The sequence below is a fragment of the Anomaloglossus baeobatrachus genome, chromosome 8, assembly GCF_048569485.1.
Source record: "Anomaloglossus baeobatrachus isolate aAnoBae1 chromosome 8, aAnoBae1.hap1, whole genome shotgun sequence".
Lineage (NCBI taxonomy): Eukaryota > Metazoa > Chordata > Amphibia > Anura > Aromobatidae > Anomaloglossus > Anomaloglossus baeobatrachus.
The window spans coordinates 224,103,599-224,175,687 of record NC_134360.1 but is presented as its reverse complement, the minus strand read 5'-3'; the positions used below and the strand labels follow the sequence as shown (position 1 = coordinate 224,175,687).

At 45.2% G+C, this 72,089-nt stretch overlaps 1 protein-coding gene across 1 annotated transcript; it reads left to right on the top strand.

Moving 5' to 3' along the window:
- The first annotated feature begins 12,493 nt into the window (after positions 1-12,493).
- Positions 12,494-70,607, top strand: GIPC2 (GIPC PDZ domain containing family member 2). The gene is made up of 6 exons (XM_075321115.1): positions 12,494-12,943; positions 38,549-38,734; positions 42,869-43,049; positions 52,248-52,354; positions 58,930-59,011; positions 69,430-70,607. Exons 1-6 carry the CDS (start codon positions 12,659-12,661, stop codon positions 69,579-69,581), a joined length of 993 nt encoding a protein of 330 aa, XP_075177230.1. The 5' UTR covers positions 12,494-12,658; the 3' UTR covers positions 69,582-70,607.
- The last annotated feature ends 1,482 nt before the right edge of the window (positions 70,608-72,089 follow it).

Genomic DNA, 72,089 nt, shown 5'->3' with positions numbered 1-72,089 from the left:
GCACAACGCGGCACTAATTAAAGTCTATGCAGAAAAAACGCAACCGGCAGCAAAAAAAAACGGTTGCGATTTTCCTGCAAAGTGCCGGATTGTGCCGCATTGCAGAAACCGGAGGTGTGAAAGCAGCCTTATACTGAGTCTGATGAAGAGACCTGCGTAGTCTGGAAAGCTGCTATTATTACCATCTTTTCAGTTAGCCATAGACTCTCAGTTTTTTTTATACATTTTTTTTAATCTCTACTGGCTAACACGGTACAAGGATATATTTTACCTGTCTCCAAATCCACTACACCAACTCTGTGGTCCAGCTCTGCTACATCAGTTTGCTGTTACTATGTCACCATATCATCCATTTCGCTGCACCGGTGCCACCACACTGATTATGATCTGCTGCCCTGGACAGCTCACATCACCAGATGAGACATAGTGTGGTTTGGGTTGCAGCAGTTGCGGGTTGTGTCTAATCGGAACACATATGTCCGTGAAAAGGTTCGGTGGCAGAAAGCCTCCTGCGTGACAAACGTGGCTTCTTAAGGCTGCTTTCACACATCAGATTTTTGGCATCAGGCACGATCCGGCGAAAAACGGATCAGTTGCATCAGTTTTTTCCATCAGTTCCTTCAGTTTTTTGACAGATCCGGTGTTATTCTGAGCATGCTAAGTTCAAAAAAACGGATCCTGCGACAACAGACGCTGGATCCCTTTTTTTTAGTTTTTGACGGATTGTGCCTGATGGCAAAAAACTGATGTGTGAAAGCAGCCTAAGGCTAGGTTCACACTTCCGTTGTTTTAAATCCGTCAGGTCCGTCAGCAACGGATCAGTCGTTTTTTAGTTGTCAACTGATGCAACGGATGTGTTTTTCACAGGATTCCTTTCACAGGAATCCTGTGAAAAAACTGATCCGTTGCGTCCGTTGCATCTGCTATGCGTCTGTTTTTTGACGGATAAGTCATGATCCGTTTGTGTTTGGGACAACCCAGTGGGTGTGCCAAACATGCTGGGCAAGCTCAGTAGAGCATGACGGAATCCAGCACCATAGACATACATTACAAGCGTGACGGACAGCGGCGGATTCCTGCGCGGTGCGTCAATTTTGACGGCCAGAAAAATGTTACATTCTGCGTTGCTCCCGCCCGGCGGTCAGTCAAAAAACGACTGACCGCGACGCAGCGGATGCAACGCAAGGTCATCAGTCGCAATCCGCCACTAATACAAGTCTATGGGACACAACGGAATCCGCTAAACGGATAGCGTTGTTTACCATAGCCGCGGATTGTGACTGATACATTTTAACGGAAGTGTGAACCTAGCCTTAGGCGGGCTTTGCACGTTGCGACATCGCAAGCCGATGCTGCGATGTCGCACGCGATAGTCCCCGCCCCCGTCGCAGGTACGATATCGTGTGATAGCTGGTGTAGCGAAAATTATCGCTACGCCAGCTTCACATGCACTCACCTGCCCTGCGACCGTCGCTCTGGATGGCGACCCGCCTCCTTCCTAAGGGGGCGGGTCGTGCGGCGTCATAGCGACGTCACACGGCAGGCGGCTAATAGCGGCGGAGGGGCGGAGATGAGCAGGATGTAAACATCCCGCCCACCTCCTTCCTTCCGTAGAGCCGCCGGCGGCAGGTAAGGGGATGTTCCTCGCTCCTGCGGCGTAACACACAGCGATATGTGCTGCCGCAGGAACGAGGAACAGCATCGTACCATCGCTGCAGAAAAATTATGGAAAAGTCGGAGCTTGCAACGATGATACGATAACGACGCTTTTGCGCTCGTTTATCGTATCATCTAGGATTTACACACTACGACATCGCAAGTGACGCCGGATGTGCGTCACTTTCGATTTGACCCCACCGACATCGCACCTGCGATGTCGTAGTGTGCAAAGCCGCCCTTAGTGTGGAACAAAGTCCTTGAAGTGTAGTCTACAAAAGAATGGGGCCCGGCAGATGGAGGCTGAACCGGTCAGGGCTCGGTTGAAGTCACCGGGCTCCGCAGAGTTTAAGTCTGGTTGTAGAGGCACAATGCAGTGGGAAAGGGATTGTTTGATGAGCCCTATGTGAAGTTACTCAGTCCGTGGGGCTCCTGTGAAGAGAACAGGGACCTGAGATCACACACGTGTCCCACATTAAGAACCTGCGCCTCCTCGTGTGCGGTGAGACCTTCAGGATTTGTGCCAACATTCAGACCTTTAACCAAAATGAGTTACCTTTAGCCTATGTGCTGCTCGTTGGAAAGAAAAGAGGAAAAAAAATAATCACTCATAGAAGTTTTTCACAAGAATCCACAGATTTTTGTGCATGGTGTTCCTCTATAATGGGTGAGGGGGTTACAGTTGCGCTGGGGTTTTTGGAGTATTGATGTTCCCAAAATGTCACTTTGACCCATGTAAGGCTACTTTCACACATCCGGTTTTGCAGTGCGGCACAATCCGGCTCAAAAACCTATGCAACGGATGCGGCGAAAAAAACGGATCCGTTGCATAAGTTTTTTCATGCGGCCCGTCCATTTTTTGACAGATGCTGACTGATACTGAGCATGCGCAGTGCAAAAAAATGCATCCGGCGTTCATAGGCTTGCATTGTAAATCGCGCCGCATTGCGCCGGATCCGGCGCAATGCAGTTTTTTCGCCGCACGGAAAAACGTGGCATGCAACGTTCCATCCGGCCACCGCATGGGCTAAATATGCGGCATCCGGCAAAAACGGACGCAACGCAAGGCCATGCGGCACAATACGGCGCTAATGCAAGTCTATGCAGAAAAAACGCAATCGGCGGCAAAAAACAAAAACGGTTGCGTTTTTTCTGCAACGCGCCGTATTGTGCCACTCAGCAAAAAACGGATGTGTGAAAGCAAGAAGACAATTACTATTACAGACTCCTGACAGTCGGGGCTCCTGATGGGCGATGGTGCTCTCCAGTGCTCGATTTGTTACTCAATTGAGAATCTGGGTTCTCGGGCACAAAAAAAGTGCTGAGTATAATGAATGTCAATGGGAAACTCGAGCATTTATAAACTCCGATGCCCGATTGAGTAATGAACAGTGGGGAGCACACACGCTCATCACTATTGGGGGCCCTGTGGGAGATATTGAAATGGGCCCATGAGCCTCGAGTAACCCCACTGCCCACCTAGCCCGCAGTATTATCACTTTATGCAAACTCCAATACAGCGGCCAAGGTGGTTCTGCCCCGTGCTCGGACTGTCTGCAACTTGAACTTTTGGGCATTGTTCTTTTAGGGGCCCATTTTTGTTCCATAGCATGGACCCAGCTGAGGATTCTCTGGTAAGGCTCTTCGACCCTAGAAAACTATACTTAAAGATGAAATGTCTCAGCAAAGCGGGACACGGGTCATTGTAGGGAGCGGGAAAATGTCTGGTTTTGGATCAGATCACCAAGCATCTATTTGGGCCAAAAGGTCTGGGTTGTGCCCCACAATAGGGTCAAGAGTTGCAGTGGGAGCAAGTAACAGCTAATTATATGGGGCTCCAAGTACAGCACTTTCATTGGGGGCCAGCCACTGCAGCTTTGGGATCCTTGTGCCTGACTGTCCCTTTGTGAGGGTGTTGGGTGCCATTGGAAGAGCCAATGATCCCTCTGGCCCTCCCTCGATGCCCCGGTGTCACTTCCACGTCTTGACTCACATTCCCGTGATCTCATGCTGACATTTATAATTCATGCTTTATAATATGGGGGCATTGTCCTGCATCAATAACGTATTGATCCCCGGTAAGGCCAGGTCTTCATAGTGAGTAACAATGAACTATTGAGCGTTGGTCGGAGGACGGCGCACATGGCAGATGCTGGCTGCTTCCCTGGAGGATGGGGTTGCTGGAGAATCTAAAGGACTCATGTTACTGAGAGATACTTATCGGCTTCTTCATGTTTTATGAGACGCTGGTTGCCTGCAGTCGTCTTCCGTCACATACTGCATCTTGGCGTACAATCTGGTGCCAGGCTGAGAGCATTGGACCACGGACAATTATTCTTTTCTATAGATATTAATGACATGGTTATTTGATTTTATATGTAAGCCCCTGGATGTTGTAGAATTAGATTGCCCCCTGAGTGGCGCTCTCGGCCTCTGTACCAACTCTTTATGCTGTAATTATGCAGTTCAGGGAGACAGTTTCTCAAACACTCAAGAACAATCTATTAAACTAATGCAGCGTCACACAAAAAAAGTGGACAAGCATGTCACCGATTGTAAGTCCTCTCCAAATGGAGAAAGACCCCTGTAACCTATCGCCAAACCTCTAAACTTAAAGGCCGAATAATGACCAGGGATCAATAACTCTCACAAGTCAGACCTTAAAGAGGGTCTGACAGCTCAAAATCACTGTTCAAACGAAGTACAAGTGTTTGGTGCACCCTTCTTGGTGCACCCTTCTCGGTGCACCCTTCTCGATGCACCCTTCTCGATGCATCCTTCTCGATGCATCCTTCTCGATGCACCCTCCACGGTGCACCCTTCTCGATGCACCCTCCTCAGTGCACCCTTCTCGATGCACCCTCCTCGGTGCACCCTCCACGGTGCACCCTTCTTGGTGCACCCTCCATGGTGCACCCTTCTCAATGCACCCTTCTCGATACACAATTCTTGGTGCACCCTTCTTAGTGCAGCCTTCTCAGTGCACCCTTCTCGGTGCACCCTTCTCGGTGCACCCTCCTTGATGCACCCTCCTTGATGCACCCTTAGCCATCTGAGCAGTTCAGTGCACCGTCCCACCTACTTGTTTTCCATATATTTTCTTCTGATCTTCCTTGATTGACAGCGCTGGCTTTATAGAAACTAAAGGAGGATGAAGACAGATGGAAAACAAGCAGGAGGGAAGGTTTGCTGATTGGCTCAGCATCTCCAAGGGTGCACTGAGTATCTGTGCTTGGTTTGAACAGTCATTTTCTGCTGCCAGAGTCCTTTTAAGCTCTGGCTTGTGAGAAGTATTGATCTGTTGATCCCTGATCATTGTAGGGCCTTTTAGTTTAGAGGGTTGGAGATAAGTTACAGAGGTCTTTCTCCTTTTGGATAGAGGATGTGGCACCCTGGACAAGCCAGGGGCCACAGAGAACAACACCCACACACCCCACACTCCCGGTCAGGCACAAAACCCTTGTTGCCTTCCTCCAGGGGCTGATGTTCACACCAGGGGGGTGGGCCAGGCAGTTGTCCCCGCCCACCGAGGAGTTCACAGTCCTGGAGGCGGGAAAAGTAGACAGATCAGTTTGAGAGTGGAAAGTGAGAGGAGGTGAAGTGGCAGTAGAGCAGACTGAAGTTGGTCCGGGTGTGCGGCCCGGACGGAACAGCAAGGTTGTCAGACGGTGGTGACCGTCTGCAGGAGTGACCGATCGGAGTTTACCGTAAGGACCGTTGTCGGGTGGTGGCCCGGCGGTACCGGACCGGTACACAAGGTGAAGTCAGCACCATCTGGCAGGGGTTTACGGACCCTGACAAGCTTGGAGTCGCCATGAATTTGTCGAATCCGTCAGCGAAGGGAACCTCCTGGGTTCCCCAGCAGCCAAGTCCCGACAAAAGGCAACAGCCCAACCGTGAGAGGGAGACACCGTCACCGCCAAGGCAACCATTTTCCAGGGCCAGAGCCTGCGGGCAAAAAGGGGCTCCTCCAGCCCATATCCAAGCTGGGGAGCGGGTTACCGGTGGGAACCCATCGTAACCATCTACCGTACATAGGTGCAGGGAAAGGCAGTCACCATCAACCTGCCGGGAGCAGAAACCACCGCAGCCGTCTGTGGGACCCGTCCATCCAGCCGTGTGTTTTACCGAGAACTGTGTCCTCATCATTGGCTGAGTGAGTACCACCTTGCCGTGCGGCACAGCGCTGCCCCTGCGACCCTGCACCTCACCAGGCCCCGTAACCCGCCTGCCATCCATCCCTACCCCCATCACCGGGCCCCGGGACAACCAACCCCCTACCCACGGAGGGGAGAACTAACAACAAAGCTGCTCCCTGTCACCGCTCCAGGGATCCCCGTCTAGAGCAACGGTGGTGTCACCAATATCACCACAACCGTGGGTGGCGTCACGGACAATAATCAAATCCCCACAATCCAATCCCCACCCTTTTCACTCACGGGCGAGGAACGCCGCTCGAGTCCCCGGGATCCGGCCCACCGCTCGAGCCACCGCCGAGCAGCAGCAGCAGCAGCCGGACCCGAGCAGTGGGAGAGCGCAGCGTCCCCTCCTCCGCCCGCGACAAGGACCTGCCACAGACAGCATCCTTGTGCACTTTTTTGTGGACGCCGATACTTTTTCTCATAGGTTGTTCTTGAGTTTTTTGATAAATTGACTCCCATTAAGGAAATCCCATCTTGCTCAGCTCTCAGAAAATGGAGAATCATACTTGGAGAGGTTTGAAGAACATGTTGGCCATGAACACTCACTCTAGACCTCCGAAAATGACGCCCTAAAGGCCTTGTCACACGCTACGATATATCTAACAATATGTTGGCGGGGTCACGGAGTTTGTGACGCACATCCGGCATCGTTAGAGATGTCGTAGCGTGTGATACCTCCGAACAACTATAAACGAGCAAAAATACTCACCTTACCGTTGCTCGTTGACACGTCGTTCATTTTCATAATGTCGTTCCTCCTTCTGTACGCCGGTTGTTCCTCGTTCCTGAGGCAGCACACATCGCTACGTGTGACACCCCGGGAACGACGAACATCTCCTTACCTGCGTCCCGCCGGCAATGAGGAAGGAAGGAGGTGGGCGGGATGTTTACGTCCCGCTCATCTCCGCCCCTCCGCTTCTATTGGGCGGCCGCTGTGTGACGTCGCTGTAACGTCGAATGTCCCTCCCCCTTCAGGAAGTGGATGTTCGCCGCCCACAGTGACATCGTTAGGGAGGTAAGTACGTGTGACAGGGAGTTAACGACTTTGTGCGCCACGGGCAACAAATTGCCTGTGACGCACAAACGAGGGGGGTGGGTGCGATCGCTCATGCGATCGCACGATATATCGTACCGTGTGACGCCGCCTTTAAAGGCAGCGCACCCTGAAAAATTCACAAAAATATGCCAAATGCACATAAAAATTAGATAAAAGTGTCGTGCCCTGAGCCTAATGGAGGTGGGAATTAATATTCCTAAATCGGCCAATATAGAAGTGCAATGGAGTCCAACTGCACCTGCCAGTCACCATGCACTTGCACGTTCAGGTGCCCATCCGGTCACTACTTTGGGGTCTGGTGTCTGGGAAATGCTGCTGGTTTTATCACTTAGTGTGGATTATAGTTCAGCGATCTAAGCTGAGGATAAAGTGATATGATAATACCTAGTCAGCGGCCATTGTGACCACGTAACATCACCTGGGTGGTGGCCACATAGCCCTGACTTATAAAGTATGGGAGGTACGAGGATTGTCAGTCAGTGGGCAACATTGCAAAAGAAAAAAAAATAAGAAAGTACAAAAAAAAGGGAAAAGCCACTTTAGTTTTTTTTCCTTTTACATGTTGAGCCGCTAAGAAGAGGTGACAGTAAATCTGAAGACCCGCGGCATAGCCCAAGCTATGGACTGGTAGTTGGAAGCTCCAGATCTACAGGCAAGTGCCATATGGAGATGTACTGGCGTCTGTGATGCAGCTGGATTTGGTGGAAGAGCAGGAAGCCATCGGCTCCAACATTCACTGTCCGAGAGCAGGCAGCCTGCGGTGTGCAGAGGGAAGGGGTCTTGCTTGGATTATGTGATAGTTTTTGATGGCGCTGGGGAAGGAGGGGGGGGGGGGTGCACTTAAAGGGAATCTGTCTCCAGGTTTTTGCTCCCCCATCTAAGAGCAGCACAATGTAGCAACAGAGACCCTGATTCCAGTGATGTGTCACTTACTGAGCTGTCTGCTGTCTCCTCTGCTGCAGATCTAGCAGTTATACAGAGCTGAGGAATATGTTGGACTACCTGCAGCACGCCAAGTAGTCGTGTAATCATAATCTCCTGCTGAGTAAACAGGGATTTTAGCAAAACTACATTAAGCAGCCCAATAAGGGACACATTGCTGGAATCAGGATCTCTGCCCCTATGTTATGCTGCTCTTAAATTAGGAGAAAAAACCTGGTGACAGATTCATTTAAACCAATTTACAACCTAGGACGTAATGGTACGTCCTTGGTCGCCTCCCTTCGGTTACCGTGCATTTGTGGTAATCCCTGCACATGTCTGCTGCTCTGACAAGCAGACATGTGTGGCTAGCAGCGAAGGTGGCTCAGAGATCAGCGATCCACCCATGCCTGTTGTTCACCCCTTAGATCGCACTGTCAAATACTGACAGTGTGATTAAATGGCCGCGGCAGGGATTGCACCATTTCCCGCTAACATCGGTGGCCCCGTGACACGATCATGGGGCGCATTGGTGCTGCCATGGTAGTGCAGGGTAGCTGATGACCCCTGTCACTGTCGTGACTCACTTCCTGTAAGAGCCGACAGAGCTGCGGTACTCACAGGAGATGAGCGTTTCTGCTGATCAGAGCAATGCTGCTCTGATCAGGAGAAATGCACAAGCGATCAGACTGTGCAGTAATAAAGTCTCCTAGGGGTACTAGTAAAATAAATAAAAAATGTAAAAAAAAAAAGATTTTAAAAATATGAAAAAAAATAAAAACCAAAAATTAAAAAATTCAAATCACCCCTCATTCGCCCCATTCAAAATTAAACAGTTTTAAAAATTTTAAAATATACACATATTTGGTATCGCCGCAATCAGAAATGCCCGATCTATGAAAATATAAAATCAATAAATCTGTGCGGTACACGGTTTGGCGAGAAAAAAGTTCCAAACGCCAAAATTACATTTTTTGGTTGCCACAAAATTTTTTAAAATGCAAGAACAGGCGATCAAAACGTAGCATCCGCACAAAAATGGTATCATTAAAAATGCCAGCTCGAGACACAAGGTATAAGCCGTCACAGAGCACCAGATCCCAAAAAATGACAACGCTACGGGGAAAATGGTGACAAAAGTGCAATTCTGTTTTTGGACAAACTTGTGATTGTTTTTTTACCCCTTAGATAAATGTAAACCTAGACATGTTTGGTATCTACGAACTCGTACCAACCTGGGGAATCACACCGACACATCAGTTTTACCATACAGTGAGCACGGTGATTAAACGACCCCAAAAACAATCGTGCAATTGCACCTTTTTTTGCAATTTCACCGCACTTGGAATTTTTTCCCCTTTTTCCAGTACACTATGTGGTAAAACTAATGGTTTCATTTAAAAGTACAACTCGTCCCACAAAAAATAAGCTCTTATATGGTAATATTGAGGAAAAAATAAAAAAGTTACAGCTCTTTGAAGAAAGTGAGAAAAAAGCAAAAATGAAAAACGGAAAATCGCCCGGGGGTGAAGGGGTTAAATATCCACATTGCTTTTGAGGGCGCAGTAAGGAGACATTATTACTTTCTAAAGCAGGAACTCAGAGGACGATATTTCTTTAAATGAGGCACTAATGGACTCTGGGGAGTCATGTTGGACTTGTCCCGGCAGCTGCACCCACAGTAGACTGAAAATAGTGAAAAGTCAATGCTTTGAAAGGCAAATGTTTGTGCATTAAATCACACGATCAGCGGTGGGATGGATTTGCATGAGTCTCTAACCGTTGTATGCTTACTAGAGGCTAAAATCACTGAGATCAGCCAGTCTGACATGATTTTATTCTGGTCCACAAAATAGTGCCCCCTATTTAAAATAGGTGATGTCACAGCTCACCTTCTCCCCTGCCTGTACAATGTCTGATAACACCTCAAAATATATAGTAGATTACACAGGATCCACCAATCACAATAGGTGATGTTACAGCTCACCTTCTCACCCTCTTGTACAATCACTGATAATGTTACAGCTCACTTTCTCCCCTGCCTGTAGAATGACTGATAACACCTCTATATACAGTAGATAATACATGATTCACCATTCACAATAGGTGATGTCACAGCTCACCTCCTCCTCCTCCTCCTCTACAGTGACTGATAATACTTCTACTCACAGCAAAAAAGGGCAACCAGTCCAGTTAGCCCAGGCCAACATATCTAATGCACAAACAGGATGCAGACAAGCCTCTCAACATGATGGACACTTCACAGGTGCAAAGTAAATTGCACACCAGTGGCGCGCATAGGGCACTGTTCACACTTGTATGCGCATGGTGTCCAGCCAGCAACCTATTACCACGCCCTTACTATTAGATTAGGCGGGTTACTCGGACACTACTCACTGCAGCACACAAGGGACAGAAATTCCACTATGCACGGCCGTATTAAGAGGCCCGGCTGCACCCCGCATAGTCAAAGTGCAAAAAATACATATAAAATATATGTGAGGTATTAGTTTGTAAATTGGCCAATGTACGTAAGCCCACAATCCTCATCACGGATCCTCACGCTTGCGGGTCCCTACGCTGATAAATATCAAAAATAGCAACAAAAAGAGGAGATAAAAACTCCCCCAAAAAAGTATTATTAAATGTACTCACAGCAAAAAAGGGCAACCAGTCCAGTTAGCCCAGGCCAACACATCTAATGCACAAACAGGATGCAGACAAGCCTCTCAACATGATGGACACTTCACAGGTGCAAGGAAAATTGCACACTAGTGGCGCGCATAGGGCACTGTTCATCATGTTGAGAGGCTTGTCTGCATCCTGTTTGTGCATTAGATGTGTTGGCCTGGGCTAACTGGACTGGTTGCCCTTTTTTGCTGTGAGTACATTTAATAATACTTTTTTGGGGGAGTTTTTATCTCCTCTTTTTGTTGCTATTTTTGATAATACTTCTACATACAGTAGATAACACAGGATCCACCATTCACAATAGGTGATGTCACAGCTCACCTACTCCTCCTCCTGTAGGATGATTAATAACACCTCTATATACAGTAGATAACACAGAACCCACCAGTCAGAATAGGTGATGTCACAGCTCACCTCCTCCTCCTCTTGTGCAGTGACTGATAACACTTCTACATACAGTAGATAACATAGGATCCACCATTCACAATAGGTGATGTCACAGCTCACCTCCTCCTCCTGTAGAATGACTAATAACACCTCTTTATACAGTAGATAACACAGAATCCAGTCAGAATAGGTGATGTCACAGCTCCCCTCCTCCTCCTCTTGTACAGTGACATATAACACCTCTATATGCAGTAGATAACACAGGATCCACCATTCACAATAGATGATGTCACAGCTCACCTCCTCCTCCTGTAGCATGACTGATAACACCTATATATACAGTAGATAACACAGGACCCACCAGTCACAATAGGTGATGTCACAGCTCACCTCCTCCTCCTCTTGTACAGTGACTGATAACACCTCTAAATACAGTAGATAACACAGGATTCACCATTCACAATAGGTGATGTCACAGCTCACCTCCGCTACTGTATAATGACTGATAACACCTCTATATAGAGAATATAACACAGAATCCACCATTCACAATAGGTGATGTCACAGCTCACCTCCTCCCCCTCCATTACAATGACTATTAATACCTCTATATACAGTAGATAACAAAGGATCCACCATTCATTACAGGTTATATCACAGCTCACCACTTCCCCCTCCTGTACAAGGACTGATAACATCTCTTTTCTACTGTTGAAAACACAGGATCCACTCTATTATCTATCTATTATCTATATATCTATCTATTATCTATCTATTATCTATCTATCTATTATCTATATATTATCTATCTATTATCTATCTATTATCTATCTATCTATTATCTATCTATTATCTATCTATTATCTATCTATCTATTATCTATCTATTATCTATCTATTATCTATCTATCTATTATCTATATATTATCTATCTGTTATCTATCTATTATCTATCTATTATCTATCTATCTATTATCTATCTATTATCTATCTATTATCTATCTATCTATTATCTATATATTATCTATCTGTTATCTATCTATTATCTATCTATCTATTATCTATCTATTATCCATCTATTATCTATCTATCTATTATCTATGTATTATCTATCTATTATCTATCTATTATCTATCTATTATCTATTATCTATCTTTCTATTATCTATCTATTATCTATCTATTATCTATTATCTATCTTTCTATTATCTATCTATTATCTATCTATTATCTATCTATTATCTATCTTTCTATTATCTATTATCTATTATCTATCTATCTATCTATCTATTATCTATCTATCTATTATCTATCTATTATCTATCTATCTATTATCTATCTATCTATTATCTATCCTTCTATTTATCTCTCTATATTTGTATCTACAGGTGTGTCTGAGTTTTCCTCTGTTATCTGGGGTGATAGGTTTCGGGCTTGCAGTGAAGATGAAGATGATGAGGAGGAGGTGACAGAAGCGGCAGCTGGGAGGGAGCGGGTACAGAGCGAGCGCTGTAGGATGAGGAGGGGGACGCTGGGTGCAGATGGGGAGGGCAGGTGATGGAGGAGGAGAGTTCTCAGCCTCTTCTTCCAGTGAAGCAGGAAGTGTCTCACCTGTGAACATGCTCCGAGCCTGAGTCAGCGCCCAGGTGGACAGAGGACAGCGAGGAGGCGGCTGTGGGGGAGACAGGACCTAGAGTCGGGGGCTTCAGTTCATCCAGCACATCTCTCCATCCCTGCGCTGCCAGCATGCCTCTGGGACTGAGAGGGAGGAAGAAAAACAAGACCAAGGAGGTCTCCTCCAAGTTAGTGGAAAGTGAAGAAGTGGCAAACCGGACAGCGGGGAGCAGCGCAGCGAAAGCCAATGACACCGGTGTGGCCGGTCTGCCACCGCCCCCGGTGAGCCTGCGCCCAAAACTCGTGTTCCATACTCAACTGGCACATGGCAGCCCCACCGGCAGGATCGAGGGCTTCACCAATGTCAAGGAATTATACGCCAAGATTGCCGAAGCTTTCCAGATCACCCCAGAAGAGGTAAGATCATGGGCTGGTGCCCTCCGGGGCAAGGGGTGGCCACAGGGTCAGTCTGGCAGAACTCGGGGCAAGGGTCACCAACGAGTCGTCACCGAGCCTCACCCTTGCTGGCTCCGCAGTCTGCCAATCACTGGCCCATTATCAGTTTATATTTATCGGCGGGGGCCATGAATAGGCACAAAGTGCCCGGCGGGCACCTGCCAGGATGTGGATGCCTGTGAGTCAGCCATACTCTGCTCATTAGGGCTTAATCGCTGCTTTATCAATCACTCAGCTTTTATCATATTTATTTGCGTTTGGTTATCCTGGGCTACAGGGGGCGCCACTGAGCCATGGGGCAGGGTGGATACTTGTATTGGCTGGAAACAGAATCTTTGCCAGGGCGAAGGAATGTTTACTTTTGCTTATAGGATCAGTGGGGTCCGGGTGGCCACAGCACCGCAGGTCACCACCGCCGATCCCCACCGCCGATCCCCACCGCCGATCCCCACCGCCGATCACCACCGCCGATCACCACCACCGAGGGGGTCTGACACTGAGTTAGCTGTTTATACCTCTCACTCTAGACAGTGTACGAAGCCGGAAATCCATACACTGTAGTAATGGCCGCTCCCAGGACTGCAGCTCAGACCACGTTCACTACAATAAGAGCAGAGCTGCAGTACCAGGAGCGGCCTCTACACTGTGTATGGCGCTGTGCAGCTCCGACTCCATGCACTGTTTTCAATCAGCATCTGGCGGAACTGCAAACTGGGTACCACTGACGGCATACCATTGACCGGGTACCACTGACCGGGTACCACTGACCGCGTACCCACTGATCGCGTACCACTGACAAGGTACTACTAACTGCGTACCCACTGACTGCATACCACTGACCGGGTACCACTGACCGCGTACCGTTGACTGGGTATCACTGACTGCGTACCCACTGACTGCATACCACTGATCGGGTGCCACTGACCAAGTACCACTGACTGGCTACCACTGACTGCGTACCACTGACTGGGTACCACTGACTGCGTACCACTGACTGGGTACCACTGACTACCACTGACCAAGTACCACAGCCTCCAAACTCACTGCCTTGCCATGGGGCTGAAAACCAGTCTCAGAGCCTACTCTGGGATAACCTCTCGATCCCGTCCGTTGTGAGGTTCCTGGATGAACACTTCCATTCACTTACTGCAAGCAAAGATTGTGAACACTGTAAGGAACTGAACACAAAGTACAGAAAAAGCTGAGATAATGTGTCACTGTATAATGTAGGACATGAAATTCCCTTTAAATTGACTGTTTGCACGGAGCAAGCAATATAATGATTATTCCCTTCCGAAAATAGGGAAATTTTAAAGTTTTTATTTAAAAAAAAAAAAAACCCTAACAAAAGTCATTTCTGGTTTTGGATCCGCTGGGTGATACAATATTACAGTTTTCCTGGCGTTTGTCACCGAGCTTTTCTTTTCTCCTCTTCCCACTGTTGCGTAATTATTGCACCAGGTACAACTTCCAGTGAGTCTGGGAAATGGAACAACTGGGAGAGGGGATATCCACAACTAAAGATGGGATGACAACTAAAACCAGGTGACAATCACATATAAAGCTGGGTGACAACCACAACAAGAGCTGGAGCTGGGGTGACAATGATAGCAAGAGCTGGAGCTGGAGTGACAATGACAACAAGAGCTGGAGCTGGGTTGACAACCACAACAAGAGCTGGGGTGAAATGACAACAAGACCTGGAGCTGGGGTGACAACCACAACAAGAGCTGGAGCTGGGGTGAAATGACAACAAGAGCTGGAGCTGGGGTGACAACCACAACAAGAGCTGGAGCTGGGGTGACAACCACAACAAGAGATGGAGCTGGGGTGACAACCACAACAAGAACTGTGTGACAGCCACAAGTAAAGATGCGTAACAGCCACAACAAGCGCTGGAGCTGGGGTGACAACCACAACAAGAGCTGAAACTGGGGTGACAACCACAACAAGAGCTGGAGCTGGAGTGACAACCACAACAAGCGCTGGAGCTGGGGTGACAACCACAACAAGCGCTGGAGCTGGGGTGACAACCACAACAAGAGCTGGAACTGGGGTGACAACCACAACAAAAGCTGGAGCTGGAGTGACAACCACAACAAGAGCTGGCGTGACAACTAAACTCCGGTGACAGCCACAACAAAATTTGGGTGACAACCACAACATAAAATCGGGTGATAACCACAACAAAAGCTGAAGGGACAAATACAACAAGAACTGGGGTGACAACTAAAACTAACTGTCTGGAGTGTGAGGTTATGAGGTTGTGGCTGTCACCAGTAATAGATTTCATATCCGGTCTGGGGTTAATGGCGGCCACTTTCCTGTGCTGTGAGGCCACAAGGTTTGGCAATTGCTTTTCACTGTTTTCTGGGAGTGCTGAACATTACAGGTAAATTCCACTTGTAGGGTGCAGCTTGTATCAGTGCCTGAGGGGATGAGCAGAGATCGGGTGGGGCGGGAGGGAGGGGGGCCGGGTTTAAGGGGAAATACATTGAAAAGTTTGTTCCTAAAAAGTATTTTGCAAAGTTGTATTAAAGGAGTACATTGCTTAATGAAAACAACAATCAATTCCTCATGTTTTCAATATCTCTGCTTGCTGTAATTTAATAACAATCTTTCTTGTTTGCTTACTTTGGTTACAAACGTGTCCTGGTCCTGTAATGGACACATAGGCCTAAGGCTTGTAACACCTCTCACAACCATACAGCAGAGACACGCTCTGATTCATAGTTTACAGGGAACCTGTCACTTGTCATAAACATGCTTTTTTACCCTGGTGTAAATGGCGCTGTTCTCCTGAATCCGGCGATGTCTCTCTTTTGTTCCTGCGCCTCTCCATTCCTGAGATACGGTCCACTCTTCTTTGTATATAAATCTAGTCTTGATAGCCAAGTGGGTGTGGTTCTTAAGATGACACCCAAAAAAAGAGCTGATGACCACGCCTACTTGGCAATAAGTTTAGATTTTTATACAGGAAATAAGAGGCCATATCTCCGGAACAGAGAGGAGCAGGAACAAAAGAAAAAAAAATCGCTGGATTCAGGAGAACAGCAGCATTTACACCAGGTAGAAAAAAAACCCCCAAACATATTTATGGCAAGTGACAGCTTCTTTTGCCTCCACCTGTCACTTGCCGTAAACATGTATTTTTTTTTAATCTGGTGTAAATGCTGTTCTCCTTAATCTGGTGATGTTTTTCATTTGTTTCTGCTCCTCTCCATTCCCGAGATATGACCTCCTCTTTCTTGAAAAGAAATCTATTCTTGTGACCAAGTGGGTGTGGTCACAAAGAACCGCCCACTTGGCTTATAAGACTAGATTTATATACAAGGAAGAAGAGGCCATATCTCAGGAACGGAGAGGAGCAGGAACAAAAGAAAAACATCGCCGGATGCAGGAGAACAGCGGCATTTACACCAGGTAATATATACATATATATATATATATATATATATATATATATACACATATGTATACAGTGTATATATACTGTATATATCTAGATTATATATATATATATATATCTATATATATATATATATATATATATATATATATATATATATAGATATATATATATATAATTTTTTTATTTTTGCAAGTGGCAGATTTTTTTTAAAGGGATTATCCAATGCCTGTCACATCCATATTGATAAGTGAGAAGGTAACGGCGCTGCAGACATGATGGTGACTTATCCTCGCCAGGTATCAGGCATAATACCTGAGAGTAATCAGCACACGTCTTCTCATGTGGAAGTGACAGCCATTGCCTCCCCCCTTTAAAGAAGGGTCACACGATGTCAGGAGGGAAATTGAGATGGATGGAGGGTTCATTGGAGATGCTACTTCTACTGTCTCAGTAAGTGATTATATTGGGGAACATTTGTGCAAACTGTTCCACATAATATAATATATATGTTATACATTATATTCTGGGGTAATTTCAACCAAGTCACACAGTGCTCTGGTCTGGCCGGAGAGGAAGGCTGGTGAATTAGGGGTTAATAATGTCTGAGAATATTCAGACATTCCGAAGTCATGGAACTGGAACCAAACCGTGCACCATGAAGGTTCCTACAAAACGGCCACATATTCCGCAGCACTTTACAATTCAAAGTGATGTATTTGGAGCAAATGAGAAGCTTTAAATGACAAGGTTTTTTTGCTCTTTTGCCTTATGTGCCCCTTTTTTTGTGATGCCCCTTTTTAATGAGTTTTAAGATGTTGCTGATAACCTTCAACTGCTCAAAAGACAAATACCCGACAGCTTCATTGCTCCTTTCAGTCCAGTTGTGCTACAATTTTGCAACATTTCGACAAATTGCAAATGATGAATTGACCTAAACTATCACGGCCACGCCGTTCGAACAAACTCCAAAAAATGACAAATTCTGAAAAAACATATGTGAGCTGAGATGAATTTGTAGCAAACATTAACATTTGAGATACAGACAATGATGAATAGAAACCGCCAGGCACAGTAAATAAAGTGATACTGTCTCTTTAAGAAACTCTGCAGGTGAGCGCAGGTAAGAAGCTTTACCTGTAGCGCTGGAGGTTTATGAAGTGATGTCACTGTTGTGCGGACATCGGCCAGGTGATGGGACATTGTAGTCTACGCCAGGAGCATTGTTCTCTGCAGGTTCACACGCAGCACTGAACACACAGCCTGAAAGCTAATACTGGAAGGGGATTAAGAAGCAATTCCAGACACAATTGGTATTAATGAGGATCTGTCACTATTTTCCACCCTATGAAAAAAAACACAGAGGAATGTGCTGGCTTTAAAACGAACCTGTCACCATAATTCTATATTTTTATATCCCCCTGATGTAAACGCCGTTGTTCTGAATCTGGCGATGTTTTTCTTTTGTTCCTGATCCTCTCCGTTCCTGAGATATGGCCTCTTATTCCCTGTATATAAATTTACATTTTAGCCAAGTGGGTTTGGTCACCAGCTTTTCTGTGCAGGTGTCTTTATCAGGGCCACACCCACTTGGCAAACAAGACTAGATTTATACACAGAAAGTAAGGGGTCATATCTCAGGAACGGAGAGGCACAGGAAGAAAAGAGAAACATCGCCGGATTCAGGAGAACAGCGGAATTTACACCGGGTGGGGGGGGGGGGAAGGGGATCAGATCCAGTTACTCTATGTGGAACTTGATATAGAAGATGTCCCCAATGACCAATTATAACCGTCCTTTTAAGTGTAGCCAGGAATGATTGTTCGCCATTACTGTTTGATCTGTTATCTTGAAACGTTTTACACAAAAGTGTCAATATCTCAAGAACAGCTGAAAACCTCAACAAGCGGTACATTGCGAAACTGCGAGTATTTACAAGCACTATCCGATTGTTTTGCCTTTTTCTCGGCCGGTCTCCACACAGGAATGTTTTGCCTTTTTCCCGGTCGGTCTCCACACAGGAATGTTTTGCCTTTTTCTAGGCCGGTCTCCTCACAGGAATATTTTGCCTTTTTCCAGGCCGGTCTCCTCACAGGAATGTTTTGCCTTTTTCCCAGTCGGGCTCCACACAGGTATGTTTTGCCTTTTTCTAGGCCGGTCTCCATATAGGAATGTTTTGAATTTGTCCCGGCCGGTCTCCACACACAAATGTTTTGCTTTTATCCTGGCTGGTCTCCACACAGGAATGTTTTGCCTTTTTCTCGGCCGGTCTCCACACAGGAATATTTTGCCTTTTTCCAGGCCGGTCTCCACACAGAAATGTTTTTGCCTTTGTCATGGCCAGTCTCTACACAGGAATATCTTACCTTTGTCCTAGCTGGTCTCCACACAGGAATGTCTTGCCTTTGTCCTGGCCGGTCTTCATACAGAAATGTTTTGTTTTTGTCTCGGCTGGTTTCCACACAGGAATGCTTTGCCTTTTTCCCAGCCGGTCTCCACACAGGAATGTTTTGCCTTTGCTCCAGCCGGTCTCCACACAGGAATGTTTTGCCTTTGCTCCAGCCGGTCTCCACACAGGAATGTTTTGCCTTTGCTCCAGCCGGTCTCCACACAGGAATGTTTTGCCTTTGCTCCAGCCGGTCTCCACACAAGAATGTTTTGCCTTTGCTCCAGCCGGTCTCCACACAAGAATGTTTTGCCTTTGCTCCAGCCGGTCTCCACATAGTAATGTTTTGCCTTTGTCCCAGCTGGTCTCCACACAGGAATGTTTTGCCTTTTTCCCGGCCGGTCTCCTCACAGGAATGTTTTGCCTTTGTCCAGGCCGGTCTCCACATAGTAATGTTTTGCCTTTGTCCTGGCCGGTCTCCACACAGGAATGTTTTGCCTTTGTCCAGGCCGGTCTCCACACAGGAATGTTTTGCCTTTGTCCAGGCCGGTCTCCACACAGGAATGTTTTGCCTTTTACCCGGCCGGTCTCCACACAGGAATGTTTTGCCTTTTACCCGGCCGGTCTCCACACAGGAATGTTTTGCCTTTTACCCAGCCGGTCTCCACACAGGAATGTTTTGCCTTTTACCCGGCCGGTCTCCACACAGGAATGTTTTGCCTTTTTCCCGGCCGGTCTCCTCACAGGAATGTTTTTCCTTTGTCCTCGCCGGTCTCCACACAGGAATGTTTTGCCTTTTACCCGGCCGGTCTCCACACAGGAACGTTTTGCCTTTGTCTCGGCCGGTCCCCACACAGGAATGTTTGGCAGAGATCTGTACGGGGCAGTCAGAAGATAATTGGTAGAATGACATCTTCTCCTGTGTATGGCCACACTTGGTAGCCTGGAGCACAATGAGGCAGAGGGTTAAGATCAGGAGAGACTTCCTGCTGACCTGATCTCCTGAGGGATCAGGTTACAGCTGCCCAATGAAGTCTATGGAAAGGAAAGGGGAAGACGGAAACTGACACAGGGCATATGCCCCTGATGCCAGTAGCTTCCCCAACTGCTGGACCGGGCTCCACTCGGATTGATATGACCATCCTATTACAGTGACTCTAATGCCCTTCTTTATTTTATGACTGGGCCTCCATCAGTGTATTTCCCGAAATGCCATCTGAGCGTGCAAGGTTACACCAATATGGAAATATGGATGCACTTATGTCATATGAGATTACAGAGGAATGATGGTGATGGGGTTGTAGCTAATTTACCCTTCAGTCTTGTCAAAACCATAATTCGGGTCACACAGACACCCCATATTTAGGCCACTGGAAGGTGATGTGGAAACCTAATTACTCCTAACCACCGAGTGTGAACATGGCCATAAAATAATTGCATGGCCCTAATTACCCCAGAAAGCACTGATTACACTAATGACTCTGGCGAGTTTCCCGGATCATGCATGGGATTTGCCGCGCTGATATAAGCGGTGATTCACACAGATCTTCTGGAGTAACCTGTAGATTAATCACCGCTAGATTGGTTCCGGGTGTGACATTAGAATAGCGGCGTTATCATTGCTCTAAATATAACAAACCTGTTTTACATTGATTTTCCATCCTAATATTAGCTGCCTCCGTGTCGTAACATTAGAGTCAGGTAACTGCCAGCAAATATCAGTCATTAAGATGCTCTGTGATTGTAAAGATTCTTTAGTTTTCAACATATTTCGCATTAATCAATAATACAGCTGAACATATGAAACTACTTTCTCCACTTATGAGCCTCCTCTCCTCCTGCCTCTTCTTCTCCTCATTCACTTTGAAATACAGCTAATATCCATCTTGTTCAAGATAAGAGGGACTGTCAGCTCACTGAGGGATCAGATTACAGCTGCCTATTAAAGTTTATAAAGAAAGGAGGCAGAAGCAGAGTGAGCGAGGGACACATGAAGTCCTGCTGCTTTCTAGTAGGTGTATAGTCTCTCACCCAGCACTGGTATCACAGATACACTACTCAGTAATGCTGTGTAAAATCTCCTATGCTTCAGCTTTCCAGTACATTTTTATCTAATCCCAGTGCTAAATTCACTGCTACACTGCTCAGTACTGCTGTATAATATCCTCCATGCTGCTGCTCCCTTCTAGTGACTTTATATTTCATCCTGATCTGGATTTACATCTATACTGCTCAATACAGTTGTATAATGTTCTCCAGTCTTCCCCTTTCTAGTAAAAGTTTCTCTCATACTAGAGCTGAATTCAGTTACACTTCTCAGTACTGGTGTATAATATCCTCCATGCTGCTGTTGCTTTCTAGTCAGTTTATATTTCATCCTGATCTGGATTTACATCTATACTGCTCAGTAGAGTTGTATAATATTCACCATTCTTCCTCTTTCTAGTAAGTGTTGATTTCATAGCAGAGCTGAATTCACAGTTACACTGCTCAGTACTGCTGTATAATGTCCTCCATGCTGCTGCTTTCTAGTGAGACGTTTTTTCTTCTTGATCTGGATTTACATGTGTACTGCTCAGATGTTTTCCAGTCTTGCTCTTTCTTGTAATATTTTAGCTCACACTAGATCTGAATTCACAGTTACACTGTTCAGCACTGCTGTATCATCTTGGCCATGTTGCTGCTGCTGCCTTCTAGTGAGTTTATATTTCATCCTGATCTGGATTTACATCTATACTGCTCAGTAAAGTTGTACAATATACACCATTCTTCCTCTTTCTAGTAAGTGTTTATCTCACACCAGAGCTGAATTCACAGTAACACTCCTCAGTACTGCTGTATAATGTCCTCCATGCTGCTGCAGCTTTCTAGTGAGATTTTTTTCTTCTTGATCTGGATTTACATCTGTACTGAACAGTACAGTTGTATAATGTTCTCTAGTCTTTCTCATTCTAGTGTTTATTTCACACACCAGAGCTGAATTCTCAGTTACAAAGCTCAGTACTGCTGTATTAAGTCCTCCATGCTGCTGATGCTGCTGTTACGTCACCATCGGAGTCCACTCCATCGACTTCTACTCCGATCGCCAGGCGACGCCGTGTTCTTGCCGTGGATAGTGCTAGTGATGGGAGAGGAGTCGATGCCAGCGACACTGGTGGGCGCAGGCTCCGCTCATCCACTGGTCTGGGTTTCCTGGGGCTCTGCAGTGCCACTGGGTGACTGTAGGTGGCGGGTGTCTCCAAGCTGAAGTACCATCATTCAGCTACAGCCTATGGGAAGACACCACATCCTTTTTAATTCCCCTCCTGTCTTGCTGACCTCTGCCAGAGATAGTTCTGAAAATTCTGGCTCCTGTTGCGTCCTGTGATTTCGTGTGCTGATTACCGCTTGTTTCCTGACTACCCTTCTGCCTGCTGTTTTCGTACCTCACTGCCCGATCCAGTTTTGACCTCTGCTGTGTTTTCTGATTACGTCCTTGTATGCCGATTCTGTCCCTGTTCTGCTATTCCTGGTTTGACCCTGCCTGACGACTACTCTCTCGGACTGCTTCCTTCCACATGTAGTGATCTCCAGGGTCCTGTGTAATTCCAAATCCCTGTATAGGGGTTAAAGGGTTTCAGGGTTCTGGGGGTCCTGCTTGGCGAGTGGCTTCCCTCTAGCCTGTCCATTACAGCCTGAGTCTGTGGATCCAGGCAGGTGTTACAGCTGCTTTCTAGTGAGATTATTTTTCCTTTTGATCTGGATTTACATCTCTACTGCACAGTACAGTTCTATAATGTTCTCTAGTTTTGTTTCATTCTAGTAAGTGTTTATTTCACACACCAGAGCTGAATTCACAGTTACACGGCTCAGTACTGCTCTATAATGTCCTCCATGCTGCTGCTCTTTCTAGTGAGTTTTTATTTCACGCCCATATCTAGATTTATATCTGTATTGCTCTTTAGTGTGGTATAATGTATTCCATTCGCCAGATGTTTAGTAAGTGTTTATCTAAAACCAGAGCTAGAGCAAGATTCAGAGCCACACTGCTCAGTACTGCTGCTAATGACCCCATGCTGCTGCTACTTTCTAATAAGTTATATCTCACTCAGAATTGAGGTCACAGCTGCCCTGCTCAATACTATCATAAAAATATCCTCCATACTGCTGCTTCTGAATATGTGTCACATAGAGACAGCAGAGCAGGAATCCCTCTCTGTGTACGGGAGACATCATTGCAGTTAGTCACCACTCACTAGCTTAGAAGTAACTGAAAACTAGAGATAAAGATTGCAGAGGGGAAACAGAGGGGAAAACTGTCAAACATTCAGGATACAAAGTCATATAAAGACCAGGAATAGTTTTATTCCTTGTGTGCACATAGGACGGCTTACTCTGAAAAGTTTCCTGAAACAACAGGTACATTGTAATAGTGTTGTTCCATTACATACCGTATATATGAACATAATAGCGGAGAGGACCCCATTCTGTTGCCAGAACTGCAAGGCTCGATAAGAGCAGCTCCCATTCAGCAAACCCCAGTATTACGTGGATGGCCATTCACCTACGTGGCCACCATGCAGTACTACATGCCACTAACTGGCTGTCGGGGATGTCCCCTGGCAATATTATCTGACTGACAGAGGGGCTGGAAGTGGGACCAGCAACAATCAGCTGATTGCCTCAGTAGCTGCTTTCTGAAAGGGGTTGTCTCTAGTTATATACCCTATTGACTACCAGTATAGAGGCCATTACAGCCCATGCACTCCCGGGCTAGCCATTCATTGAGTGGTGCCCTGATCTACAATGACTGATAGAGGGCAGCCGACAACAGGACGCTGAAGATAAGTACCCACAAACAGGGTTGACCTTTAGGGGTTTGAAATGTCCCCATTGCGGTCCCTTTTTTTTTCCCCATTTTTACACATACCCTTTCCATGCAGTTCACCATGTTCAAATGGCACCAAATGTGAAATATACACGGGCGGATGCACCCAGACTCAAAGGTGCCCCTTCTGCATAAGAAGACACCGGTATTATAAATATCACACAATAGATGGGGCCGTGTTATAGATTTTCGATTGGGGCAACAAGTACTAAATAAGAATGCTATATCGTAGATGTCAACAGACCAGAATTTTAAAAGACTGTTACAATTTTTGATAACAATCCTAGCTAATGCAAGACAATCACTAGCAAAAATAGGAGCAGTTTATGTAAGCGCCACCTGAAGATGGGCAATCAGGCTCGGTTTGGAGGCCTTCTCTGGCGGACTTTTATTATATTATCTTATAGTTTATTACAATCATGCCAACAGCACTGCTTGTATATATACAGTATAATGTTCACTCTGCAAACACAATATATCATAGGTCCTGGGTTCAAATCCCACCAAGGACACCATCTGTAAGGAGTTTGTATGTTCTCCCCGTGTTTTCGTGGGCTTCCTCCGGGTTCTCCAGTTTCCTCCCACACAGCAAAGACATACAGATAGGGACTCTAGATTGTGATCCCCAATGGGGACAGTGTTTCCAATGTATGTAAAGCGCTGTGGAATTAATAGCGCTATATAAATGAATAAAATTATTATTATTATTATTATAAAGTGCCTAAGTAGTGGTGCCACAGTAAATACCGCCATACAGTACTCAGTGCCATACAGTAACCAAATAACAACTGAAAATAAAGCCCGGTCGTCTGCAGCTCCTCCATCAGTGACGGTGGCGGCTTCTCACAAGGAGCAGCTGTCCATGTAAATTTACCCTCCGCTTCAGCGCTTTTGTAATAATTAAAAAAGTGGCACATTATGAAATTAACTATTAACTGTTACAGTTTTTTCTTTTTTTTTTTCTTTTTGGGAGGGGGGGGGATTTTATATAGTGACTATTCTTGGAGCTGGATTTTCAGTGAAATGCCGGTTCTGGTTTCGTAGGTTACGTGTCCCGCAGATTGAGTCCGGCTTTTTTCAGGGCGTCATCCCTCCTATCTCGCGGTGCTCCCCCCATAGTGCGGGGTTCTCTTGCTGGGAGGCGGATTCCTCTGCGGCTGCAGGTCAGAGGTCACTGACGGGGAACAGACACGTCACATTCCCATGGGAGGCTATATATGGTCCGGAAAAATATGTGTTACAGTAAAATTCCGGAATCTCAGACTAAGAAACAATATCTGCAACACAAGACGGTGGTTAAGGTTTAACAGCCGGCAGGGAAGAAGAAGAGACGTTTTGGAAATGATTGACTTTAAGCATGATCTCCTGAGTGGCTTCTTATGGAGCGGCACCGCACACGCGACACGCCAGACCGGGGGGCTTCTACTTAAAGGAGGGTTTTGAGACGACTTGTAAAAATTAGAATCTTTGCTTCATATTCTCTGTATAATGGAAGACATCTATAGAGATCACTGAAAAGCTACAACACATGTCCAAGCAGCAAGCGGCTCCCCAGAGACAAAGCCTCATCTCCTTCCAAGGAAATGTGATCTCCACATACTGGAGGATGGGGGCTGGGAGAAAGCAAAACTCCCAGTATGGCAGACCAAACTTTTCCGAGTCTGGCACCGTGTGGCGCTTCATGTCTGACGGTGACCAACATTGATAATCGCGCGGCTGCTAGCTGCTTTCACACATCCGTTTTTTGCCGTGCGGCACAATCCGGTAAAAAACGGAAAGAACGGTTCCGACGTTTATTGGCGACGGATCCATTCTTTCCTCCATAGACTTGTATTTGCGCCGGATTGTGCCGCATGGCCTTGCGTTGCATCCGGCTTTTGCCGGATCCGGTGGCCGGATGGAACGCTGTTTGCACTGTTTTTTTGTCTCCGGCAAAAAAAACGTATGGCTCCGGATCCGGCGCCGTGCGGCGTGAGTTTCAATGAAAGCCTATGGGCGCCGGATCCGTCATCATCCGGCATATGACAGAATCCAATGACAGATCTGTTTTTTTGAACTGCGCATGCTTAGTAGCAAAACGGATCCGTCAAAAAACTGAAGGAACGCATGGAAAGAACTGATTCAACGGATCCGTCAAAAAACTGAAGGAACGCATGGAAAAAACTGATTCAACGGATCCGTTTTTACGCCGGATCCGTTGCATCAGTTTTTTTGCCGGATTGTGCCACACGGCAAAAAATGGATGTGTGAAAGCAGCCTAACAATGACGGTGATTTTAGCTGCCTTTAATTGCAAATCTGTTTTTTTGCACGTTGGAGGCTGATTAAATATCAGCAGGAGTCATTGGTTCAGAAGCCATTAGGATCATCCCTGCCACGATGATGGAAAGACTTATCCAGGAGCTTAAGAAGGACGCTACTTAGGAAAAGTCATCAATATGAAATGGGGCTGTGCGCTGGCATAATGTGGCACAGGTCCTATGGAAGGGAATGAGGTCTGAGCTAGAGAATAGCAACTACACACCATAGAAAGAAAAGTTGCAAAAACTGCATGGATACGCAGTGTCAGACTGGGGTAGCAGGGGTCGCTGACTCTGGGGGCCACTGACCAACTATATGCAAATATTACATTTACAAATTTACCTCTGCTTCTATATAGAAATATATAGAATGAATAATGAGATGCTTCCTATACCTTTACCTAGTAAAACAAGTGTATTGTGCCAAATACTCATTGTATTGGAGGGTAGGTGACGTTGTACTGCAAAAGGGCCCACCGGGGGATTCTCCGGCTCTCCTGCTGGCCAGTCCAAGGCTGTGGCTACATAGTAATACATTGTATATAAATGCTGATAGGTTTTTTTTTTTTATAGAAGGGCAGTGAGATGTAAATCTCAGCAAAGAGAATGGTTCAGGGTATCTGCACACAACATCTTTTAGGCTGTGTCTGCGCTTTGTGTTTTCACCTGCTTTTCCGCAGCGTTTTGAGCTGCAGCGTTTTCATGCCAAAAGGCATGCGTTTTGATTTTCCTGCAAAGTCTATGGGAAATGGGGATTTCTCATGCGCACTTTGCAGTTCAAAACGCTGCGTTTAATTTGCATAAATTTGGGCGAAAACCATGCGATCAAAGAAGCAGCATGTCAATTGTTTTTGCCATTTTGGCTGTGCTTTGATAACATTGAAGTCAATGAGAAGTTGTAAAAAGCAACAAACATCAAAATTCTAGCGTTTTACCTGCTTTTTAGCTGCAGAAAGAATGCATTTTGGACTACCAAAACGCATGCTTTTCTGACATCAAAATAATGGAATGATATGTCCCTTTACACACACACACATAGTCCGATAATTAAATTAATGAAAATATTAATTTATTGCTATTTTAGCGATAAATAGTATAAAACCGCTAGAATTTTATGAAATATAACTATTTTCGTTATGATTTCAATAATTATATATGTGATCCTTTTTTTCCCTTTTTTTCATTGTGTTTGACTGTTTAAACTTTATTTAGCAGTGTCTTTATGTTCAAAACGCATCTCTCTAAACGCAATGGAAAAACATGTAAAAAGCGCTAAAAACGCAGCTAAAACGTGGTAAAAACGCATGCATATTTACCGCGATTTTGTGGTCAAAAGCAACTTTGGCAAAAGCAATTTTTGACAGAGGATGCGTTTAGAACTACAAGTAGGACAACGCAAAGTGCGCACATAGAGGGCATACTCACATTGTTTTTGTAGGAGAAGAAGCTCCAGGAGAACACTGGGAAATACTCGCTAACTAGCGAGGAACCTGAAAGCCGTACTATTCGCTACTCGCACGAAAACTACGGCTTTCAGGTTATTCGCTACTTAGCGAGTATTTGTCATTGACTTACATTGCGCCCGCTACTCGTAACGAATATGCAAGTAGCGGACAATACTCACCAACAGCATAGCAAGTACGAATAGTTAACTACTCGCTCAACACAACTTGCAATATTTGTATCTGTTTATGATGTCTGATGCTCTGCTGTTTGCTGTGTATGAGACTTCGCAGGATACCGGGGACAATTGCAGCAAATTGTTCGTCTGCGCTGACTCTCCCCTTAAATTGTAGCGTATCCCTTACATGTAATTACAGACAAACCGAAGACAAACTTCAGTGTTCCTAAATTTAAACACAAGTTCTAACATGACCATTTGCTTTCCTGGTCATCTTCTATTGCTTTCTGCTATCAGCCATTTCTTGTGAGGATGGGCTGATGGTATAGTTCATAAATGATATGGAAAATCCTGGCCTCCCATAACATTGATTATAATTACTTGTATATTGGTTCTAACAGAAGAGCTGTTCTGTTTGTTGTAAGATCGGAACAAAATTTAGAGGGGTGGGGGGCGGTATTAAAAAAATAAAAAAATAAATCTGCAAATAGGCAAAACCTGTTGAAAAATAAAAAAAAATGTGATTTTTTTCCATTATCTGGACACCATCGCCAGTTTGAATTGGACGTCAAAGACGCCAGTCAGGAAGAGGCCCTCAGAACTGGTGGCCTCATGTCTCCGCTTCTACCTCTGCTGTGAATCCTTGCTTTGTTGACCGACTGAAACAATGAACCACCAGGCTCCTGCTTTCCCCCCCATAGGTATATAAATGAGGTGACTCAGTGGCACTCGGTTGTCATTCTCAGTGCAGTGATGTCCGGTTGTCATTTTCAGTACTATGGATTCCGGTTGTCATTCTCAGTCCAGTGCTCTCCAGTTGTCTTTCTCAGCACAGTGGTGGACAATTGTCATTCCCAGTACAGTGGGGTCCAGTTGTCATTCTCAGCACAGTGGTGTCCGATTGTCATTCTCAGTACAGTGGTGTCCGATTGTCATTCTCAGTACAGTGGTGTCCGGTTGTTATTCTCAGTGCAATGGTGTCCAGTTATCTTTCTCTTTCCAGTGGCATCCGGTTGTCATTTTCAGTACTATGGCTTCCGATTGTCATTCTCAGTGCAGTGCTCTCCAGTTGTCATTCTCAGTGCAGTGCTCTCCAGTTGTCATTCTCAGTGCAGTGATGGACAATTGTCACTCAGCACAGTGGTGTCCTGTTGTCATTCTCAGTGCAGTGGTGTTCCGGTTGTCATTCTCAGTGCATTGGTGTCCAGTTGTCTCTCTCTTTGCAGTGGCATTCTCAGTACTATGGCTTCCAGTTGTCATTCTCAGTGCAGTGCTCTCCAGTTGTCATTCTCAGCACAGTGGTGGACAATTGTCATTCCCAGTACAGTTTGGTCCAGTTTTCATTCTCAATGCAGTGGTGTCCTGTTGTTATTCTCAGTGCAGTGGTGTCCGGTTGTCATTCTCAGTGCAGTGGTGTCCAGTTGTCTTTCTCTTTGCAGTGGCATTCGGTTGTCATTCTCAGTACTATGGCTTCCGGTTGTCATTCTCAGTGCAGTGCTCTCCAGTTGTCATTCTCAGCACAGTGGTGGACAATTGTCATTCCCAGTACAGTGGGGTCCAGTTGTCATTCTCAGTGCAGTGGTGTCCTGTTGTCATTCTCAGTGCAGAAATGTGTGGTTGTCATTCTCAGTGCTGTGGCACCCAGTTGTCAGTCTTAGTGCAATGGCATCTGGTTCTCATTCTCAGTGTAGTGGTGTCCGGTTGTCAGTCTCAGTGCAGTGCTGTCCGGTTGTCAGTCTCAGTGCAGTGCTGTCCGGTTGTCAGTCTCAGTGCAGTAGTGTCCGGTTGTCAGTCTCAGTGCAGTGGTGTCTGGTTGTCAGTCTCAGTGCAGTGGTGTCCAGTTGTCAGTCTCAGTGCAGTGGCATCCGGTTGTCAGTCTTAGTGCAGTAGTGTCCGGTTGTTATTCTCAGTGCTTTGGTGTCCAGTTGTCATTCTCAGTGCAGTGCTGTCTGGTTGTCAGTATCAGTGCAGTGGTGTCCGGTTGTCAGTCTCAGTGCTTTGGTGTTCAGTTGTCAGTCTCTGTGCACTAGTGTCCGGTTGTCAGTCTCAGTGCAGTAGTGTCCGGTTGTCAGTCTCAGTGCAGTGCTGTCCGGTTGTCATTTTCAGTGCTGTGCTGTCCGGTTGTCAGTCTCAGTGCAGTGCTGTCCGGTTGTCAGTCTTCATACAATGGTGTCCGGTTGTCATTCTCAGTGCTGTGGTGTCTGATTGTCATTCTCAGTGCTGTCCGGTTGTCAGTCTTCATACAGTGCTGTCTGGTTGTCATTCTCAGTGCTGTGGTGTCTGGTTGTCATTCTCAGTGCTGTCCGGTTGTCAGTCTTCATACAGTGCTGTCTGGTTGTCATTCTCAGTGCTGTGGTGTCTGATTGTCATTCTCAGTGCTGTCCGGTTGTCAGTGCAGTCAACACCTTCACACTTCAGACAAGCTGGCCGGATTAAGGGCTTGTGTTTGGTTGTAGTCATGGAACATGAGACACCTTCACAATGGGAATTTAATAAAACAAATAATAAAACTTCTTCTTCCGCGTACAGAATGGAGGTGATTACAGCTTCAGTGACGTACATATGTAATATGACCTCTACATCGTCCAGATATTGACAATGTGGCAATAAAGGGGAGGTCCCTCCCTAATTATTTTCCTATCTGCATGAATTCTGCAATTAGTGTGATGTGGATCAGCGTATAATCATTAGTCACCGAGTACAATCCTCTCCCCGTGCGATCGCTCGAGTGATTCCATTGTAAATATCAGAATGGCTGGCACTCAGACAACATCCAATGTGTGAATTATGGCTTCCAGGTTGTCGTTTTTAGTCTTGACATCCTTGTGTGCCGCACGTTGATCTTTATTTTAATGTGACGCTCCAACTTTCCTTACATAACCTCAGTATATTCCAGGTGTAAAAAGTATTGAACGCATCACCAATTTTCTAAGTAAATATAGAGGGCCATAAATGATGTTTTGTGTAATAATGACAAATGAAACAGGAGAAATGTATTGAACACATGAATAAAAAAATATGCAAAAAGTCATGGAAAGTCCTGGCACCAGCTGGAATCTGTCAGTAATTAGAAAGCAATCCTGAAAAATAATCAAGAACTGATATAAAAAGATGTCTGATTACCAAGGTGCCACACAAGAAACAGCTAATAATGGGTAAAACTAGTGAGCTGTCTCAAGTCCTTCACAACTTTATTGTTGCAATAGATACTGATTGTCATTGGTTACAGAATAATTTCTAAATTATATAATTATATTTACTTCGAAAATGTGTGATGTGTCCAATACTTATTTCACCCGCTGAGTAAGCAAATGTCATTTATTATGAGGGTGTAATAATGATATACAATATATAATTGGAATGGAGAGACCCAGGGAAAAGATATAGACAATATAGAAGTATTCGTGGCCGCGAGCAGTGATCAGTGTTTGCTATGAATCCTTACTTATCACATGGTGTTCTTTTTGTTTTTTTTGGTTTGAGGTTAAAGGAAAAAAAACACTGTCAGCATGCTGGTGTTAAAGGGAAACTGCCAGCGTGCTGGTGTTAAAGGGAAACTGTCAGCATTCCGGTGTTAAAGGGATGCTGTCAGCATGCTGGTGTTAAAGGAAATCTGTCAGCATGCTGGTGTTAAAGGGAAACCGTGAGCATGCTGGTGTTAAAGGGAAACTGTGAGCATGCTGGTGTTACGGGGAAACTGTCAGCATGCTGGTGTTGCGGGGAAACTGTCAGCATGCTGGTCTTACAAGGAAACTGTGAGCATGCTGCAGTTACGGGGAAACTGTGAGCATGCTGGAGTTACGGGGAAACTGTGAGCATGCTTTTGTTAAAGGAAATCTTTCAGCATGCTGGTGTTAAAGGAAATCTGTCAGCATGCTGGTGTTACGGGGAAACTATCAGCATGCTTTTGTTAAAGGAAAACTGTGAGCATGCTGGTGTTAAAGGGAAACTGTCAACATGCTTTTGTTAAAGCAAATCTTTCAGCATGCTGGTGTTACAGGGAAACTGTCAGCATGCTGGTGTTACAGGGAAACTGTCAGCATGCTGGTGTTACAGGGAAACTGTCAGCATGCTGGTGTTACAGGGAAACTGTCATCATGCTGGTGTTACGGGGAAACTGTCAACATGCTGGTGTTAAAGGGAAACTCATCATGCTGGTCTTACAAGGAAACTGTGAGCATGCTGGAGTTACGGGGAAACTGTGAGCATGCTGGTGTTAAAGGGAAACTGTCAGCATGCTTTTGTTAAAGGAAATCTGTCAGCATGCTGGTGTTACGGGGAAACTAGCAGCATGCTTTTGTTAAAGGAAAATGTCAGCATGCTGGTGTTACAGGGAATCTGTCAGCATGCTGGTGTTAAAGGGAAACTGTCAGCATGCTGGTGTTACATGGAAACTGTGAGCATGCTGGTGTTAAAGGGAAACTGTCATCATGCTGGTGTTAAAGGGAAACTGTCATCATGCTGGTGTTAAAGAGAATCTGTCAGCATGCTGGTGTTACGGGGAAACTGTCAGCATGCTGGTGTTACGGGGAAACTGTCAGCATGCTGGTGTTACAGGGAAACTGTCATCATGCTGGTGTTACGGGGAAACTGTCATCATGCTGGTGGTACAGGGAAACTGTCAGCATGCTGGTGTTAAAGGGAATCTGTCAGCATGCTGGTGTTAAATCCACTTTTCCTATGATGTATCTCCGCAGACTATATTTCCCTATCTATTAGAGGTGAGCAGTTTAGTTCTTGTTGCGCTCATCTATGCTCCAGTTGGGTCCTCCCGGGCGGCCGGGCTTCACTTCTGTGCTTGGCGTCCTTGGCACCACATCCTGGGCACCTCTGCTACTTACACTTATCATGACGCCGCATAAGGTGTAATGACTAAGACTCGGGCAATGTCTTCATGTTGTGGGGTCCTAGAAGCGCCCAGGATGGCACAGAGCTGCGGCCGGATACCGGACCAGGGCAGCGCCAACTGAATTGCTCCTCTCCAGAATCACATTCTGCTCATCCTCCCAGGTCCAATGACTGAGGCTTGGCTACCAGTCCTCAGGGGTGCACCCACCATGGAGGTGTGCAACCATGGAGGGGTCCCGGACAGAAGTGGCGGGCATGGGACAGCCTGGCTCCAGTATCCTATGTGGTCAGAAGCATCATTCAACCTCTTCTGTGTCTCCCAAATGGGGAGAGGGGCCCAACTTGGACTTTTTCCTATGGGGTCCCATGATTACTATGTCCGACTCTCCTCCCCCCCCCAGTCCTGTATCAAAGGCAAGTTCAGAATAACGCCCCCCCCCCCAAAAAAAAAATAATTAGGGGAAGCCGCTGATCTTTGCTGCTGTGACTTGGATCTCCCCGGCCGGTGACTCAGGAGTTTGTCTTCTCTTTGTTTCTTGGCAGTGGTAAGATTTGGTTTATTCGAGTCTCCATGGAGTCAGGAGGCTGCAGACAAAGGAGGTTCTGCTATAAACACCAATCATTGCGATAGACAAGTATTCAGCGCCGGGAAAACAATCAAGATTTGCGTAGCAACATGGTTAACCCTCCGAAAGGACGGACATCATCACATCGATGGCCGCTGTGCTCCTCACAAGGAAAACCCATGTCACAGCCAAGCTGAAATGTAGCTATAGATCTGTGTATACAGCTTCTGTTTAGACAATGTGTCTCCACGGTAACAGACTACAAACAAGCTCTGTGTAGTCAGATCATGTTGCAAATCTGATTAACACAATGAATGTTTGCACAAAATAAATGCAGACGACCTCCATATATTAATTAAAGGGGAATTCCATTTATATAATTTTGTCCTCTATCAATCTGTCTGCAGGTTTTTGCTATGCAATCTGAGAGCAGCGTGATGTAGGGACTGAGAGCCTGATTCCAGCAATGTATCACTGCTTGCTGCAGATTTAATACAATTGCTGTTCTCTCAGTTGTAGATGTAGCAGTGCTCAGAATGCTGAGCTGTGTAAATCCCCAGCTTCCTGTGTATACTGTGTGCCAATCAGTGGGGGGATTCATGGTTACACAGATTAGCTATACTGCCTGGCACACAACACCTAGTCTGGCAGTGATAATCTCCTGCTGATAAAACACTGATTATATTGAAGCAAAAGCAAGCTGATGAGCAAGTGACACATCCCTGGAATCAGGGTCTTAACCCCTATGTTCTCAGATTAAATAGCAAAAAGCTCCTGACACATTACCTTTAATACAAAAAAACGCTTTTATTCAACCTCCCTGGGTCCAACACTGCCTATCCGCCGCTGTGCTCATCTTCTTTTACCGGCTGTCTCAACTACAGTGCACATCACCGCTGCAGCCAATCACTGAATAACAGCTTTTATTTTTACCCAGCACAGGAAAATAGAGGACAAAATGTCCTAACCAGAAAATCATAACCAGGAAACCTCTGTACCCATCATTTCCCTGGAGCAGGGGGCAGCAAATAAGGGTGAGAGCGGGTTCAAAAAGTCGCCCAATTCTTGCACAGAGACCTATTGTGACATATGGGAATATGAGGTAAAGGGAATAGGACATCTGCCTCGTACCTAAAGCTTAGTAGTGTAGATCTATAGAGACACTGAACAGCCCTTAAAGGGGCAGTACAGGGTTAGAGAAACTGTCACTTTCTTCTAGAAACAACATCGACTTCTTTTTGGATGCAGCTATCTTCTATTGAAGTGAATGGTGATACGCTGCAATACCACACACAACCTGTGGTCAGGGGTGGCGCTGTTTGTGAATGGAAGTAGTCATGTTTTCCTAATCCCTAATGTCCATTTATTTTATAATATTGGAGTAAATATTTCCTCTAATAGTTGCAGGATAATCATTCATGGGGCATCAGGCAAAAATACCGATCGAGCGGTTAAGGCGATGGACTTGAAATCCATTGGGGTTTCCCCGCGCAAGTTCGGGTCATGCCAACTATGGGCCGGTGTTTTTGTTTTTCGGACGCCCCCAGATTGATTATCCTGCAGCCATTGGAGGGATCATTATAACTGTTCAAAATGATCATATAAAATGGACAGAATTAGAAAATGTAACAAAAACAAGTCATTGTGCAACTTCATAAAAGAGCGTTACAAGGTGTAAATGTGGCGGAGAATGGCTGAGGGTTCTTATAAAGACCCCACCATACACGTGCATGCTCGGTTTGGCTGAGCGTGCTTTTATTTGATCAGATATCTCTTGGGATAAGAGTCAGGACCTCCAGACATTAAAATATTCAGGTGTTTCTGCTCAAATAGACAAGTTTATAGAGTATAAATCCACATTCAGCTGCTACATTATAGAGAATGTATAAAAATATCAGTTAATATACAGGCCGTGTGGGTAATAGAAATACAAACCTATATGGCCTAAAAGAGAAAACCTGGCTATAAATTGTATGCAAATGAGCCTGAAAGTGCATGTGGGCGGAGTAATGCACGACCTGCCTGAGTCACCCCACCCCCAATTCACTCTGAGACTCATTTACATAATATTTCTGACCTGGATTTCTCTGCAAGTCTGTTGTTTTGGGGTCATGAATTTGATAAATTTTGAATTTTTCATCTTATGGTTTGCAGGTCACAATGTGGAGACAATGTTACCTCTATATTGTGCGCTGTGGAGATGATAGAGTTAAAAAACCCTCCATTTTGCGATCTATTTCCATGAGTTTGTTGTTTTAACTCGTTCGTTCCCGGCGTGCTGCACCTAGTGTAGAGCCTATAGCTGGCGGTGAAGCAACTGGACTCAAAGTCCACAGTGTTAACCATTAAACTGCAGAAACTAAACAAAACCCAAGAAAGAGAAAATTAGCACAAGGATTCTTACATTGTATATTTTTCTATACTTGTATATTTTTGTAGTTTTTTTTTATATTGTTTTATATTGTATATTTTTGTAGATTGTTATATTGTATATTTTTGTAGCTATTTATATTGTGTATTTTTGTAGATATTTATATTGTGTATTTTTGTAGATTTTTATAATGCATAATTTTGCATAGATTTTTATACTGTATATTTAGGTAGATTTTTTATAGGTTTTTATGTTGTATATTTTTGCAAGTTTTTATATTGTATATTTTTCTAAAGTTTTATATTGTATATTTTTGTATATATTTTTATATTGTATATTGAGGTAGATTTGTATAGCTTTTTATATTGTATATTTTTCTATATTTTTGTAGATATTTATGTTGTATATTTTCGTAAATTTTTCTATTGTATATTTTTGTATATTTTTATATTGTATATTTTTTATAGATTTTTATACTGTATACTTTCTTTTCTGTGCTCCAGATATGTAAAAGTGTTGTTCCGTTACATAAAACGTTTTGCCATGGGTTGTTTTATTAATATAAAGCCATAATGATCACTGCTTACCCTTGTTGGGTCCCTGTTCTCTTGTTCGGCTGCAGCGGTAACATACAGACTGCATGATCCACTGAGCTCTATGATTGGCTGCAGCGCTGTTGACCTGCAGCAGTTGGGGCAGTGGCGGATGCTCAGGCAGTGTAAATAGTACTCAGCATATAACGAAAAGTTTTTAAAACATTTTTTTGAAACCTTTTAATCATATTCAGCTTCTTTCACACTGAGTTTTTCTTCATTGCAAAAAGTAATACCAGTTTTTTGCTGTTCGGAATAAGCTGTGATGAAGTGTGTACATAAGGAATAGATCCCAAAACCTGAAGAAGAGATACATTCAAAAACAGCTCTGTGCACAGCCGTGAATATAAAATGATACATCATCTTCATATAACATGAATTCAAATGCAAAGACAAAGAGAAAAAATAAAAACGCTTAACAACTGATGTACTAATGCATGCAGAGAAGTAGTGGCGCTCTGTATCTTCACTCTTCAACTTATATAGGGTGAGGGTCAAAGAAACACTAATTGTACATGAAAGCTACAGCAGAGAATACATTATACAGCAGAACTGAGCAGTGCAGCTGCGAATCCAGCTCTTGCATGTGTGGCACCCCTGAGGCTTCAGTCGCCACAGGGTACTGCATCTCCTTTAAGATGTAGTACTCATCCTGGGTAAGGAGAGGTTAATCGCTGGTGATTCTCACATTCACAACCACACACAGTCAAGTGCCTTCCCACCGGGGGGAATGGCCTGGGGTAGATAGGGGGGTGTCCATCACGAAGTATGGGACTTTCCCGGTCACTGGGACAGCCACCTGGGGGGCGGGCACCACTTGGGGGTAAGGAAAGGAGCATCTTCACATATAGTCAATTAGCCCCGGGCACAGCTTGGGGTAAGACGCACCTAGGACCTTGGTCCAATCTTCTTCTACTCACACTTCTAGGAGCGCCATAGGACCCGCGGGTTGAAGCAGGCAGCTCAGCCCGGGTTCTCTACAGCTACACGGGATTCCAGGGTCTGTGGTGAGTGCAGGAAACACCCGCAACCCGTTCCATATTCCACATACACCGGGATTTGAGGGACCCCCAACCAGAAAGGACTCACTGTAGAAACACCGGCGGTGACCTCGAATTGCTCGGGATCGGCTGGGGCCCATCACAGCGATGGCGAGTGCTTCGGAAGCGGCAACCGGGTTGCTTATAGAACTGTGAATAAAACATCTGGAAACCGCAGAGACTGTGTCCACCTGTCATTCCCGCTGCCGCCGCCCCGCGCTTTGGCGCCCACCATTACTACTCCCCTTATCCTTCCCAGGGCCCGCTCCACCTGTGGAGAGAGGAAACACCTTGGCTGCTACTACCATCCGCCCCGGAGGACAGTGACAGCAGCGGCGGCTATTCCCTGGCCGCGTACCGCTGGTGGCGTCACAAAATCAACCTCCACCATCATCCATCACCACCCCCTCCTTTATTGTACACTTCGGGGCAACTAGACCGGGCAAAAGGGCCACCCCGTGACATCCCCTGACCACACATCACTGGCCCGGCGACAACTGAGAACTGAAGCTGGAAATCCAACACTGAGAATAGAGAACATTATACAGCTGTACTGAGCCAAGTATCTGTGAATCCAGGGGATCTATATAGCTTTAACAGTTACACACACACACACACACACACACACACACATTACAGTAAAGCCTGTTGTTTCTTTGTTTTTGCCCCAAAATGTGTATTTCTAGAATGTTTTTTCTATGGATCAGGGGCAATATTTAAAAGTGTGTTGAGGGTTCTAATATTGGGAGGTACTGTTAGGTCCAGGAAACTTTGGACGGTGACCGAATCTTTCTGATTTCAGCTCTGAAGGCCACTATTTTTTATTTAAAATGAAACAACTGAGATGCAGATTTAATTAAAGGGGTTGAACAAAGGTACCCTGTGAAACATTTAGGAATTGCAGCCATACATCATGAAGTCTTTACTTTATGTGGCCTTAGATCCTGAGATACAGACTTCCCAGCGAGTGTTCCTCACTTGGGGGATGTTGTGAAGCTTTTCATCATCATGGAGAGGATTCTGCAGCCATCCACAGCTGGTGTCTTCTGGGGACGTCCCAGCTCACCAGTGCGCTCTTTTTTTTCTGCAGAATGTACCAAACTGTTGATTTGGCTGCTCCTAAAATTTCTGTCCTCTCTGGTGTATTTCTTATTGTTTTCAGCCCAATGATGGTCGCTTTCTCTCCCTTTGACTGCTTGTTGTGGGTTCACAGCTACAGCTTGCAAATGCTACACCTGGAATCAGCTCCAGACCTTTTACCTGGTTAATTGATAATGGATTATAGAGGGAATTGCCCATGCAGCCCATTAAAGAGCTTTTCAGATAATCGCTTAATAAAGAGTTGAAAATACCTAAACCTTCCTCTAATTAGGATGTGAATACCTCAAATTAAAGCTGAGAATATGCCCTTTAAGCATTGATTGATTATAGCACTGGATCTGGAATACATTTTGGTAAACAGCTAATATGCCAAAACTTGTGTCCAACCAGCCGGCGTCTATATATCCCCCATTAGGAGATGTATCTATTTATTAATTATTTTTTATGTATTTGCTCTTTCTTCAGATCTTATTTTGCACCTTGAATACCCATAAAATCGACATGGATAAGCTCCTCGGGGGACAGATCGGCCTGGAGGACTTCATCTTCGCCCATATAAAAGGCTCAAAGAAAGAAGTGGAAGTGTTGAAGTCGGACGATGCTTTGGGGTTGACCATTACGGACAATGGAGCAGGGGTAGCTTTTATAAAGGTAACGTTCTGTCGGGCGTTTGTCATTATTTTTTTTTTGTTTTATTAGTGGCCGGGCTATGGCTGCAATTTCCTACTCCCAGGAGCAGAAGGAAGAGCAGCTCTGGAGTGCAAACTGCTGATATAACAAAGGGTTAATGCAGATTCTACTAAATGAGGTTGCTAATTTGCCTGTTAATCAGGAGGATGATGAACGGCTGCCAGAGCGCACACACGGTTACGAGTAACTTATCACATGTTCAGGCGCTCGGTGGTTTATTACCAGGCTTCATGGATTACGATCTCGGTTATCAGCTCCGGATTGAGTGCACTTTACCCAGGAGAAGTGAATGTGGGCGAATTAAGTGAGGGCGAGCCGTGTGTGATGCATACCATGCAGTATTATATACGTCAGTATCTATATGACCTCAGGAGCTGTAATCGCCCGGGTATTGGCCATTGTCAGCTGCTAGTCCTTATAGTGACGCATGATATAATGTGTTCATGCGGCCGTTCACATTAAATGTCAGAAGAAAAGTCGGGCATGTCCAATGTCATCATGCCCGATCACTTTCCCGAGGAATTAAGTCTCGGCCAGGGGATTGTGTCAGCCGCTCACTCCTCTCACCCTCATGAGAACACACGTCTGCTCCACTGAGCCAATGCATTTGAGGTATGGGGTGGAAAGATGCACTACCGAGAAGGAAATCACTACCACAAGGAGTGCCGGGACATTGTAGCTAGTTAGCTTGCAACGGGAAGACGCAAGGATCAGTGCAGGATAAGTAATGTATGTACATAGTGACTGCGCCAGCAGAATAGTGAGTGCTGCTCTGGAGTATAATACATGATGTAACTCAAGATCAGTAATGTAATATATGTACACAGTGACTACGCCAGCAGAATAGTGAGTCCAGCTCTGGAGTATAATACAGGATGTAACTCAGGATCAGTACAGGATAAGTAATGTAATGTATGTACACAGTGACTGCACCAGCAGAATAGTGAGTGCAGCTCTGGAGTATAATACAAGATGTAATTCAGGATCAGTAATGTAATGTTATATACACAGTGACTGCACCAGCAGAATAGTGAGTGCAGCTCTGGAGTATAATACAGGAGGTAATTCAGGATCAGTAATGTAATGTATGTACACAGTCACTGCACCAGCAGAATAGTGAGTGCAGCTCTGGAGTATAATACAGGATGTAACTCGGGAGTAGTAATGTAATATATGTACAGAGTGACTGCACCAGCAGAATAGTGAGTGTAGCTCTGGAGTATATAATACAGGAAGTAACTCAGGATCATTACAGGATCAGTAATGTATATACACAGTGACTCCACCAGCAGAATAGTGAGTGCAGCTCTGGAGTATAATACAAGATGTAATTCAGGATCAGTAATGTAATGTTATATACACAGTGACTGCGCCAGCAGGATAGTGAGTGCAGCTCTGGAGTATAATACAGGAGGTAATTCAGGATCAGTAATGTAATGTATGTACACAGTGACTGCACCAGCAGAATAGTGAGTGCAGCTCTGGAGTATAATACAGGAGGTAATTCAGGATCAGTAATGTAATGTATGTACACAGTGACTGCACCAGCAGAATAGTGAGTGCAGCTCTGGAGTATAATACAGGAGGTAATTCAGTTACAGTTACTGTGGTACAATGACATAATATCACCTTTATGTAAAGATAGAATTCATATTTGGTGAAAAACTGTAACTCCACCGAATGCCGGAAAGTACAAAAGTGGCAATAAAGAATCCGTTGTATATGTTTGTGCCTCCCTGAACCATTACAGTACCACCTCGGGGCATTTTCAGGGCGACCTGCTGATCCACTGTCTATAAATACAGAGAATGCGGGGGGGGGGGGGGGGGGGGGGGGGAGACCCGCTGTTTACATAGACTGGATAGTATTTCGGTAGTGTGTGCGGATTTACAACTTCTCAGGAACTTTACTTCTGCTCCTATTATTACCGTATTCACATTCCTGTAAATAGAGAGAGCGAGATTATGCGGGGTCCAGATTACAGGGGGTCCTATTCAATTCCAAAACTATAAGGGTAAAGCTGGGCTCTACTGCCTATAAAGGGAAGGTGCTTAAGGGAAAAAAGACTATAACAGTATGATAAATCCCAAGCACTCAATTGGACACAAAGGTGATGCCAAATGTGTTTATTAGACTATTTGCAAAAAAGAAAAGGGAAGCGCCAGTACCAAATAAAGCAAAGCCAACGTTTCGGCCTATTTTAGGCCTTTGTCAAGGTCTTGTGTTTAATAGACTGGTAGAAGAGACGAATTGGACGTCTGAGGACTGTACCATAAGTAGGGCGTTTTAGTTTTCAAAGGTGCTTTGCAAAAGCCAGGAAGGCCTGGAAGACAGGTAGAGGAACAGAGAAGATGCCTGAAGGGCATAAGGAATGGTCACGGGGTCCCAGAGGTGTTGGCAGGAGGCGTCTCATGGTGGTCATGTTCCCATGGTGCTTATTAATTATTCTCCTCTTCATTTAGCAAGGTATCTTTGAAAAGCTATTAAATTCCAAGACTGAACCCCCCCCCCCCATATATATGGAGAGTGAGGGTCCCCTGGTTATCGGCCATGGCATTTAGATGGAGGACGAGGGAAACAAACTGAATCTTTGCTCTGGTGCAGGAATCCTAGTTATGAGACCCTCTTCATTGATGTCTACGAGAGTAAGGTAAAGAGCTGAAGAAGCAGCTGACAAATGGGGGTCAGGCACCCAGTGCTCCTGACCGGTGGTCGCCTAGGAGTGAGAACCCCGCATATACCGTGTTTCCCCGAAAGTAAGACAGTGTCTTACATTCTTTTTACCCCCAAAAGTGCCACTATGTCTTACTTTCGGGGTATGTCTTATATTGGTAGGTACTAACAGTTTGTCTTTACATAGCAAGCCCCTATATATAACAGCAGCACAGTACCTCTTTACATAACAGCGGAGTACTGCTATACATGCCTCTTTACATGACAGTGGAGTACCTCTTTACAGGACAGCACAGTTCCTCTTTACAGGACAGTGGAGTACTTCTTTACAGGACAAGCCTTTATACATGACAGCAGAGTACCTCTTTACATAACAGCGGAGTACCGCTATACATGCCAATGCAGTACCTCTTTATATGACAGTGGAGTACCTCTTTACATGACAAGCCTTTATACATGACAGCGGAGTACCTCTTTACATGACAGCAGAGTACCTCTTTACATGACAGCAGAGTACCTCTTTACATGACAGCAGAGTACCTCTTTACATGACAGCAGAGTACCTCTTTACATGACAGCAGAGTACCTCTTTACATGACAGCGGAGTACCTCTTTACATGACAGCGGAGTACCTCTTTATATGACAGCACAGTACCTCTTTATATGACAGCGCAGTACCTCTTTATATGACAGCAGAGTACCTCTTTACATGACAGCGCAGTACCTCTTTACATGACAGCGCAGTACCTCTTTAAATGACAGCAGACTACCTCTTTACATGACAGCAGAGTACCTCTTTACATGACAGCAGAGTACCTCTTTACATGACAGCACAGTACCTCTTTATATGACAGCACAGTACCTCTTTATATGACAGTGAAGTACCTCTTTACATGACAGCAGAGTACCTCTTTACATGACAGCAGAGTACCTCTTTATATGACAGCACAGTACCTCTTTTATGACAGAGCAGTACATCTTTACATGACAGCAGAGTACCTTTTTACATGACAGCACAGTACCTCTTTACATGACAGCGGAGTATCTCTTTTTATGACAGCGCAGTACCTCTTTACATGACAGCGGAGTATCTCTTTATATGACAGCAGAGTACCTTTTTACATGACAGAGCAGTACCTCTTTACATGACAGTGGAGTACCTCTTTATATGACAGCGGAGTACCTTTTTACATGACAGAGCAGTACCTCTTTACATGACAGTGGAGTACCTCTTTATATGACAGCAGAGTACCTTTTTACATGACAGCACAGTACCTCTTTACATGACAGCGGAGTATCTCTTTTTATGACAGCGCAGTACCTCTTTACATGACAGCGGAGTACCTCTATATGACAAGCCTTTTTATATGGAAATATCAGACACGCCGATTGACAGACATCTTTTATCTTTTCTCTTTGCAGCGTATTAAAGAAGACAGCGTCATCGACAAAGTCAAAGTGATAAACGTCGGAGACCACGTGGAGTCCATTAACGGGAAGATCATAGTCGGGTCGCGCCATTATGAAGTTGCCAAGATGCTGAAAGAGCTGGAGAAGGGGCAGGCGTTCACCCTGAAACTAATAGAGCCGCTGAAAGCGTTCGGTGAGTGCGGGGTCACATTCACGCCACCTTTTCTGGTTATTTTATGCTGGTGCGGCTCTGCCTGTCAGCGGGAGACACCGGACAGACTGCGGGCGGCGGATTACGTGTATTATGTGGCCATGTTGATAGTCAGTGGCCCCAGATTTGCAAACCTATAGGGGCTTGTCATAAGGTACACATCTCTGCCAGGATGCCGGCAGTGTGCGCCTGCTGATTGCGGACCTGGCGGACAGCGTCTGACGTGCCTCTTTGTTTGGATGGTGATTGTCAGCAGCGGGGGCCGAGTTGGTGCGGTGATATTTCAGATGTAGAAGAGCTGAGTTTGTCATGTCTCTGCTACATCCTACACATTAGATTGATGTTGACATTTCACACTAATTTTGGCTGGAACACCCTGCAGTTTGTCTGTTTTGCAATTAATTGCATGCTATTGTTCTCTGTTATCAGTAGTTTCTGGCTGGATTTACTACAAACCAAGTGACCATATTTAAAAGACATGTGTTTTTGCATTTCGCACACTTGTGGCTTAAATAAATATTTTATTGTTGGAGCTCAAGGGGCGCATTCTGCACCGGGAAGGGGCCACACATGTCATACGGACACATCTGAGCGCTCACCAGGTTACCGCTATACACTGTTAGAATAAGAGGGATCATGTGTCATTGCCAAAGGGACTGAATGAAGCAGAGCCAAGGCTGCATCCGGGGGCCCCAGAATATGCCACTTTAACCACTTAGACCACCTTCATCCATTGCCATGTGGACACCATCATGCTGGGACTTGTGGTTCTGCAGCAGCTGGTAGGTTTCAGCTCTTCCATGCCCCTTGTTTTACCCTCGGGGACAGGCCTCTGCGGCTGTCAGAGAGAAGGAACATACATTGGGTGAGAGGAGTCACACGTAAGACGATCCCCTAGGAAAGACGAGAAGGGAAATAGATAGAAAAGATACTGAAAAGTGTATGTGCCTGATAAGTGCGGAGGGAGTCAGGTTCTCAGGAGGAGGAGGGGGCGCGACGAGACCAGAAAAGCAACCAGTGACTACAACGCAACCATGTGCCAACGGTGCGGAGGAGAAACGTCACCGGTCATTGAGCGATCACCGGACGGATCACAGCTCGTACCGCGTCCTCTGCCGATATCACTGGGTTCTTATACAACACCAATAAACGATAGTCTTGTGGGATCATCCCGGCATACAGAGAGTCTTGTGGGGGGTGTTCCTGGTATACAGCAGATCTTGTAGGGTGTTTCCGGTATGCAGCAGGTCTTGTGGGGTGTTCCTGGTATATGGCAGGTCTTGTGGGGTGTTCCCATTATGCGGCTGGTCTTGTGGGGTGTTCCTGGTATAGAGCAGATCTTGTGGGGTGTTTCCGGTATATGGCGGGTCTTGTGGGGTGTTCCAGATATACAGATGACTTTGTGGGGTGTTCCTGGTATACGGCAGATCCTGTGGCGTGTTCCTGGTATATGGCGGACCTTGTGGGGTGTCCCTGGTATGCGGCAGGTTTTGTGGGGTGTCCCTGGTATACGGCAGGTCTAGTGGGGTGTTCCTGGTATACGGCAGGTCTTGTGGGGTGTTCCTGGTATACGGCAGGTCTTGTGGGGTGTTCCTGGTATACGGCAGGTCTTGTGGGGTGTTCCTGGTATACGGCAGGTCTTGTGGGGTGTTCCTGGTATACGGCAGGTCTTGTGGGGTGTTCCTGGTATACGGCAGGTCTTGTGGGGTGTTCCTGGTATATGACAGGTTTTGTGGGGTGTTCCCAGTATACAACAGATCTTGTGGGATGTTCCCAGTATACGGCAGATCTTGTGGTGTGTTCCCGCTACAGAGAGAGTCTTGTGGGGTGTTCCTGGTATACGGCAGGTCTTGTGGGGTGTTCCCAGTATACAGCAGATCTTGTGGGATGTTCCCAGTATACGGCAGGTCTAGTGGGGTGTTTCCGCTACAGAGAGAGTCTTGTGGGGTGTTCCCGGTATTCAGCAGCTCTTGTTCGATGTTCCCAGTATACGGCAGGTCTTATGGTGTGCTCCCGGTATGAGGCTGGTCTTGTGGGGTGTTCCCGGTATACAGCAGATCTTTTGGGGTGTTTCCAGTATATGGCAGATCCTGTGGCGTGTTTCTGGCTTATGGCGGATCTTGTCGGGTGTTCCCAGTATGTGGAAGGTCTTGTGGGGTGTCCCTGGTATGCGGCAGGTCTTGTGGGATGTTCCTGGTATATGGCAGAACCTTGTGGGGTGTTCCCGGTATACGGAGGGTCTTGTGGGGGTTTCCAGCATACAGAATGTCTTGTGGGGTGTTCCCGGTATATGGCATGTCTTGTGGGATGTTCCCGGTATGGATTGGTTAAGATCTCCAAATGTGATCCAAGGAAGGAGGACCAATAACCAGCCGCAGGGTGATGAGGCCAAGGATGGTCAATGCTTATGAGGATTGAAAACAAAGCTAGCCTGTCTGATTGCATAGAAGTGTAAAATTGCTGATCAATGTCCTGCTGGCTATGAAATGCGTCAGGACACGCAGCACAGCGCCGATCAGTGGAGGATTATGGCAGTCGACACCTCCGCTCACAGACGGCTTATTTGATGCAAGAAATGAAAAGCTTCTCATTTTCTATAGCAGCGCAGTACAGCTGGAAAGTGGGTGGTAAAGGAGCTCTTGTACGCAAAGGGTTTCAATCACCCGACTCCTCAGTCTTCTGCAATCCTTTCTCTTTCCTTTGTCCTTGAAAACTTAAAAATACATGTAAAGTCCCAGAACTTTTTGGGGCTGCCGTCTCCCTTCGGGCCACTAGGTGGAGCTGACACCTTGCGGGAAGCGCTTGCCTTTGTCGCTGGAGTTTGTGTTGCGCAGAACAATATTTAGCTGCCAATTAGCGGCGGCTCCTGTGTTTAATGGAGGGGATTTGTCTGATTTAGAAACTAAACAAGGAACATAAAGGGCAAGATTTGATAAATAGAATCTAGTAACAAGGGAACAATGTAACATTCGGCTGATACACTAATGTTCTCCATTTCTTATTTGCTGCATCAGATTCCTGTTTAATTAGATCAGTGTTGGCATTTGCAGAGAACATGGCGGGAGCCGAGTCCTTCCTGCAGTAATATATATTCCATTACTACCTGTCCTTACAGTGACAGCAATGTCACGGGGCGATCGGGACCCTCAGAGGAGCCGCGAGTCACCCAAGTCTTATTCATTCTCAATATTAAGGCATTTCCCCCAAAATATAAAAGATCCGGCACCATGGCATCAATCTGCAGGGTGACTCGGATTCAAGAGCTCTGCCCGAGCCGGCCATAGAGGGGCTCCCCTCCGATGTGCGGCAAATATTCACCTGCTAACTCTCATCCTGCTCGGCTGACCTGTTAGTCTGATCAACAACCATGAACTTTATACATTTTTGCAAGTGTTTAGTTTTTATAATTTTTTGATTTAAAGCGTTCTTTTATGCTAAGAAATTTTGTATCACTTATTAGAGAATTCTACTTCTTTCTCCACTTATGAGCCACTTCTCTTCCATGACTCCTGAACTCATCATCCACTCAGAAAACAAAATGCTAAAATTCACTCAACGCATCCCAAAATGATCTGGCAGCTTCCTCAATCATCAAATGACAGCTGTCTATTGTCACTCCACACTCCAGACCCCCATTACCGCTGCTCCAATCCTGTCCAGGGGATGGCTGCTCTCCACATCAGTGGCTCTCAGCACACCCGACCCTCCTGAGCGTGCACCCCAAACCCTCATCCTAAGGCTATGTTCCCAGCATCAGGAACCGTTGAGTTTTTGACTCTGCAGAATTTCTGCCCTATCTGTCCAGAAGGTATACAGTGTGTCCACCCATATCCTGTCCACCGCCATTAACTTGAGAACGGCAGCAGCTATAGGCATAGAAGTGGTGTCTAGGTATAGTAAAGTAGCCATGTGCTACGCAATGAAAGCACCTATAGCGCCACCTGGTGGAAAACAACGGAGTTAGCATTTTTATCTCGAAAACAGAACGAAATAGCGGAAAAAAAGTGAATTACAAAGTTGTAGGGCATCATCAATTCAATACGAATCGACACCTTGCATACAGAAATGCTATGATTATACCATACTATGAAGAATAAGACATGGATCGCACATCCCAAAAATACAATGATCTAAAGCCGCTAGGCAAAAAATTAAATAGAACATGAGGTTCTTTTGTTACCATTCTGATCAGATTGTATTAAGCCCACTGCCACGTCACGGCAAACCTCTTGAGTGGGTCCCTAACCTGACCTTTTTGTGCGGCACCGTGCACTGACCACCGCCGCAGCGACAAAGCGCCAGCAGGGCGGGCGACCTGGTGCCTCACAGCACCCATGCTGCAAGGCAAAGCCCCCAAGGCTCCAGGCCGCGCCGCCCCACCGACACCACACCACCACAACAGCAGCCACCACACAGCACCAGCACACAGTGAGAGGAGCTGTGCACTCACCTCCCACTGGCTCTCATATGTGAACTGGGAGCAAAAAGAAGGCTGACCCCTCTTGCAGTCTCCTGCTGATTAAAATCACCTGTGCCAAATGCGGAGAGTGCAGATCCAAGCAAAAAAAGAGGGGGATAGAATGATATATACCATACTATGAAGAAAAAGACATGGATCGCACATCCCAAAAATACAATGATCTAAAGCCGCTAGGCAAAAAATTAAATAGAACATGAGGTTCTATTTAAAACTCACAAGGCTGCGGACGTGAAGCGATACCTCATGGAGATCTTCCTACAAGTCATTGGGTATGGTGGCTGTGTGGAGTGGCCTCCACGCTCACCTGACCTCGCCCCATTGGACTTCTTTCTGTGAGGTCACATCAAACAGCAGGTGTATGCGACCCCTCCACCAACATTGCAGGACCTACGACGACGTATCACAGATGATTGTGCAAACGTGTCACCAACTATATTGCACAACGTGCAGCAAGATACAGTATGCTGTGCAGAGTCCAGATGTGCATTGCAGCTGACGGGGGCCACTTTGAGCATCAAAGTTAAATGAGCGCCATATGCGTGACCAGCATTCAATGTTTTGGGGGGGGTCATGGGTTTCATATCATAGCATTTCTGTATGCAAGATGTGGATGAATATTGAATTATGATGCCCTGCAACTTTGTAATTCACTTTTTTTCTCTATCTCGTTTCGCTTTCAAGATAAAAATGCTAACTCTGTTGTTTTCTACCAGGTGGCGCTATAGGTGGTTTCATTGCATAGCGCATACTTTACTATACCTAGACACCACTTCTATGCCTATAGCTGCCGCCGTTCTCAAGTTAATGGCGGTGGACAGGATATGGGTGGACACACTGTATATAATCTATGTTGCTGCCACATAGTGGTCACAGGCTGATTTACAGTGAAACTACGGTAGAGATTACACCAGACTGTCATGTAACGGAGGCCACACACTGTAAGGTGTCCTTCACACATCCGTGTCTCCGGTACGTGTGAAGTCTGTTTACTGGAGACACAGAGACACGTAGACCCATTAAACTCAATGGGCTTGCGCACACATCCGTGTTTTGGAACAGACCATGTGTCCTTGTCCTTCACACGGCGACATGTCGGTTTTCTGCCAGTAGCACGGGTGTCACACGGACCGCACACTGATGTGATCCGTATAACATAAGTTACTGAGAAATAAATGTATTTTTATACTTACCTGTCTCCGGCACTGCTGTCTCCGGCACTGCTGTTGCTTCCGGGCTCATTAAGCTCATGAATATTCACTGCACTGACCGCAGACGCGGAAGTAACAGCAGCGCGGGAGACTTTCAAGTATACTAGCACATGCTGTCCGTGTGCTGTCCGGATGTAACACAGATAGCAGTTGGAAAGCACATGGACTGTGCAAAACATTTGTTTTTTGCACGAACATTGAAGGGGGCCTACAAAACATCTGTCCTTATCCCAAAACGCCGAGTCCCTGGAAGTGTAAGAGCGGCGTCACACGTGCCGATATGTCGTGCGATCGCATGAGCGATCGCACCCGCCCCCATCGTTTGTGTGTCACGGGCAATTTGTTGCCCGTGTCGCACAAAGTCATTAACCCACGTCACACGTACTTACCTCCCGAATAACCTCGCTGTGGGCGGCGAACATCCTCTTCCTGAAGGGGGAGGGACGTTCGGCGTCACAGTGACGTTACACAGCGGACGCCCAATAGAAGCGGAGGGGCGGAGATGAGCGGGACGTAACATCCCGCCCACCTCCTTCCTTCCGCAGGTAAGCTGTGTTCATCGTTCCCGGGATGTCACACGGAGCGACGTGTGCTGCCTCGGGAACGATGAACAACCGGCGCACAGAAGGAGGAACGATTTTATGAAAATGAGCGACGTGTCAACGAGCAACGATAAGGTGAGTATTTTTGCTTGCTAACAGTCGCTCGTAGCTGTCACACGCTACGATATGTCAAACGATGCCGGATATGCGTCACGGAATCGGTTACCCCGATGACATATCGCCCGATATATCGTAGCGTGTGACGCCAGCTTAAATGGATGAAATTCTGACATGAAGTCAAATATTCAAAGCTACAAATAAGTATTACCCACCATTACTTTCTATTGTTATTTCTGATTTAAAGGTAAATAACTTTTTATAGTAAATGTTCTTTTACCTAATGTATGAAAAAATATCAACCAAATGTACATCTAATATACAGAAGCTTAGGCTATAACTCTATGGCTATGCAGGAGACGTAGAGCTTTACATAAAAAACAAAGCTCAAATAGAATATCAAAAGGAAAATATATTTACAGTCCTTGAATAAGTATCCACACATCGAGAATGTGTCCACAATTTTTCATGTTACACATTCTGCACAGACTGGACAGACCCTAGCCACACCACTCAAAACACCACCTCGGACCTGCCTTCCTGAAAGGCCGACGAGGGGTTTCTTGTACCATCAGAAGGACACAACACATTGCCAACAAGGGGGAAGGAGGATACAAAACCCCAGAGAGTCTCTTGCCGCCGGATCCGTTTTTTCCCCCATAGATTTCTATTATCGCCGGATTGTGCCGGATGGCCTTGCGTTCCATCCGGCTTTTGTTTGTTTGCTTGTCCGGCGGCCGGATGGCACACTGAGGGGAATGTTTTTTGTCTCTGATGAAAAATCATATCGCACCAGATCAGGCGCCGTACGGCGTGTTTTATAATGGAAGCCTATGGACGCTGGATCCGGTGCAATGCGTGAAAAAAACGGAAACGGCCACCGGATCTGTTTTTTTTTAACTGAGCATGCTCAGTATCACAACAGATCCGTCAAAAAACTGAAGGAACTGATGGAAAAAACTGATGCAACTGATCTGTTTTTTCGCCGGATCCGTCGCATTAGTTTTTTCGCCGGATCGTGCCTGATGCCAAAAAACTGATGTGTGAAAGCAGCCTAAATACAAATACACCTAGAGGTATAGCCAGCAAGGAAGTGCAGTGAAAGGTGAACACATAAAACCCAACCCAGAATGTGATAAGGCAGACTATTATGGTCAAGAGACCGCAAAATATCTTGCAAAAATCCCATAAAAAGGTTGATGATAATACACAAGAGTAGTTGGAAACTAAGCTGGCTGCAATCCACTGACTACACAAACACAACTAGAAGTAGCAGTGGAGCGTTCCTATAAAACCTAGACGCCTCATCATCTCCTGAGAACTAACCTCAAAGATGGAATGAGGAATCCTGACTTGCCTCAGAGCAGCCCCAAAGGAAAGTCAAAGCCCCCAACATATAACGACGGTGATGTAAGAAAAGCAACACATAGATGGAAGATATAGAAATAAGCAAAGTGAGGCCCTGCTAGCTAGATACAAAAGTATAGTACAGATTGCTGGTTGCAGCCAGTTAAAATCCTGAATAATACCAACACCTGATAATCAAAAATTCCCTTAAAGATCACACGATCTTCTTCCCACTAAATCAGGAACTCTTAATAGAATATTAATAGAAAAGATCTTAACTACAAAACATATGAGATACAAAAATACAAAACTCCTTATCAAACCGGGAGTTAAAACTCCCTTTATTGCTGAGAATAAATAGTCCTCTAAAAATAGTGCAAAAAGAGCACTTATTCACCAGCAAGAAACAAAAGTGAATATTCTAAAATACTGATTTTGAAAAAGACATAGATTAAGCAAAAACGCCCTTAAGTGCAAATTTAGCCTTTATCCAAGCCCAGAATGAAAGAACAAAATACTTATCAGGCATAGCAGCAGACTCAGGATGACATGAAAACAAAACCAATGGAAAGGAACAAAAAAAACCGCTGTAGAAATCATTCCTGGAGAATCTAAAAAGGCGCAAAGAAGGCAAAACAAAAACCTAAAGGGAAAGGCGAAAGCCTAAAGGCTGGAGGACAAAATTCAGGACATCTTCACATGAAGCAGAAACAATCATCACCGGCAAGGTAAGACAGAGCCTGCCTTCCTTCCTATATCCCCCCAGGCTGGACTTAATAGGCTTCCTGAAACAGCAATCATCTCCAACACCTGTCTGAGTGACAGAAGCAGAAACACTCTCGAGAACAGCACCATCTCTGATGATATTCGCAACAGCAGACCAAAACTGGAAAATGGGAAATACCTGAAGAGGAGCGAACGAAGAAAGGAAAACAAAGACATAGTAGCCATCAGACATGTAAGAAAAGGCCATAGCTCAACAGACAGAGAAACATGAACAGGTCACCAGATCTAATCCCCAAACTGAGCACGAAAACGTGTGGAAACATTCACAGGGTAGGAATACTTATTCAAGGCACAATGTGTAAGATTGCATATGTTTAAACACTCATATACTTTTATGTATAGCATATTTATATTTTTATATGCTATCTGAACTCTGTTTTTCTGATATGGAGCTCCAAATCTCCTGCATAGCCAGAGTTAATTGATAACATTCTAGCAGTTTGCAGCCACCACTTGGGGGAGCTCACTGCATATAAACTGAACTAAATAAAAGCTGTACGCAGTGAGCTCCCCCTAGTGGTGACTGCAGACTTTTGTCATTTATTATTAATGTAGGGGATTTGGTGCTCTGTACAATGAAAATTAGGCATGTGTCCTCCTAATCCCCAATTATGGCCCAGAAAACTGCAACCTCAATACAGTCCTATCTTATCTGATTTAATAACTTCTGAAATAATTTTCCTATCTTCTGATTTTCTAGAAATGATTGAACCAAGATCGAGAGGAGGAAAAACAGAAGGTAAAATTTCCACCGGACGAGAGACCCTCCGGTTAAGATCTAAGGGTCCAGCCACAGTGGAAGAAATGGTGAGTCTGGAATCCTGGATGTGAATATATATGCACTGTCCATAGATAATGAAGTGTCTTCTGTCTCCTCTTGACAATCGGCCTCTTCATTCTGTCCGTCCATCTATCCTGGGTGTATAGTAGACGGGATTGTTAAACCTCCCCCCGGGATGTGATGGGGCTTGACATTCCCTTTGTAAGAGTCGCGCTGTGACAATGTGTCCATCACAGTAAGATTCCGATAATCCGCCATTGCGGGAGTATTGAGGTGTCAGATTATGAGTTTTCCACAGCTCCGGTGTTGCTTTTCTAGGTCGCTGTGTTCAGTACCTGTAAGAAAAGTCACGTCTTCTTCAGATGCTGGAGATAATCTCTGAGCACGGTCTGTGCTGTGAATTCTGCTTCTGAGGATGATCGCTCCGGGCCCTCAGTGATAAACTATAAAGTGTGGGAATAACATTAACTACAGTCAGTACAGGTAGAATCCCGCATCTTAATAATAATAATAATAATAATAATAATAATAATAATAATTAATAATAATAATCTTCATGACTCTCCCTGGTATTGTTTCCCCACGGCTGCCCCTTCTCCCCTCTCACAGCATGCTATTTCATTGAATCTGCAGCTGCTTCCCCCACTTTCCATTCATCACAGCAACATTTTTAAAAAGAGAGGATCTGCAGCTGCATCTTCCACTTCTTTACAGCATATCACAGAGAGTGAAGCTGCAGCTGCATCCCCCCACCCCTCCTTCTTTATGTTGTGGGGGTGGCGCAGGGCCGTAGTCACGGGCAAGGGCGAGCCCCAGCTGCTGCGCAGTGCTGAATGGTCAGTCTGCACTCTGTCCACCTCCACAGTGCAGAGGGATTGGTTTTGATTACCTCCTGTCACATTGACTAGAGAAACACTGAAACTAACATGAGGAATAGCTTCAGTGCACAGTTAGATGACTAACCACTAGAGGGCAATAGAGTAGTCAGCAAGCTGGGTGTGCAACAGGAGGTCTCCTAGCACAGGAGAAAGCTGGACGTGGTCAGATTATAGCCAAGGTTCAGAAGGAGGTCACGTAAACAGCAGCAGGGAGAGACTGAGCCAAGGTCAAAAACGAAGATACAGGTCGGAGGCCGGGAAGTCAAAGTAACATACGAGGGTGAGAAGTCACGGGTCGGGACCAGGGTAAGACAGACAGGATTAGGATAAATAACAGCCAGGATCGGGGAGTCTGGGAACGGAATGGATGAACAGAGAGGATTACACGGGACTGGACAAGGTAGCAGGGAGGCAGGACAGATCAAGGTAAACTCACAGGAGCCAGGCATGAACACTGCAAAGCAGGAACTATTACTGGCGATGTTCTGGAGGAGCAGTGCCAGGATATAGCGGCCTGTCCTCCAGAACGAGACAGAATGGAATTAACCCCTCCCATGACCTGTAACCCTAGGATAGGATACAAGCAAAGGCTCAGCAGCGACTGAGCCAGGCATGAATCATGACACCTCCTCTCAGGGACAATTCAGACATGGAGTCCATACTCTTAAACACTTCACTTGTAACATCACGTATTACATGCAGATTAGGTATATTACGGCCATTCTTCTTTTTTAGCGTTACAGGGGCTGCACAGTTCACAATACTTTGCAGGTTACATGTGGCCCGCTTCCTTGGCTCCGGTATTTCCTCTATTACTCTGAAGTTCCTCATTTTCCCACCTCACTTTGAGTCCGCCCAGTAAAGTCACGTAGTCCTTACTGTCCCGTCCCACCAACAGGGATTTATCTTCTAGAAACCATGTGGACAGCTGTGGGATGGAGCTCGTTCACTCTTGTGTTTTGGGCCCTTTTGCCCGGCCCTTAGTTAATAGGGTCTTAAAAGGGGACACCAGGGAGTGGCCGGGGACATTCTCCTTAGAGACCAGCCCTGGTAAGATGTGGATGACTGGCCACTTTGCCCACTTCGTTCCTGTGTGTCCAGGGCCCGGGGTTGATCCAGCGGATCCATTTGAATTCGATCTGGTCCACTATACTCGCCTCACCTCCCACAGATAAAGCTTTACTGTTTTCCTTTTCCTCCACTACTCCTCACTCAACATGGCGGCTGCCTATTTTCTACCACTATACTCCATCCTTGAGAGGATGCATGGGTGGACACAGACAGAAAAGGGCCCCTGTTCAAGAACAATATCATGACTGTTTGCAGACCAAGAGCTCATCAAAATGTACAATTCTACCTGCTTTAGAGGCGGATGTGGCCCCTTACCACCTGGGCCTCTGTGCGGCTGCACCAATGATATGTCCGCCCATGAACAAAGCCCCCAGTCACTACCTATAAGGAACCAGAAGCAGTTATTCAAAGCCCGGCCACTAGATGGCCTCAGTGTACACTGAAACGCAATATCTTCACATTATTCATCTCATGCCATCAGATTTTTACCCCAATAAACAGTGGATGGCAGGGTAGGGGCGGCAGAGCCTTACACCCCCGTACATTACAGCATAATGGCTGACAGGGAAATAAAGAAGCCATACTTACCCCCTGAATCCATCCACCCCATCCAGTGCTGCCGCTCCATACTGTGCCGAGACCACCTGTGACCTGACTGCGGGGTCTACTGGTGACTTCAGGACCAGTCTCTGCCGAATCATCAGAGACTATTCAAGTGGCAGCATGAGAGTGAAAAGGGAGGAATTTTGGGGGTAAGTATGGCGTCCTTTTTCTTTAATACACATCCTTTTACACTGCTACGTCTTAAAGGAGCATGGAAAACCCCTTTTAAGGGTAATAATTCACAGTTTGTTGCAAAGGGAATGACCAAAGCCAGGCCTGACCCCTATCTCTTTAAGGCTCCTCTGAACTATGTAATGGTGTGTACATCTCTGAGCGCTCGTGGTTAGTCTCCTGTGCCCTATCCCTTTAAGGCCCTTATGTAGTATGTAATGGTGTGTATATTTTTATGAGCGCTCGTGGTCAGTCTCCTGTGCCCTATCCCTTTAAGGCCCTTCTGTACTATGTAATGGTGTGTATATTTTTATGAGCGCTTGTGGTCAGTCTCCTGTGCCCTATCCCTTTAAGGCCCTTCTGTACTATGTAATGGTGTGTATATTTTGATGAGCGCTCGTGGTCCGTTTCCTGCGTCCTATCCCTTTAAGGCCCCTCTGTACTATGTAATGGTGTGTATATTTTTATGTGAAAGCTAATTTTTATGAGCGCTCGTGGTCAGTCTCCTGCGCCCGATCCCTTTAATGCCCCTCTGTACCGTACTATGTAATGGTGTGTATATTTTTGAGTGCTCGTGGTCAGTCTCCTGCACCCTATCCCTTTAATGCCCCTCTGTACCATGTAATTGTGTGTATATTTTTATGAGTGCTCGTGGTCAATTTCCTGCGTCCTATCCCTTTAAGGCCCTTCTGTACTATGTAATGGTGTGTATATTTTTATGAGCGCTCGTGGTCAGTTTCCTGCGACCTATCCCTTTAAGGCTCCTCTGTACTATGTAATGGTGTGTATATTTTTATGAGCGCTCATGGTCAGTTTCCTGCGTCCTATCCCTTTAAGGCCCTTCTGTACTATGTAATGGCGTGTATATTTTTATGAGCGTTCGTGGTCAGTCTCCTGTGCCCTATCCCTTTAAGGCCTTTCTGTACTATGTAATGGTGTGTATATTTTTATGAGCGCTCGTGGTCAGTCTCCTGCGTCCTATCCCTTTAAGGCCCTTCTGTACTATGTAATGGTGTGTATATTTTTATGAGCGCTCGTGGTCAGTTTCCTGCGACCTATCCCTTTAAGGCTCCTCTGTACTATGTAATGGTGTGTATATTTTTATGAGCGCTCGTGGTCAGTTTCCTGCGACCTATCCCTTTAAGGCTCCTCTGTACTATGTAATGGTGTGTATATTTTTATGAGCGCTCATGGTCAGTTTCCTGCGTCCTATCCCTTTAAGGCCCTTCTGTACTGTGTAATGGTGTGTATATTTTTATGAGCGCTCGTGGTCAGTCTCCTGTGCCCTATCCCTTTAAGGCCTTTCTGTACTATGTAATGGTGTGTATTGTATATTTTTATGAGCGCTCGTGGTCAGTTTCCTGCGTCCTATCCCTTTAAGGCCCTTCTGTACTGTGTAATGGTGTGTATTGTATATTTTTATGAGCGCTCGTGGTCAGTCTCCTGTGCCCTATCCCTTTAAGGCCTTTCTGTACTATGTAATGGTGTGTATTGTATATTTTTATGAGCGCTCGTGGTCAGTCTCCTGTGCCCTATCCCTTTAAGGCCTTTCTGTACTGTGTAATGGTGTGTATATTTTTATGAGCGCTCATGGTCAGTCTCCTGTGCCCTATCCCTTTAAGGCCCTTCTGTACTATGTAATGGTGTGTATATTTTTATGAGCGCTCGTGGTCAGTCTCCTGCGTCCTATCCCTTTAAGGCCCCTTTGTACTGTGTAATGGTGTGTATATTTTTATGAGCGCTCGTGGTCAGTCTCCTGTGCCCTATCCCTTTAAGGCCTTTCTGTACTGTGTAATGGTGTGTATATTTTTATGAGCACTCATGGTCAGTCTCCTGTGCCCTATCCCTTTAAGGCCCTTCTGTACTATGTAATGGTGTGTATATTTTTATGAGCGCTCGTGGTCAGTCTCCTGCGTCCTATCCCTTTAAGGCCCCTTTGTACTATGTAATGGTGTGTATATTTTTATGAGCGCTCGTGGTCAGTTTCCTGTGCCCTATCCCTTTAAGGCCCTTCTGTACTGTGTAATGGTGTGTATTGTATATTTTTATGAGCGCTCATGGTCAGTCTCCTGTGCCCTAGCCCTTTAAGGCCCTTCTGTACTATGTAATGGTGTGTATTGTATATTTTTATGAGCGCTCGTGGTCAGTTTCCTGCGTCCTATCCCTTTAAGGCCTTTCTGTACTATGTAATGGTGTGTATATTTTTATGAGCGCTCGTGGTCAGTTTCCTGCGTCCTATCCCTTTAAGGCCCTTCTGTACTGTGTAATGGTGTGTATATTTTTATGAGCGCTCGTGGTCAGTCTCCTGTGCCCTATCCCTTTAAGGCCCTTATGTACTATGTAATGGTGTGTATATTTTTATGAGCGCTCGTGGTCAGTCTCCTGCGTCCTATCCCTTTAAGGCTCCTCTGTACTATGTAATGGTGTGTATATTTTTATGAGCGCTCGTGGTCAGTCTTCTGTGCCCTATCCCTTTAAGGCCCTTCTGTACTATGTAATGGCGTGTATATTTTTATGAGCGCTCGTGGTCAGTCTCCTGTGCCCTATCCCTTTAAGGCCTTTCTGTACTATGTAATGGTGTGTATTGTATATTTTTATGAGCGCTCGTGGTCAGTTTCCTGCGTCCTATCCCTTTAAGGCCCTTCTGTACTGTGTAATGGTGTGTATTGTATATTTTTATGAGCGCTCGTGGTCAGTCTCCTGTGCCCTATCCCTTTAAGGCCTTTCTGTACTATGTAATGGTGTGTATTGTATATTTTTATGAGCGCTCGTGGTCAGTCTCCTGTGCCCTATCCCTTTAAGGCCTTTCTGTACTGTGTAATGGTGTGTATATTTTTATGAGCGCTCATGGTCAGTCTCCTGTGCCCTATCCCTTTAAGGCCCTTCTGTACTATGTAATGGTGTGTATATTTTTATGAGCGCTCGTGGTCAGTCTCCTGCGTCCTATCCCTTTAAGGCCCCTTTGTACTGTGTAATGGTGTGTATATTTTTATGAGCGCTCGTGGTCAGTCTCCTGTGCCCTATCCCTTTAAGGCCTTTCTGTACTGTGTAATGGTGTGTATATTTTTATGAGCACTCATGGTCAGTCTCCTGTGCCCTATCCCTTTAAGGCCCTTCTGTACTATGTAATGGTGTGTATATTTTTATGAGCGCTCGTGGTCAGTCTCCTGCGTCCTATCCCTTTAAGGCCCCTTTGTACTATGTAATGGTGTGTATATTTTTATGAGCGCTCGTGGTCAGTTTCCTGTGCCCTATCCCTTTAAGGCCCTTCTGTACTGTGTAATGGTGTGTATTGTATATTTTTATGAGCGCTCATGGTCAGTCTCCTGTGCCCTAGCCCTTTAAGGCCCTTCTGTACTATGTAATGGTGTGTATTGTATATTTTTATGAGCGCTCGTGGTCAGTTTCCTGCGTCCTATCCCTTTAAGGCCTTTCTGTACTATGTAATGGTGTGTATATTTTTATGAGCGCTCGTGGTCAGTTTCCTGCGTCCTATCCCTTTAAGGCCCTTCTGTACTGTGTAATGGTGTGTATATTTTTATGAGCGCTCGTGGTCAGTCTCCTGTGCCCTATCCCTTTAAGGCCTTTCTGTACTATGTAATGGTGTGTATTGTATATTTTTATGAGCGCTCGTGGTCAGTTTCCTGCGTCCTATCCCTTTAAGGCCTTTCTGTACTATGTAATGGTGTGTATATTTTTATGAGCGCTCGTGGTCAGCCTTACTATTTGTTTTGCTATTTTACGCTTTTTTGCTGTAGGCAGTGGTGTTACGGTATTTTACGCCGATCCTCTTGGCTTCCAGCCACCTCTGCTGTGGAAGTCGAGATGTAATAATCCATTTTCGTCCCTCACCGTCTGTTGCTCTTTTTCCCTTTTAGCCGAATGCATTCGAAGAAAAGGCAATCAAAAAAGTGGACGACCTTCTGGAGAGCTACATGGGCATCCGCGATATTGAGCTGGGTGAGTGTTTCATCTCGGAGCAATGAGATTGAAAGGTCTCCATAATCCCATGGTTATTACGGCCGCCCCCGTCCCCGGCTGCACGGCTCCGCTCCGGGAATCGCTTTGCTCGTACATATATTATTAATATGTGGTTTTAGGCAATCTGGAGGTTCTGAAGGGGAAATACTGAGCCTAGAAATGGTAAATATGAGACGGAGACGTGGAGAATTCTCCGCATTTTCCCTGTGAATACGGTGATATCACAGCCGCCGGCGAGTATTATCAGCGCATTCTAGGCCAAGAGAAACACATGGCACCGATCCGACCACAAATCAAACCCGGTTGTAGGACTTTACAAGTTCCCGATCTGGGATGTTACTAAGGGTCTCAGAAAACCTTCTTTCCGATGTGATCTGAAGACATAGGTACAGTCCACCTCCACCTCAGTATGTGTGCCGCCCCTGCAGCGGCCGAACCGCTCAGATCCGGGGTCACCGCTGTAGCTCGAGGGTCTCCGGCCCCAGGGGCTCGCAGCCACTCTCAAAATGAAAAGGGGGCTATTTACAGGGGATAATAGTTTGTGACGCCACCCGTGGTTCGCAGTAAGGGGAGTACCGCCGCTGCCGTTGGGAGTACCCGTGGGAGATGGAGTGGGGCAGCCAGATGACGTTCCCTCCACGGGTAGGGGAGGCCCCGGGACTCTGGATGATGGTGGAGCGGGGGTGCGCAGGGCTAGCTGGGAGCAGGGGAGGCTCATGTACTCACTCAGGCAACTTTGGTGATGGTGCAGCGGCAAAGAAGACGCTGACAACAAGGTGAACCAAGTCTCTGGACGCCACTGCCCTCTTGGGGGAGCCCGTCTGGGTATCCGTCCCCTGTAGCACAGCCTGATGGTCCGGAGCCTACCTCCGTGCACAAATTGTAAAGTGTCCGTGTGGTCCGTAGGCATAAAGCTGTCCGGGCCCCACTCTCTCCTTTTTGGGATAAAAGAGCTGTGCTCTCAAGGGCTCACACGTGGGATTTCAATGGGCTGCTTGGTTTGGAAAGCCCTATCCCCCTCGTTGCGCTAGTGCCCCTGATCTCTGAGCTTCTTGGGGACAGTCCATAAAGTCACTATCCTCCACAGGTTAATTGCCGGGTGGCCTGAAGCTACTCCCCGACCTAGGGTCCAGTACCCCGCCGTGCTTTCGGTCCCGGACAGGCTATTGAACTTGAGCTGGTGACCGTCCTCCAAGACTAGGTCCAGGCACCCAGCCTCAATACCCTGCGACCGGGTCTCCGACTCCTCCGGGACAAGACCATCGTCTGCAACCCAACCTTCCACTCCCAGGTAGCCACAAACTCCCCCAGCTCCTTACTACTCGAGGGCTACTAGAGAACTCACTTCTTCCCTCCCACCAGTCTGCCTGACCCCTAGGTGGATGGCTCTAATTCAGCTCAGCAGCCCACTGGTGGGTCTGACAGGGTGTGGTGTCAGATGTGGTTGGGAATTTGGATGCTGATGGAGGCAGTAACATAGGTTGGGAACCCAGAACCAAGGGGGGGGTTGAGTCCTGCACTAAGAAAAAAGAGCGTGCAGTACCCTGTGACGACCTGACTAGTCCAGGGGTGTCACATATGTCTCCAATGAACGATGTCCCCCAAAATCTGAGAATCTCAGGGTGGTGGATTCTACATGACACCACCATCTCCACTGCGGCCGGGGCACCAGAAAGATCGTGTTAGCCGCAGGGACCACCACAGTGCACAAAGCTTCAATCCAAGTCATCACATCTCACACATGGAAAGGATTTTGGGCTGGAAGAAGAATTTTTGTGTTTGTGTTGCCACTCGCTGCATAGTAGAGAAACGTATCTCACTGCCAGGCTGAAGAGGACGCAGTCACCTAACACTGATCTGTCAGCAGGTTTTTGCTATGTAATCTGAAGATAGCGTGATGTAAGGGTTATCACACAGATTATAGCAATGCGTGCAGTTGTTTACCTGCAATGTTTGTTTTAGCTTCAAAATATTAGCATTACAAGCTTAGCAACTGGGTGTGTTCTAAAACTTTGGGAAAAAATAAGCAGCAAATATTCTACTCCCACCTCCACAAAGCATTCAGTACTATCCCCTTCAGTGCCCCCTGATCCAGCACGGATGCCATGGGGGTCTTTGGTTACAATGACATGACGTACGGGACATGACTGATGCAGAATCTTCTCCAGGGGCCGATGTGACCGTGACCCTGTCACCCTAGGGTGGGGTGTCGTGAAGCGTTGTCACTCCCAGCAGACTTTACACTATGTGAGCACCCGCCTGCTCCGTTAACCCTATCATCAGTGAAGATTTCAATGTTTTGTGCACCACGGTCTCGGGTTCTGTAATAAATTACATTCATCTTCTCATATAGTCATATTCCAAAGCTGTTCTGTGCTGCCACCTAGTGGGGGAAGGTTGTGCATTCAGGTGCCAAATATTTCACTCCAGGGAGAAGGTGTGGACATTGCACAATCCGGACCGCACGACATGATTGGGGTTAAAACAATAAAACCAATGTGGATTCCTGATTGTAGAACTTGTCATAGGTCCTTGTAAAGCAGAACGCCCCCTCCTATTGCCCCTCTGATGTCCGGAGTCATGGAATGGATGCTTGTTTCTCGTCTTTCTGTCTTTTGGCTTTCCTCCATTCCGGGCAAAGATGGAGTTGTGTCCTAACCCTGCAGATAAATAGTCTGGCTACAGCCATATGCACCGAGTGCATGTCCTGATCCCCCCCATTAAAGAGGTTACATAGTTACTTAGGTTGAAAAAAGACCTCGGTCCATCTAGTTCCCTCTTCCTCCACCAGTTCTACATTTGGTCACTAAGTCATTTATAACCAACAATGTTGTGTAGTGAGGAAATCATCCAGCCCTGATATAAAGCTGTTATAGTATCTGCCATTACTACCTCTTGTGGTCGGCATTCCACAGTCTGACTGCTCTAACTGTAAAGAACCCTTTCCTATTTAGCTGCTGGAATCGCTTTTCTTCCACTCGCAGTGAATGACCCCTGGTCCTTAGTATTGTCTTCGGAAGAAATAAGTCATGTGCCAGTCCTTTATATTGACCACACATGTATTTATACATATAAATGAGATCTCCTCTGAGGTTATCCACTATATTTATATTAATGGCCTATACTTGGGATAGGGCGTCAATGTCCGATCTGCTGGGTCTGAAGCCTGGCACCCGCCAATCAACTGCTCCCGCTGCCGGTGGAGGCAATGCTCATTTCTGGAGCTGCTCCATCTTCTGATAGCAGCCACTGCACATCCACCTTCTAGTCACATTAAGGCCCTGTGCACACACTACAGTTTTTGATGCAGTTTTTGACAGTTTTTTTAAAATCTGCATGCCTCTCCTGAAGTCAGCAAAGTCTATGGGATTTTAGATTTGCTGTGCACACGGTGCATTTTTTTCTGCGCAATTTTGGCACATATTTTGATGCAGAAAAAGTCTGCAGCATGTCAATTATTGGTCCGGTTTAGCAGCGTTTTTTCACCCATTGACTTCAATTCATTGACTTTGTTGATAGTTTTTGGGCTATCATCAAAACCGCATCAAAACAGCATCAAATCCACATCCGCTTTTGACGCATTTTTTGCCACAGCGTGCAGATCTGGTGCAGAAAATTTCTGCCCCAAATCTGCAGCATGTGCACATAGCCTAATAGGGATGTACATAACCCGACCACGGAATCTGCCACATTCCCTGCAAAAGTAGAATCCCAGATTATAAACAGCCAAATGCACCTCATATACAGTGCAGCCCTAAGTATAGTGCAGTCACATTCTCCTCCTACACAGTGCAGTCACACTCCCCTCATATACAGTGCAGCCACACTCCCATCATATACAGTGCAGTCACACTCCCCTCATATACAGTGCAGTCACACTCCCCTCATATACAGTGCAGTCACACTCCCCTCATATACAGTGCAGTCACACTCCCCTCATATACAGTGCAGTCACACTCCCCTCATATACAGTGCAGTCACACTCCCCTCATATACAGTGCAGTCACACTCCCCTCATATACAGTGCAGTCACACTCCCCTCATATACAGTGCAGTCACACTCCCCTCATATACAGTGCAGTCACACTCCCCTCATATACAGTGCAGCCCTAAGTATAGTGCAGTCACATGCTCCTCCTACACATTGCAGTCACACTCCCCTCACATACAGTGCAGTCACACTCCCCTCATATACAGTGCAGTCACACTCCCCTCATATACAGTGCAGTCACACTCCCCTCATATACAGTGCAGCCCTAAGTATAGTGCAGTCACATGCTCCTCCTACACATTGCAGTCACACTCCCCTCACATACAGTGCAGTCACACTCCCCTCATATACAGTGCAGCCCTAAGTATAGTGCAGTCACATGCTCCTCCTACACAGTGCAGTCACACTCCCCTCACATACAGTGCAGCCCTAAGTATAGTGCAGTCACATGCTCCTCCTACACAGTGCAGTCACACTCCCCTCATATACAGTGTAGACACATTCTCTGTATATACAGTGCAGTCACATTCTCCTCCTACACAGTGCAGTCACACTCCCCTCATATACAGTGCAGACACATTCTCTGTATATACAGTGCAGTCCCATTCTCCTCATATACAGTGCAGTCACACTCCCCTCATATACAGTGCAGTCACATTCTCTGTATATACAGTGCAGTCACATTCTCTGTATATACAGTGCAGTCACATTCTCCTACACAGTGCAGTCACACTCCCCTCATATACAGTGCAGTCACACTCCCCTCATATACAGTACAGTCACACTCCCCTCATATGAAGTGCAGACACATTCTCTGTATATACAGTGCAGTCATATTCTCCTCCTATACAGTGCAATCACACTCCCCTCATATACAGTGCAGACACATTCTCTGTATATACAGTGCAGTCACATTCTCCTCCTATACAGTGCAGTCACACTCCCCTCATATACAGTGCAGACACATTCTCTGTATACACAGTGCAGTCACATTCTCTTCCTACACAGTGCAGTCACACTCCCCTCATATACAGTGCAGACACATTCTCTGTATACACAGTGCAGTCACATTCTCTGTATACACAGTGCAGTCACATTCTCCTCCTATACAGTGCAGTCACACTCCCCTCATATACAGTGCAGACACATTCTCTGTATACACAGTGCAGTCACATTCTCCTCCTATACAGTGCAGTCACACTCCCCTCATATACAGTGCAGACACATTCCCCTCATATACAGTGTAGACACATTCTCTGTATACACAGTGCAGTCACATTCTCCTCCTATACAGTGCAGTCACACTCCCCTCATATACAGTGCAGACACATTCCCCTCATATACAGTGTAGACACATTCTCTGTATATACAGTGCAGTCACATTCTCTTCCTATACAGTGCTGCCACAGTCTCCTCATATGCAGCATAGTCACATTCCCCTCCTATATAGTGCAGTCACAGTCACCTCATATACAGTGCAGCCACATTCTCCTATACATTGCAGCCACATTCTCCTCATATGCAGTGCAGTCACAGTCTCATTATATACAGTGCAGCAACAATATCCTCATACACAGTGCAGTCTCATATACAGTGCAGACACACTCTTCTCATGTACCGTATGGTTACTGTCTTCTCATATACAGTGCAGACACATTCCCCTCATATACAGTGTAGACACATTCTCTGTATACACAGTGCAGTCACATTCTCCTCCTATACAGTGCAGTCACACTCCCCTCATATACAGTGCAGACACATTCCCCTCATATACAGTGTAGACACATTCTCTGTATACACAGTGCAGTCACATTCTCCTCCTATACAGTGCAGTCACACTCCCCTCATATACAGTGCAGACACATTCCCCTCATATACAGTGTAGACACATTCTCTGTATATACAGTGCAGTCACATTCTCCTCCTATACAGTGCAGTCACACTCCCCTCATATACAGTGCAGACACATTCCCCTCATATACAGTGTAGACACATTCTCTGTATATACAGTGCAGTCACATTCTCTTCCTATACAGTGCTGCCACAGTATCCTCATATACAGTGCAGACACATTCTCTGTATAAACAGTGCAGTCACACTCCCCTCATATACAGTGTAGACACATTCTCTGTATATACAGTGCAGTCACATTCTCTTCCTATACAGTGCTGCCACAGTCTCCTCATATGCAGCATAGTCACATTCCCCTCCTATATAGTGCAGTCACAGTCACCTCATATACAGTGCAGCTACATTCTCCTATACATTGCAGCCACATTCTCCTCATATGCAGTGCAGTCACAGTCTCATTATATACAGTGCAGCAACAATATCCTCATACACAGTGCAGTCTCATATACAGTGCAGACACACTCTTCTCATGTGCCGTATGGTTACTGTCTTCTCATATACAGTGCAGCTTCATTCTCCACATACAGTTAAGCTGCTGTCTCCTTATACACAGTGCAGCCGCAGTCTTCTCATATACAGTGCAGTTACATTCTTTTATTATACAGCACATCCATAGTCACCTCATATACTGTGCAGGCTCATACCCCCTATCCCCATTATTGCCGGTCACCCTAATCTCCTGTGCGCCCCTTTACTTTCTAACAGTCCGGGGCACAGCTGGATAGGGAAAGTAAGGTGTCAGGAGCAGGCGATGCCGGTGCTCGGCTCCAGTGCAGACGCTTCCAGAGGGTCATTAGCTTCTTCTCCATATTATCTGCAGACGATTCTTCTATTTCAGCCTTCGTCTTCTCCCGGGTCAGTGACCACCTCTGCGGACTCCGTCCTGGTGTAATGACATTACTGCAGTCAGGGATCGCACATTGAACTCTTATTGGCCCCGAGACCACTTAAAATGGAAATTGGTGACATTAAGCAGCTAGCGAGCAGCGAATGCACCACAATGATGGAATTTCTGCAAATCATCTCCTTATAATTCAATGTTTTGTAAAATGTCCTCATTTAATGTGATCTGTGATGGCGGAGATAGTGATTTCACAGCTGTAATACGTTTTCTCTGTGCTCCGGAGATTTTCCCTTACAGGAACGTCTCCTCTCTATAATCAGTGATCGCTGAACTCCGGGGTCTCAAACCCCCCGCAGGTGCATCAAGGGAAAAGTCTGACTGCCCGCTGCCACCACTAGGGGGAGCCTGTGAGTGAGCACCATACGGTCCACACAGTGACCATATACTGCTGTACACAGGAGGCGGCTGCAGCACCGAGTGTCATATTACTGTCAAATGCTGATCACAACTTGCCCCCTCATTAATAGTGGCCCCCAGCTCAGGGGCTGATAGAGCTTCATGTGTCTATATGAAATCACCCGCAGCTGTGACTGGCCTTAGCTTTGGAGCCTGATCTGAGATGATTTCCAGGGTTCAGAATTATTTTGAATACTGATATTACATGGGCGATGTGTGACAGTACTATGGAGACTGTACGAGTTGGTATTATTTGGGCATATGGTGGCATTATGTCATCCTTTGTATGGCAGTATTACGTGGACTGTACAGTAGTATTACATGGGCTGTATATGGTGGTATTATGTGGTCTTTGTACACTGGGCTGTGTATGGTGGGACTATACAGCTGTATGGATGACAGCAGTAATACAGTGTGTCCACCCATATTGTGTCCACCGCCATTAACTTGAGAACGGCGGCAGCTATAGGCATAGAAGTGGTGTCTAGGTATAGTAAAGTAGCCATGCGCTACGCAATGAAACCACCTTTAGCGCCACCTGTTGGAAAACAACAAAGTTAGCATTTTTATCTCGAAAACAGAACGAGATAGAGAAAAAAAAAAGTGAATTTCAAAGTTGTAGGACATCATCAATTCAATACGAATCGACACCTTGCATACAGAAATGCTATGACATGAAACCCATGACCCCCCAAATCATTGAATGCTGGTCACGCATATGGCGCTCATTTAACTTTGATGCTCAAAGTGGCCCCCGTCAGCTGCAATGCACATCTGGGCTCTGCACAGCATACTGTATCTTGCTTCACGCTGTGCAATATGGTAGGTGACACGTTTGCACAAGCATCTGTGATACGTCGTCGTAGGTCCTGCAATGTTGGTGGAGGGGTCGCATACACCTGCTGTTTGATGTGACCTCACAGAAAGAAGTCCAATGGGGTCAGGTCAGGTGAGCGGAGGCCACTCCATGCAGCCACCATACCCAATGACTTGTAGGACGGTCTCCATGAGGTATCGCTTCACGTCCGCAGCCTTGTGAGTTTTACACGTTGTAATCATAGCATTTCTGTATGCAAGGTGACGATTCGTATTGAATTGATGATGCCCTACAACTTTGTAATTCACTTTTTTTCTGTATCTCGATCTGTTTTCGAGATAAAAATGCTAACTCCGTTGTTTTCCACCAGGTGGCGCTATAGGTGGTTTCATTGCGTAGCGCATGGATACTTTACTATACCTAGACACCACTTCTATGCCTATAGCTGCCGCCATTCTCAAGTTAATGGCGGTGGACAGGATATGGGTGGACACACTGTATATATATTTCCCTGTACATATCAGTATTATACAGACCTGCATACAATGTGGCGCTGTCCGGTGTTCCTGTGTAGGTTTCTGTGGCCCAGAGGACTTTATATCACTGCTTATTACATTAGTTATTGCTTCCACCAAAATATGACTATTTTGCGCCTCTTCACTGATTTGGAAACTCAAGGTCACGTTATCTTCAATGTGAGTTATCCAGGTGTCGTCATTACCGAAGGGTTTGTATTACCCCAAAGAAATCATGTTTTTCCTGTTATATTAAGGGATATTAATACATGCAAGGTCATCGCTGGTTTTTCTTTTGCTTAATTTAGCTCAGATTATATATATCACGGTGACTGTATCTGACTTCGCTTGACAACCATCATTGCTTCCATCAGTAATAAGTGCGCTCTATGCCATATTTATACTGCAATAAGGACCGATCGGCTGCAGTCTCATAGGTGGATTGCTGGAAAACTCTGCCACCTAGTGGTCAGCGCACCATGAAGAAATAATAAACTACAAACAAAATGAAGCTCTCGATTAATAATTTGCACTATTTTTGTCACTTTCTTTTTTTTGTTTTGTGCTATTTGTTGCTGTTTCTTACACTAAGTTCTGTAAAGATCTAGATTACAAAAAAAACAAAACAGAAAAAAATAGACAAACAAGTAAGAAAATAGACTTCAGATTAGGTGAAGTATGTGGTGCAAAGAAGTAATAAACCAAAGAAAAACAGGCGCAAGTGCAACAATGAATGGGGCCCAAAGTTTATAATATCACGGGGGGATATGGGGGTTGGATACCTCTTTATGTTTCCTTTTTTGTATCTTTTGCATAATGTACGGTATGTATCTTTTTATTTTCCCTTTTTTGTATCTTTTTATTTTTCTTCTCTATACTTTTGTATACTGTTTATATCTTTTTATGTTTTCTTTTCTACTGTATATCTTTTGTTTCCTTTTTTGTTTCTTTTGTATACTGCATTTTTTTATGTTTCCTTTTCTATATTTTTGTATACTGTATGTATCTTTGTTTCCTTTGTTGTATCTTTTGTATTCTGTATGTATCTTTTTATTTTTCTTTTCTATATTTTTGTATACTGTATGTATCTTTTTCCCTTTTTTAGATTTTTCGTATACTGTATGTATCTTTTTTCTTTTTTATATTTTTGTATCGTTTTATTTTCCTTATTTGTTTCTTTTGAATACTGTATGTATCTTTTTCCCTTTTTTAGATTTTTCGTATACTGTATGTATCTTTTTATTTTTCTTTTCTATATTTTTGTATATTGTATGTATCTTTTTATTTTTATTTTTTATATTTTTGTATACTGTTTCCTTTTTTATATTTTTGTATACGGTTTGTATCTTTTTAATGTTTCCTTTTTTATATTTTTGTATACTGTATGTATCTTTTTATTTTCCTATTTTGTATCTTTTGTATACAGTATATATCTTTTTAATTTTCTTTTCTATATTTTTGTATACAGTATGTATTTTCTTTTTATTTTCCTTTTTTGTATCTTTCGTATACAGTATGTATCTTTTTATTTTTCTTTTGTATACAGTATCTTTTTATTTATTTTTTTGTATCTTTTGTATACAGTATGTATCTTTTTTCTTTTCTATATTTTTGTATACAGTATGTATTTTTTTTATTCTTTTTATTTTTCTTTTTTGTATCTTTCGTATACAGTATGTATCTTAATTTTCCTTGTATCTTTCGTATACAGTATGTATCTTTTTTCATTTCTATATTTTTGAATACTGTATGTATCTTTTTAGGTTTCCTTCTTTATATTTTTGTATACAGTATGTATCTTTTTATTTTCCCTTTTTTGTATACTTTATGTATCTTATGTATCTGTTTATTTTTCATCCTCAGCTGCGACCATGGTGGAGGCCGGACGGGACAAGAAGAATCCGGATGAGTTTGCGGTGGCCTTGGATGAAGCTCTTGGAGACTTTGCTTTTCCTGACGAGTTTGTCTTTGATGTCTGGGGAGCGATCGGAGACGCGAAACAAGGACGTCTTTAATGTGAAAAAACAACATTTCCAATCAAGTTTAATTACTGCTGAACATGACTGTGATGATCATTTGATAATCGCGTCCCCCCGGATGGGATGTGCGGAGGATCCACTAATTCCACGAACCAAAGTTTATATTTGTACATATGTCTCGTTGAATAAACTGTGCACTTCTGATCTGTGAGTTTGTGCCGCAGGCACCACGTGTGTCTCCACGCACCGCTACCACTATTGTACATAGATTTTAAAGGGCATGTCCACATTGGCGCACACTGAGTGTATATAAACCCCAAATTGTATGTTGTGTACGGAGCAGAGGAGCAACTGAGATTAAAGGGATTTTCCAGGACCAGAAAAACATGGTCGCCTTTTTCTAAGAACAGCGCCACATCTGTCTTCAGGTTGTGACTGGTATAGCAGCTCAGCTCCATTCACTTCAATGGAGCTCAGATAAAATAAAAACCACAGCCCATGGATGCACACGGCTGGCAATTTCAGGGCTAGTGAAAACACAGTTTGAAAAATAAAAAGGTTACAGGCGAGCACATGGCGATCGGGGGCAATTTATATTTTACTTAAATTCATAGAATTATTTTTGCAATTGGGTTTTGTAAAAATGTTTGCACCATTTGGCTTTTACAAGCTCTTTGTTTTGCTGAATATTGCTGGCTGCACAATGAGTTAACTGAGAATCCATCAGTGAGCACTTGTAACTCTTTAATCGGCTTTTTTCAGCTGATTAATGAACACGCTAAAGTTTATGTGGTCTGTGGTCAGAAATCCAAACAGAGGAGTTCAGAAAATGACAGTTTTAAGGCTATGAGTGCACATTGCAGAAATTTTCTGCATGAAATCTGCAACGTATAGCAGAAAAAAACGCACCAAAAATTGCATACGTTTTGGAGATTTTTTTGGTGGATTTTTGTGTCATGCATTTTTTTTTTAATGACGTCAATCAGTGGAAGGAAAAAAACGCAGGAAAAAAACACCCCAACAATTGACATGCTGCAGATTATTTTCTGCACCAAATCTGCAAGGAAAGGGGGAGGTCAGGAGGGGGGGTTGGGATTCGAGGAGATACATTATCCGTAATTTTGTATTTTAACATAATCATAATGTATTGTATTATATGATTATTGATTTATAAGTTTTTGTTATTAAAATCTAATAAAAAGAAGGTTAAAAAAAATACTCTGCAAGGAAAAAATAAGCAACATGTGCACTTCAGAATTCTCTTTCACTTTCCTGGTATGAAGTTAGATATGCAGATTTAGGTCACAATCTGCACCAATCTGCATAAAAAACCCGCACTGTTTGCACAAGGCCTAAAAGAGCTCACTGATGGATTCTCAGTTAACTAATTCTGCAACCAGCAGGAAACAAAAAGTCTGTGAAAAGTGAAATGATGCAAATTTTTTAGTGAAACTAAATTGCAAAAATTATTATTAACCCAAGATACGTCCAGTAAAGTAAAAAATAAATTGTCCCCCAAAGATGAAGACACATATTTTCTACTTTTAACAAGGGGATTTTACATGTGAATGTTGAGCGCTGAGCAGATTGAACCATAATTCAGTCCTTCCTCTTTTATTAGCCAGCGCCATATTGGTGCAATTTGCTTGTCATTCTTATAGCTAAAAACAGCAAAGAATCATAAAGAAGACAAATGTTTTATATGTTTTTTTGTTGGTTTTTTTTTAAATCCCAGATTTGGCTAAGACCCCACTTTGCGTTTTTACCTGCGTTTCTGCTGCTTTTTATGTCCGTTTTGAGAAACACCTTTTTCATGCCAAAACGCATGCGTTTTGATTTTCCAGCAAAGTCAATGGAAAATGGTGATTTTCAGGCCGCACTTTGCGTTTCTAAACGCTGCGTTTAATTTGCATATTTTGTGGCAAAAACCATGCGTTCAAAGAAGCAGCATGTCAATTGTTTTTGCCATTTTCGGGGCGTTTTGCTAACATTAAAGTCAATGAGAAATGGCAAAAACCAAGATTCCTTCAAATTCCTGCATTTTACCTGCTTTTTATGTGCAGAAAACATGCTTTTTGGACATCAAAATAATTGTTTCATATGTCCCTTTACACACGCACATAGTCCGACAATTAAAGTATTAAAAAATTATAATTTTTTGCTATTTTTGCAATAAATAGTATTTCTTCGGCGCTCTATTGGGAGACCCAGACGATTGGGTGTATAGCACTGCCTCCGGAGGCCACACAAAGCAATTACACTAAAAAGTGTAAGGCCCCTCCCCTTCTGGCTATACACCCCCAGTGGGATCACTGGCTCACCAGTTTTCGGCTTTGTGCGAAGGAGGTCAGACATCCACGCATAGCTCCACTGTTTGTAGTCAGCAGTAGCTGCTGGCTCTATCGGATGGAAGAAAAGAGGGCCCATATAGGGCCCCCAGCATGCTCCCTTCTCACCCGCGGTTGGTGCTTGTAAGGTTGAGGTACCTATTGCTGGTACAGAGGCTGGAGCCCACATGCTGTTTTCCTTCCACATCCCCTGGAG

What these genes read in the sequence shown, in the direction of transcription:
- GIPC2 (XM_075321115.1), top strand. Translation starts at nt 12,659, where the DNA reads ATGCCTCTGGGACTGAGAGGGAGGAAGAAAAACAAGACCAAGGAGGTC. An exon ending in TCCAGATCACCCCAGAAGAG is followed by an intron (nt 12,944 to 38,548) that starts GTAAGATCATGG and finishes CTCTTTCTTCAG; the next exon opens with ATCTTATTTTGCACCTTGAA. An exon ending in CAGCCACAGTGGAAGAAATG is followed by an intron (nt 52,355 to 58,929) that starts GTGAGTCTGGAA and finishes TTTCCCTTTTAG; the next exon opens with CCGAATGCATTCGAAGAAAA.